This window comes from Coffea eugenioides, chromosome 1 (genome assembly GCF_003713205.1).
Source record: "Coffea eugenioides isolate CCC68of chromosome 1, Ceug_1.0, whole genome shotgun sequence".
Lineage (NCBI taxonomy): Eukaryota > Viridiplantae > Streptophyta > Magnoliopsida > Gentianales > Rubiaceae > Coffea > Coffea eugenioides.
Window position 1 is genome coordinate 26,398,098 of NC_040035.1, and position 66,957 is coordinate 26,465,054.

The 66,957-nt window shown below is 35.9% G+C and overlaps 2 protein-coding genes and 1 pseudogene across 2 annotated transcripts; all 3 read left to right on the forward strand.

The window, feature by feature from the left end:
- The first annotated feature begins 28,608 nt into the window (after positions 1 to 28,608).
- Positions 28,609 to 36,962, forward strand: LOC113769494 (cinnamoyl-CoA reductase 1-like). The gene is made up of 8 exons (XM_027313953.1): positions 28,609 to 28,746; positions 29,984 to 30,153; positions 32,227 to 32,409; positions 33,144 to 33,376; positions 33,510 to 33,523; positions 34,142 to 34,220; positions 34,711 to 34,896; positions 36,487 to 36,962. The coding sequence occupies exons 1-8, from the start codon at positions 28,638 to 28,640 to the stop codon at positions 36,641 to 36,643; spliced, it is 1,131 nt and encodes a 376-aa protein (XP_027169754.1). The 5' UTR covers positions 28,609 to 28,637; the 3' UTR covers positions 36,644 to 36,962.
- Positions 36,963 to 42,087: 5,125 nt separating this feature from the next.
- Positions 42,088 to 45,895, forward strand: LOC113769501 (WAT1-related protein At5g64700-like). Its single transcript, XM_027313964.1, has 7 exons — positions 42,088 to 42,278; positions 42,599 to 42,661; positions 44,455 to 44,571; positions 44,794 to 45,028; positions 45,148 to 45,306; positions 45,424 to 45,575; positions 45,658 to 45,895. Exons 1-7 carry the CDS (start codon positions 42,088 to 42,090, stop codon positions 45,893 to 45,895), a joined length of 1,155 nt encoding a protein of 384 aa, XP_027169765.1.
- A 7,568-nt stretch (positions 45,896 to 53,463) lies between these two features.
- LOC113783222 lies at positions 53,464 to 54,036 on the forward strand (annotated as a pseudogene).
- The last annotated feature ends 12,921 nt before the right edge of the window (positions 54,037 to 66,957 follow it).

The following is a 66,957-nucleotide window of genomic DNA, read 5'->3' on the forward strand; positions in this document are numbered from 1 at the left end:
AAAAAAAAAAAATTCTACGCGCTGTAGTTATTATCTTTTTTCTTACATGCCTCTACAATTTCAAGTTCCAATTGCACCATGAGCTCTCTAGCATCACTTGTGTTTTTCCCCCCTGCATGCACCCTTATTTCTTTCTCTTTGTAACCATACTTGGTTTTGATACATGTCGAATCACCAATACACGAGGTTTAGGATAATCTTATGTGTAGTGAATAACTATGTCTAAAAAGAAATCGTAACAGCAGTTCTTGCTTTTACATCAAATGCAGTCATTTCTTTTTCTTCGAATTCTCTTTAAATGCACTATGCCCCCTAAAGTTTGGAATGTTTTACAACATAGTCTATAACATTAATTTTGTGACATTTTAGTCATTCTGTAATCCAACTTTGTCTTTGAGTAGTTGGTGTTTTTAGAATTTCATAATCAGGTCTATTTTCAAATGTTCGAATCTTCAGACAAATATAACGTTACTTTCTATTTGAAAACTCATTTTTTCCTCTCATTTAGTCATTCTTCTCTTAGCTTGAGTAAACAATATATCTTTCAATTTTTTTTTTCATTTTTCCTTTTCTGTACGTTAGAGATGGCAAAATGGGCGGGATGGGCGGGATTTGCTTAGGTTTGAGATGGAACCGAGTCATATGGGTTTGGGCCCAACCTTACCCATATGTGTTTTGGGACTAACTTGGGCGGGATCACTTTGGGATGGGTTTAGATTGATTCCGCCCAATACCCAAATCTATTTTCTACATATTTTTTTTCATTTAATTCATTTTTTATTTTCTATATAATTTTAATATTTTTGATTTATTAAATTTCTTTTAGTTTTATTAAATAAACATGCAAGTGCTTTATACTCAGAATTTTCACCAAAAATTGGATTTAATAAATAAAGGAAAAGATAGATATACAACCATATTCCAACATATATCAAGATGGCCAAGGTACTTAGGGTGTTGAATATTTATTCTATCATTGTCCAAGTATGACAGGTTTAAACTAACTGAAATACTGAAAATTCTTGTGGATAATGACTAGGAAGACTACTAGATTATATTCGCTGGTATGACTATAAAAATTGTTAAAGATAATTTTTGAATCTAATACTCCGTTTGGATTGGCTATTTTTTCAAAAAATAAGTTTTTCAAATATAATATACAGTAATATACAATAACTCAAAAAAACATTCCATCCATATTAGTATATCAAATATTTCAAAAAAAATTTATCGTAAAAATTTTTCATATATACTACTACAATAAAATATTTCAAAAACACCCCCTAAAAATAGCTAATCCAAACGGAGCCCTTGCAATTTGAGCCCAATGGGTACCCAAGTATTTCCCAAAATTTCCCATCAATTAATGGGTACAATTGGGATTTGTCCCATTTTAAACCCAATAACAAATTTTAGTACCCATCCCGCCCAAAGTCTCCATAGGCATGGGTAACCCATTGGGACTTGGGATAAATTGCCACCTCTACTGTACGTAAATAAAACTCAATTTCCAAAGCCTTCATGATGAAGATTCTTGGTTGTTTATGTGATAGGGTATGTGCTGTTGGTGATATATAATATTTGTCAAATATCTTTTTACATAAATTACACCTTCTTTAAACAAAATCTGCTGGTATTGTTTTGTTTCTTTTGTAGTCATCAATGTGAGAGGGAGTGTCTATTTTCTTTCCAACATATATGGTGGGCTTTTCCGAAAAAAAATTCTTTTGCTATCAATCCGTTACTTATCTCTAAAATAAGGGCAGCAGTGTTTTTTGACCAACCAATAATTTAGGTTAAAAAAATTATAGTCCATACACTAACATGGAATAGAAATACGTGCAAGCCTATACAAAGAAAGAAAAAAAATCAAGAGTATTCAATCAAGTGAGGTCCATAATTCTAATCTCAATCTTGATTTCGACATTTGAACCAAACACCTCCTAAATGGTAAAAGAAGAGAAGACTGAAGACTTATTCAAGTTTTTTAATCCTCTAACTGTCTCATACCACAAAGGGCCATAATTTGTCTAAGCATACTATTATGTGGAAAGAAAAAAGTGGCACCAAAGAATTTCTGACTCAGTCTCAAGCCAAGAATTGGCGCATTATTTATTTATTTGTGCTATTTCCTTTCAAGAAAGACTGCAATCTGAGAAGAGAAGCCATTAAAAAAGTTTGTATTTTCAAATATTGACTCAAAAGGCGCTAGGCTAGAACAATCTTGTATGAATCCAGTTCATGTTTCACGTATTAATGCGGTCCAACGAAGAAGAATATAAATTCATCATGCTACTAGAATTTCCTCAACTGGACTTTAGTTATCTTCTCTACCTTACAAATGCATCAAAAATCTAACATTCGCTTTTCTGAGTTCATTTGAAACAGAATTAGTGCGAACGTCTTTTGAGAAGTATTGTACGTAAACCATGTTGTTTAAGCATTCAAGAGTATTGTACGTCTTTTGATTGCAGTTTATACCTCCAGAAAGTCTATCTTTTTCATTTGTAGCCTAAAATTATTTTTTCATATGTTTCAGTTTTGGCCAATAAGTTTACACAGTCGACAAGAATTTATTGTAAAACTATCAACACCTTTGCCAAAATTAGCAAAATAGAGGTATTACTAAACAACACCAAAATCCATTGAGAGAATCCTTTACAAAATACTAAAGCACAGAATGGGCTCACTTGAATCTATAACCGAAACGTTTCTAAGTAACAGGATCCATGGCCCATCCATCCACCAGGCATCAAATACAGAAATGCCTGGACTCTATAGATTTAAGTCACAAGTCCCAAAACTGAAAATTAAATCTTACCGAAATGCTATGAATAAAAACTTATCCTATTTTCCTATTACTATCTATTTTAAGGCGTGATATCTTTGATAAACTGAAGTTTGATCTTCTGTAGCGCTCTTAGAACTTCTTTCATGTTTGTTCTCTCCTCAGGAGCATCTGTCGTGCAACTTAAACTAAGTTGCAAGATAGACGATATGCATTCAATCTTCCTTTGTACCATTTTATCTTCAGGATGAAGCAAGTCTGCGTCTATAACCTGAATCACAGAATCTGGTGAGCATTCTTGTATCCAACGCCTGAGGTTTAATTCTTCTGTAAACATCTCATCCTTAGGCTTTCTTTTTGTAAATGTCTCCATCAATATAATCCCAAAGCTGTAAACATCACTACTTGTTGAAATCAATCCTTCCAGTCCATACTCTAGCATCAAAAAATTTGAAACTAGTTGTTAAAGTCAAGTACTAGTACCGGTTCACCAATTTTAAATTTTTTTCAAATTTTTTAAATTTCACATACTATACAAGCCATTAAAAGTTGAAACTTTAATTTGAATGACATAAAAAATTTGAAATTGGAATCAAGAAAAGTCACCTGGGGCAATATATCCAAATGTAGCAAGAGTCTTTGTTTGTATCACAGATTCTTCGTCTCCCAACAACTTCGCAATTCCAAAATCGCAAATATGTCCAACCATGTCTTCATCTAGGAGAATATTGCTAGGTTTCAAGTCACAGTGAGCTATAGGCGTTGAATAGCCATAGTGGAGATATTCCAAACCAGAAGCCACATCTATCATGATACCCAACCTTTGCCTGATACTTAGGACATGATGGTTTACATGAAGCCATTTCTCAAGGCTTCCATTGGGCATGTATTCGAGCGCCAAAGCCTTAAAGTCAAGACTAGAGCATGCAGTAATTACTCTAGTTAAATTTCGATGACGAAGGCAGCTTAAGACTTCACATTCTCGATCAAAGCTTTTAAATGCACCTTCTAGTTGCAAATCGAATACCTTTATGGCCCAAACCATCCCATTTTCACAAATTCCCTTGTAAACTGAACCAAAGCTCCCCGAACCAAGTAAGTTACTCTCGTTGAATCCATTTGTTATTTGTCTAAGTTCATGGAAGGACACCCTTTCAAATGTCGCCATGGGAAGCAAGTTCTGAGTTGGTGCTAGAATTTTCTTTCTCAACTTTGACCGTATCAAAAAAATTGAAATCACCAAGGCTAATATGACAGATCCTGATGTCAACAGAACAATCATGACTATCCTTTTTGTCCTTGATTCATGCTCAAATTTACTTGCACAAGGTTGGAGCCAAGGAGCGCCACACAATGCTTCATTTGAGAGAAAAGATAGGTTCGTGAAATTTGCGAACGGCCCTCCATGAGGAATTGGTCCTCTCAATCTGTTGTAAGACACATTAAAGTATTGGAGATCTGGCAGTACCTGTAATGAGTTGGGAATTTCACCTTCCAGATTGTTAAAAGATAGATCCAAATGCCGTAACTGCAGCATATTCTTCATGGAATCTGGTATCAATCCTTGTAGCTTGTTACGTTCCAAGGAGAGTTCTTGCAAATCCTGTAGTGCTCCAATAGTGCTGGGTATCCTACCCAAGTATTGATTATTTGAAAGGTTCAAATAGACTAATGCCTTGAAGTTTCCAATTTCAGCAGGCAAAGAACCTGTCAAATAATTTCCTGACATGTCTAGCTCCAAAATATATTTGAGGCTCCAAAAGCTTGTTGGTATCATAGAACTTAAATTGGTAGAATTGAGATAAACATATCTGAGTGTTGTAACGTTTCCTAAACAAGAAGGCACCATACCCGAGAACATATTTTGTCCAAGTCTTAATTCTCCTAAGTTCAGCAAATTACAAAACTCACTTGGAATAGCACCTAGTATTTGATTGTCGCTTAGATCTATCCTCTGAAGCTTCAAGAACCATTTGATTGTAGTTGGAATTAACCCTGTCAAACTATTGTTTTCAAAGAACAGTTCTACTAAGTTGCTCAAATTACCAATCGAACTTGGAATTTCATTTTTGATTCCACAACTACCTGCATGAAAGGATTCGAGTGAGCTAGAAAGATTTCCGATAGACTTTGGGAGGAAGCCATTCAGAGGATTCTCATCTATCCACAACCTTCTTAAATGTTTACAGTTTGTTAGGGATATGATGAAGCTCAACTCTTTGGATAGCGAGTCCTCAGAAAAATCATTTTTCCATATAGCAAACTGTTCCAGTAATCTCAAGTTTCCAAGAGAATGAGGAATTGCACCCGTAAAATGATTCATACCAAGGTGTAGCATTCTGAGCCGAGAAGCATTTGAGATAGACGTTAGTATAGTTCCAGTGAATTCATTTCCCCCAAGGTAGAGTCCCTCAAGATTGGGTAAGAAAGCACCTATAGTTGATGGAAGCTCGCCTGATAAATCATTCTCCGCGAAAGAAATAAGTCGTACAGTTGAACTATTGAAAAGTTTCAGCAGGATGGGACCTCTTAACTTATTCTCTCCCATGTGTAGTACTTCCAACTTGCTAAGATTACCAACCTCTTGAGGTATTATACCTGACAAATCAAATTGGTAAGAAAAAAATGAATCATTTGACTTGAAACAATTTGGTGAGAAAGGGAAGTAATGAGAAGACAGACACATAGTGGATGCAAGTATTGATCATTATGATTTACAAGCCAGCAAGTTTTTGATACAGAATGATAAAGACGAGTTCAAGTAAATCCATGTTTTTTTTTTTTTGTAAAGCTAATCCATGTTACTAGTATTCATGAACTTAGCATATGACAAAAAATATTGTCATGTAATTTGAATCATGTGTTGGCTTGTTGTATTTATGTACTTTCTTTTTTCCTGTTTTTTGAACTTCAAGAATTGGAATATTCGATGCTAATGAAATAATTGGTGGGACGTACAAATATTTCCACCGGCACAAGTACTTTGAATATGATGATGTCTTCCATCTAAGAACGTAAGGTAAGATGAAATAATAAAATAAATCTTAGAGAAAACTCTTCTGATAATGCAATAATAAAATAGATCTTCTTTCAAAACGTTTGAAGCTTTTTACCTGTCATATTGGCACTCCTTATGTCTAGTATCTCCAAATTATAGAGATTGTCAATGACTTTTGGAATTTCACCTGCCAATAAATCATGACATGACAAGAAAATTAATTAAAGGAAGTATTCCCCAATATTTCTAAAGTAATTAGCCTCTGCCAACAGCATTCTTTTTTATGTAAATGTTTCATATGAATTATAAATTTAGTCTCAAAATCCTTCAAAACCTAATGAAAATTTATTATTGGGTTATGAGGATTTTGAACCACTTTCATAGGGTTAAGATGGAATTTCAGTCTAAATTCATAATTCATGCAAATTATAGAGATTGTCAATGGCTTTTGGAATTTCACCTGCTCAAAAATCACGGCATCATGATAAATATAATTCACAGCATGGCATAATTATATGTATATAATATATATACATTTCAGAATTCTAAGGATCTCTCATAAATATTGGCAAAATGACGATTGCATACACCCCAAAAAAATTGGAGGTCTTTTTGGTGTCAATCTCTGTGCGCATGTCAATGAATATTTAAATGTGTGCATAAATTAGAAATATAATTGATATAAAATCTAAATATGTGTCGCGCCCCATTTTTTCGCGATGGAAAAGAAAGTGTTTATAAAAAGGATGTGATTTATTAATAATAAATGAAAAAGGACCTAGAATGGGACTTAAAAGAATGCGACAATTTGGGTCCAAAATTTAGTCTAAAAGGGTTTTTAAGAAAAAATAGGAGTCGCCACTTGGTATGGAGTTTTGGTGTACCAAGTCACCCAAAAAAATAAAGTAAAACAAAATGAAACCCTTTTTGACAACTCCAGGTCTTTGAAAACAAGAGAAAATGGATTCGGGAGTCACGGTTGAAGAAAGGGAAGGCAAAGGTTCGATTAACTCAAACCTAAGGCACCCTTTCAACCTAGTCTAAGCTAGTTGCGAGGTTTAGTCAAAATTTTCCTAATCTAACCTTTAATTTTATCACATTTTGGAGGTTTTCTACATGGATGCAAATCTTAAATTTATAAAAATACCGAAAGGAACAAAATGTTCATTCAAGGATTTAATTGAACCAATCGCATTAATTGCGAAGGCCAAAATGATTCCTTGAAAGTGTCACGAGTATGCAAATGATGAAATAAAAATAAAAAAAGAAATTAAATTATATACATATATATATGTGATCAAAGAAAAAGAGAATGCAACATAAAGGGTACGGGAGACAAAAACTCGTGACTTAGTTTTCTTATACAAGGATTAATGGGGTATTTGAACTAAAAAGTTATAATCACCCATTTCCCATGTTTGAAAAATAATTATCCTAACATGAACAAGCAAATGAACTAGCTTAAATGAGATGCAATTCTAAATGACATGATTAGTACCTATAGAGGGTAAGGGATAATATAATAGGAAATATCATGCAAATGAGAAAAGATCCTAAAAATGAAAATATGCATGAAAATGTAGTGAATAGCACACAAAGATGAATCTAGCGCAAGATAACCTAAAGGGTCTAGCGTTGGACTAACCCATTTCTAAAAATCCTTACTAGCGTTGGACTAGCAAGTAAGCGGAGGGAGAAACCACAACTAGCGCTGGACTAGTGTGGTGACGCCATGCATTGGCAATTCATAGTGAAGCAAATAAAGTATAAATTAAAACAAATAAACACATAAGAGCACGTAACACATAACACGTAAGCATAATATCTAGATGCCAAAATCCTAAGAAAAGCGGATAAAACACATAACACATAAGCCACATAAACACGCAACCTATCTATTACATCGGGGAGCGCCTAACTACAATCTAGGAGGGAAAAATATAATAAAACAAATCAAATTATCTTATCTATTACATTTTTGAGGTATTTAAATGCCTCTCGAATCATTAAAAAAAATTAACTAAAACATATATAAGAAAATTTGAATGAATATTTAAATCAAATAAATAAAGCATATAAAAATATATAAACACATAGGAACACATAGGAGCACATAAGAGCACGTAATTGACATTGAAATAATAAAATAGGAGTACCTCCCGTTTGAAGTGGTGACTAAGTGGAGTCAAATTATCCTATTTATACTCACAATGAACAAAAGAATCATGGCACCAATTTAATTGAAAAAATAATAATAATAAAAGTACTAAATTCACACTAATATGTCAAACGTAAATAAATTTAAGAATATTTAAAAATTACAAGTTAAACATACTCAAAAGTAACATAATTAGCTATTAAAAAAAAGAAGCAATCATAATAAAGAGAGTCAAAATTCACTAGGGACTGAATTGCAAAAAATTGAAAACTTTTGGGGGACAAAAATTATATTTTCCAAAGTTCAGGGGTCAAAATTAAATGAAAGATAAAATTCAGGGACCAAAATGCAATTAATATAAGGACCTACATGAAAGAAATTTAAAATGTTCTGGGCTGCAGTGAAACTACTCAAAAGATCAGGGGCCAAAGTGAAAAATCGTAATCAGATCTTCTTAAGAAAACAGGCCACTGGGCCATTATTTTATTTCTTTGGGCCGGACACTACCTAAGCCCAACCGAAAGTCCAAACTAAAACACACAGGCCAGCCCGTCTTTTATCACTCAAACCCGACCAAAAGATATGGGCTCCAGTCTCTTAGCCCAACAGAAACCCAAGAGAAAAATAAACCAAAACCCATTTCCAAAACCCAACCAAAACTAACTCTTGGCCCATCAGAAAAATAAACATCAGCCCAATTTCCTTTTTCTTTTCTTTCCTTCTTTTCTTTCTTTTCTTTTCTTTCTTCTTCCTCACCGTTTCTTTATCTCCTTCTTCGGCCAGCTGAAGCTTACTTCAGTTGGCGGCCATGGTGGCCGCAGGTGGCCGCAGGTGGCGCCACCGCCTCCGGCGGCGGTCGCCGGCGGCTTCTCCGGTCGCCAAAATTTCTCAAAATGCACCTCCCCACTCCATTTTTCGCGTAGGTTCCATTTCCGGAGTTAATTTTTACAAAAGATAATCCGAAGGTGGCCGAAAGCAAAAAGTCAGTCCAGTTTTTTTATTTTTTAAAACACTATATCTTTCACCAAAAATCACAAAAATTATACCATAACACTCCTTGCAACTTCTACAATACAACTATAATCTTAATTTGACAAGAAAACAACATAAAATGGCCAAAATAAAGCAAAACAGCCCCCTAAAATTCTTTTTGGCATTTTTTCAAACTATTAACATGCATTCACAATAAACCTTTCCTTTTCCTAAATCCGGTTCATGCCATTTCCAATTTTTGAACAATCCAACAACAACAATGCAAAGCAGCAAAAACAGGAGAAAATAGGCAATTAAATATGAATTTAATGTGAAAAACAAAACGGAAAAAAAAAAGAAAAAAAATACCTCTAGGATATTGCAGTCACTTGATTGAGCTTTGTGGTGGAATTCCTAAATTCCAATGGTCTGACCGCTAGTTCCCTTTCTTCTTTTATGGCTTTGTCTGTTGGGAGCAAAGAAAGGTCCGAGAGATGTATTGGCTTGGAGTGTTTTTGTTGAGAGCAAAAGAAAAGGCCGAGAGAGTGTCCCTTCTTTTTTTTTCTTCCTTCTGCCGTTTTTTTTCCAGAGAGAGCCGAGAGAGTCAGGAGATGTATCTTTTTTTGAGCCAAAAGTGGAGTTTGAGTGTTAAATCCACCAAAATGATTTTCTCCATCTCATGAAAAGAAAGGTGCCTGGAGATTTTGAGTGCAAAAATGGATCAATAGTGCATTTGGTGAAAGAGCAATAATTAGGAGAAGATTTTTGATTTTCTTGATTTTCTCTCTTCTTTTTTTTGATTTTATTTATTTTATTTATTATTATTTTTTTTAAAACAAACCTGCAAAAAATGAGAAAAATACACATTAAAATATAAGAAAGTAAATAACACATCAAATAGAAAAATCTTGAGAAAATATTAAAATTTGATAAAAATTTGGTGTCTACAGCTTGCCCCTCTTTGTCTAGAGTTTCAAAGAAACTCAAGACAAAGACGTAGACACCAAATTGCTTACCTGTCTCTTGTAGCTGCACCTGAACTAAAATAAACAAGCCAACACTTGGCTGAAATTATTGGACAAAATGATGCAATAACATTGCAGCAAATGTGACTGAACCCATGTAGAGTTGCCTACGTATCCCACCATGGGAATCAGGTCAAATGTAGTTCGAATGCAAGTGAACCACAATGAAACAAGTGCATTGACCAACTGTGGTCTTTGCAAAGTCGAAAAAGTCTGAGCTCTCAGAACTTCTAAACATGAAACACCAAATGAATGAGAAAGCACAACAATTATTGGTCAAAACAGTCAAGAAAAGTAACTTGTCATGAATGGGAGATAGAAGGGTGCGCGGTGGACGCTGAGACTCACCAACATGAATTTAAATTATCAAGAAGGAGAGGTAGAAGGGTGCGCGGTGGACGCTGAGACTCACCAACATGAATTTAAATTGTCAAGAAAGGGAGGTAGAAGGGTGCGCGGTGGACGCTGAGACTCACCAATAAGAAATTAAATTGATGCGCGGAGGGACGCGATTACGCTCCAACAGGAAATTAAATTGTCAAGAATGAGAGATAGAAGGGTGCGCGGTGGACGCTGAGACTCACCAACAGGAAATTAAATTGATCAAGAATGGGAGGTAGAAGGGTGCGCGGTGGACGCTGAGACTCACCAACAGGAAATTAAATTGATGCGCGGAGGGACGCGATTACGCTCCAACAGGAATTTAAATTTGTCAAGAATGGGAGGTAGAAGGGTGCGCGGTGGACGCTGAGACTCACCAACAGGAAATTAAATTGATCAAGAATGGGAGGTAGAAGGGTGCGTGGTGGACGCTGAGACTCACCAACAGGAAATTAAATTGATGCGCGGAGGGACGCGATTACGCTCCAACAGGAATTTAAATTTGTTTTTCTTGATTGATTGATTTTTTTTTTTTTTTTTTTTTTTTGGAAAGGTCCAAAGTGACGAATTTTAAAACTAGAAGGATACCAATGACAATTCTCCCTTCATGAGATTCGAGAGGTACATACATATGTCACTATCCTCTCGATTTTAAAAAACTCTTTTTCTTTTTGCACTTTTTTTTCTTTCACAAAACCGATTTAGAACGCATTACCAAAATTGGAGCTCACTCCTTTTGCTATTTGCTCCAGCGTAAATCATGTTTAACAAAAACCACATTTTTCATGCTTTCGAAAAGGTAGAAAAAGTGATCACATAATGCCACCACCCATGTGATCCCTTGTGATTCCTTTGGCCTTGAGAACCATGCAAGCATGATCTTTTGATATCAAAATTGCTCCCCAAGAATTGTGCTGCAACTTGTGTTGAATCTTCTCAATTTTTTAGCATCAGTCAGTTATACTTCCCTTTGTATCACAAATCAACTCTTTCTAATAACCAGATCTGAAGGACTGCCCGTTTCAAGTTTCAACACTCTGCTCTTCATTCATGATCTCTTGTGCTCCAAAACCTTACATTGATGACCTTAACATTTCGGATTTTCCCTAAGGTCACCCCCATTTTCTTTTCCTTTTTCTATTTCTTCTTTTTTTCTTTTTCTTCTTTTTTTTTCTCTTTTTTTTTTCATTTTTGAAAAGACACCCATTCGGGTTTTCACTCAATGAACAAATCTTGTTAACAACCTTTATCAACTCAGAAATATATTTAAAGAATGATGGCATTAGTGCGATAATCCTTCCCATGCAAAATTGGTGAAGGTGTATTGACATTATTTGTCATTTGATTAAGTGATTTTTATCAGAAATGCCACTAAAGCGGAGGTCGAGACTTTTCATAATTTTTGTGATGGGCTCAGATGGGGTGGAGAAATATTAAAGGTTGAAAGCAAAATCTTCAAAAAGGTTTCAAAACCCTAAGATCACGTTCTATCAATATTTGCTCCAGTATGAGGGTATTAATACTGAAAAAAAATTGCCCCAGTTTGGCTTTTGAATCCTTTTTTTCTTTTTTTCTTTTTTTTTTTTTTGGAATAACAGGAGATAAAAATTTACCCCAGTGTGAGGTTTGCAATCTTTATGAGGGCTATCAAATAAAGGGTTAAATTATTCTGGAGGTTCAATGGGGAAAACTAGGGATAAGATGTTTAAAGAGAAAAGAAAAAGGCTCGCCTTTGATCCGCCATAGATGGTATTTCAAAACGAAAAATCACATAATCAGATAAAAAAAATTTATTACACATGTCTGAATTGATTGGCAAAGGAAAGACCTGTCCATCAAGTTCTGTACGAATGGACGTTCTTCCGGATAGCACTCTTTGAACAATAAATGACTCTTGCCAAGTTGGAACAAACTTTTCTTTAACCTCCTCTTGAATCGGAAGAATTTACTTCAAAACCTTATCCCTCACTTCAAATAAGCGAGATTTGTCTTTCTTGCCATAACTAACGAACCATCCTTTGATGATAGCATTGTCCATGACAAACATTCAACTTCTTTTTCATCAATTAGAGACAGCAACTCATTGTGCTCCTTAATCCATTCGATTTCTTCTGCCTGAGCCTTTGTCAAAATGTGCAAGGACGGAATCTCGGTTTTGGCATGTATTACCACTTCCATTACAGTATAAGAGGGCAAGGTGTTACCCCAACTTAGAAATGTAATCTCCAATGAAATGCTCCCAGAATTCAATTGCAAAATTTGCAAAATCGAAGGGAAAACTCTCTTTTTCTTTTTCTTTTTTTTTCAATCCCCTTTTTTTTCTCTTTTTTTTCGTTTTTTTTCTTTTTTTTCATTTTTTTCCTCCTTTTTTTTTTACTATTCTCTCTTTTTTTTTTCTCTCATTCCCCCTTTCTTTTATTTTCTCTTTTCTTTTTCTTTTTTTCTTTTTTTTTATTCCCCCTTTTCTTTTCTCTTTTTTTTTTTTTTCAAGTTGGCTGCTGAAGTATGTACTCCTTTTGAGCAAATAGCCGATCCTCCACTTTACAATGTAGCATCATTGCTCCATTTTTATTCGTGATTAATCTCCAAATTTGCAAGTTTTGAATTGCACTTTTTCCTCGATCTCAACCATAAACACCTACATAAGGGGAATTTTTCAAAGCACTTGAATTTTTCAATTTTTTACCTTTTTTGTTTATTTTTTTTTTGAGCAATGAAGTAACAATTAAAATTCATGCAAAGTATTGACTTATCAAGATTTTAAAAAATATATACTTGATCTTGGACATACCCTACAAATGTATTATAAAACTTTTGCCTCAATTTGAACTTATTTGGTGAAGTCTCACAAATATATTACAAAAAATTTACCCCAATTTGGGCTTATTTTAGTTGCAAAATAATCACATACAATGTGAATAGAAACTACATTTTTCAAATGAAAAAATTAAATGTCATATCCAAACTCATGTAGAAGATTTCATGATAACTCCCTCAAAATAAGACCAAATTGTAAAAGATCTCTTCCTCATTTTGGGATCGGTGTTGAGGGAAAAGGATCACTTTTCTTATGAGCTCATCTTTTAGGACCAATCAAATGGATATTATTCAGGATTTTGAGATGGCCCAGGGGAATGGTATGTCAGGGTTTTTTTTTTTTTTTTTTTTTTTCAAATTGTATCTAGCACATTCAATATCACATCTTGGTGAAAGCAAATAGTTTATCACTCTTATTTCTTGAGAAAATTCAGTCAACATATAAGCTGTATAGGCTTGTATATATATGGATAGAAACGATAGTTAAACATATGAAAACAGGTTATGGCCTCATGATCATGAGTGGTTGGTAGATTCCTTAGAGACAAAATTTTCACTTCAAATTGTCATGAAAGATAAGTCAGCAATGGACTTTATGAGCTTGTAATGTAGTTTAACAACGATAGCTAAAAAAAAAAAAAAACTTGCAAGGACAATGCACTTAAGATCGCCTTCTTTCCCAAAAATTGCCCCAATTTTGTATTTAAAATCCGGGACCCCCTTTTGACTCCCTTTTTCTTATCAATCCTCTTTTTTCTTCAACAATCACTAAGGGGAATGCAGCATTAGATGTCTTCGCATTTTTCTTTTTTTCTTTCATCATTTTTCATTTTTTTCACAATTTTCTTTTCTCTCTCTCTCTTTTTTTTTTTTTTTTTTTTTACCAATACTGATATCCCAATGTCAATGATAAAATTGAAAACTCCCTAATTTGGAGTATATATGGCCCCTCTTTCTTTGCGATATTGAATACCAAAATATCAATGGTAGAGTCAAAATCTCCCAACTTGTAATTTTTTCTTCTTCTTCTTTTTTTTTTTTCACTCGTTTTCTTTATTTGATGTCCCTTTCAAAAATTTTGAGCATCTTTGCCATTTTTTCAATTCTCAAATCTCCTTCCCCAGTGTGGGGGTGCGATCATAAGTGCTTTTGAAACGAACCACCAATTTAGGCTCAAACGAGGATGCAAAGGATGGATAGTGTGTAGATAGTAGAAACGATAGCCAAAGTATCATTCTTATTTTTCATGACAACCAAAGTAAAGAATAGCCCGTTAAGAAAATCCATTTCCTTTTGACGTGTAAAATTATGATCACTAAGGCTCTTATTTGAAACAAAATTGTGCTTGCGATGGTTCAAAAAGGAGACTGAATGATAAAAACTGTATGGATAGAGAAATGAAAGCCTAGAGCATCATCCCAAATTCCCAAAATAAGAAGTAATGTGCATTTTTGCTTTCACTCAGATGTGTATTGAATCTGATTAGACACCCAGGACATTTTCACGGTAAAAAAATTGTCTCACTTTGAAGCTAGTCAACCAATGCGACTGATCTTGGAGGTTCAATAGAAGTGGACAAAAAAATGAAAATGAAAAGTGTTGGGGTTGATCTTTTACGACAAGCTATCAAATTTGAATGACCCCCTTTTATTTCCGACTATCCTCATTGAATAGTTTAGGCCACATATCTAGTGTATGCAAAGAATTTTGGGAATTGGACATACACTCATGAATTTCGAACAAGAGGTCGAAAAAATTCAATTTAGCCTTATTTCTTAAAATCTATCATGAAATTTCCCAATGAGCAAATAAAGAATGAATATATACAAAACAATAGCTGTCTAAATAAAAACTTTATTATTCAAATGTTTGAAAATTTTTTCTCAAATATAATACATGTGAGAAAATAAAAATCTCTAAAGAATACACTTTCAAATATATACACACTTTCTCTTTCTATCTTTTGAGACAAAATGTATTAGAAACAATGAATCAAGAGATTTTTGAGATGCTTTACACTAGCATTTTCAAATGGATTTTTCATTTATTTTTTTTTAATTTTTTTTCACATTGTAGGATCTGCCCAAGAATCAAGTAACACTTGTAATTTTTCAAAATTTATTAGACCCAAAAATATTATCAGATGTAGGAAAAAATATTTTTTTACCTTGTTAAAACAACTTTTATAAATGCAGGGGAGGGGAAAAAAATAAAAGCAAAATACCCAGAGTCAGTAAGCAAAATTGCAAAATCGATATGCATGTCCTATGGGTGAGCCCTTTTATGCCAAGGGTTGGTCTAGCATGGAAAATGCAATCCTTAGGGGTAGGCATCATACAATACCTGATGGATCCGATCGACTTATTGAGATTCGAATAAAAGACAATTTTGAAAAAATTGAATAATTGGAGTGACAAGAGACAATTTGTCCTAACAAAATGAGGACAAAGTCCGAATGGGTTGAATGCTTTGATTGACATATAAAGTGATATTAAAAATCAATTTAGTGTGAAAAGCTTATTTTTGAAAGAATTGAAATGTCTCGACTAGTTTATTCGGTAAACCATAGATCAAAACTTTTTTTTTTTTTTTAAAAAGGAATAAACGGGCCAAATGGATCGAATGAAATTGATTATTAGTTCAAAAATTGATTAGATTATCCTAAAAGCGAATAAAACTGATCAAATGAATTGGATGAAATTGAAAATTTATTTAAAAAAAAATTGACTTAATTATCCTAAAAAAAAAATAATGGATTGGATGGAATTGACGGTTTATTCAAAATTGACTGAATTATCCTAAAAGTAAATGAACGGATCAAATGGATTGAATGAAATTGAGGATTTATTCAAAAATTGGTTGGATTGTCCTAAAAAATGAATAAACTGGTAAAATTGATTGGATGAAACTGACGATTTATTCAAAATTGACTGAATTATCCTAAAATCGAATGAACAGATCAAATGCATTGAATGAAATTGAGGATTTATTCAAAAATTGGCTGGATCACCCTAAAAAGGGGTAAATTGATCAAATGAATTGAATGAAATTAATGATTTATTTCAAAATGAAATTGAATGAAAATGAAATTAAAAAAATGAGCAAAATTGTATGGATCGAATGATCTATAAAAAATCGATTCAATCATCTTAGATGTAAAAATGGAATGAATGAAATTGATGATTTATCAAAATCGATGGAATTGTCAGCTCATTGATAGTTTCAAAAAATTCATTGTGATTCATTAGTCTATGAGCCTTCGAAAATCAAGATTCGACCTTAACATACTTATCATCTCAACAATGAGGAATTTGTGAATTTCTTCAACTTAATGTCCGTTACACAAGGAATTTTTACCAATTTTGATAAAATGGCCAAAAAGTGATTATTAAAGGCTCATATTCTAATGCGTAAAAACTGTTCCATCATTCTCAATGCCGTCACACGGAAGGGATCGAATCCTACCTTACCTTGTGCACTACCCCTTTGGATGGTACAAAAAATATAAACGTGTAAGTCTCATTGGATTACATATCCGAGACACAAAGCGGCTTATTCCTAACGCGGGATCCCCTATGCGGCATTCCCTCTAAAGTTAATGTATGATGCCAGTTTATTAAAGCGATTAAATATGCAATGAAATAATTGACATATGATCTAAAAGTACCCCATTTAAATGCCGGGGTAAGCCTAAAATGAAATGTATTCATGCTGCAAATGCGAAACATTGAATTTAAACGTGTCACATCAAATAGGGTAGGCTCCTAGAGAGTACCATGCCAGGACTCTTATTTTCTAGGACTTATGAATGCAATGAAGACACAAAAACCAAGAAAAGTTAGTTTAGACAGATAAATACACATAACACATTGTAGCAACGAAATCAACACAAGGAAATAAAGCAATAAAAAGAGGAAAGGGATTGGACCCCTCCCCTCGTGAATAGTGTCCCTAATAGGGTAAGGTCGACTCTACCCTAGGCAAGCTAAAATGGATGCATGAGGTTAGGGTTCACTAATGCATCTAGACTCGATAGGTTTTAGGTCCCCGAGCCTTCAGACTTGGAAACCAAGGGTCATCACTCCCAAGGTTCCTTGTCGGTGGCTCGAGCGATTCCCCAGACGTTGCTACGCACACGTCGTGTTACGGCTACCCGTCTGGGCGAATCTAAAAAGAATTCTCAACCTTCGACTAAAAACTAATAGGTCATCAACCTAAAGTTTAAAGCGGAAGATCGAGTGACCCCTCGGATCATGCTACGCACACGTCGTGATACGATCACATGTCCAAGTGGGTCGCCTAAAATCCTAATAGGGTGGAGTGGCGTGACAAGCCACTAAAAGAAAAATAAATAAAGAATAAAAAATAAAACGTATGCACGTATGCCAGTGCTCATTTTGGAGGGGAGGGATCGAGAACCAATGCGAAGCTCTAGGGTAAAATTCCCCACCCCCAAATGCAAAGCGCGATACATATAAGTAAATAAATAAAAGTAAATAAATAAATCATTCATCACATATACGAGGAACGATAAACGAATACGAGGGTGAAATGCAAAATATCCTAAAAGAGAAAAATGCAACCTAAAACATCCAAATATGATAAATATAAGGGTTAAAAAGAGAAAAGACGACTAAACCAAGTGCTTGGACTCTCTTACGTCCCCAGTGGAGTCGCCAAGTTGTCGCGCCCCATTTTTTCGCGATGGAAAAGAAAGTGTTTATAAAAAGGATGTGATTTATTAATAATAAATGAAAAAGGACCTAGAATGGGACTTAAAAGAATGCGACAATTTGGGTCCAAAATTTAGTCTAAAAGGGTTTTTAAGAAAAAATAGGAGTCGCCACTTGGTATGGAGTTTTGGTGTACCAAGTCACCCAAAAAAATAAAGTAAAACAAAATGAAACCCTTTTTGACAACTCCAGGTCTTTGAAAACAAGAGAAAATGGATTCGGGAGTCACGGTTGAAGAAAGGGAAGGCAAAGGTTCGATTAACTTAAACCTAAGGCACCCTTTCAACCTAGTCTAAGCTAGTTGCGAGGTTTAGTCAAAATTTTCCTAATCTAACCTTTAATTTTATCACATTTTGGAGGTTTTCTACATGGATGCAAATCTTAAATTTATAAAAATACCGAAAGGAACAAAATGTTCATTCAAGGATTTAATTGAACCAATCGCATTAATTGCGAAGGCCAAAATGATTCCTTGAAAGTGTCACGAGTATGCAAATGATGAAATAAAAATAAAAAAAGAAATTAAATTATATACATATATATATGTGATCAAAGAAAAAGAGAATGCAACATAAAGGGTACGGGAGACAAAAACTCGTGACTTAGTTTTCTTATACAAGGATTAATGGGGTATTTGAACTAAAAAGTTATAATCACCCATTTCCCATGTTTGAAAAATAATTATCCTAACATGAACAAGCAAATGAACTAGCTTAAATGAGATGCAATTCTAAATGACATGATTAGTACCTATAGAGGGTAAGGGATAATATAATAGGAAATATCATGCAAATGAGAAAAGATCCTAAAAATGAAAATATGCATGAAAATGTAGTGAATAGCACACAAAGATGAATCTAGCGCAAGATAACCTAAAGGGTCTAGCGTTGGACTAACCCATTTCTAAAAATCCTTACTAGCGTTGGACTAGCAAGTAAGCGGAGGGAGAAACCACAACTAGCGTTGGACTAGTGTGGTGACGCCATGCATTGGCAATTCATAGTGAAGCAAATAAAGTATAAATTAAAACAAATAAACACATAAGAGCACGTAACACATAACACGTAAGCATAATATCTAGATGCCAAAATCCTAAGAAAAGCGGATAAAACACATAACACATAAGCCACATAAACACGCAACCTATCTATTACATCGGGGAGCGCCTAACTACAATTTAGGAGGGAAAAATATAATAAAACAAATCAAATTATCTTATCTATTACATTTTTGAGGTATTTAAATGCCTCTCGAATCATTAAAAAAAATTAACTAAAACATATATAAGAAAATTTGAATGAATATTTAAATCAAATAAATAAAGCATATAAAAATATATAAACACATAGGAACACATAGGAGCACATAAGAGCACGTAATTGACATTGAAATAATAAAATAGGAGTACCTCCCGTTTGAAGTGGTGACTAAGTGGAGTCAAATTATCCTATTTATACTCACAATGAACAAAAGAATCATGGCACCAATTTAATTGAAAAAATAATAATAATAAAAGTACTAAATTCACACTAATATGTCAAACGTAAATAAATTTAAGAATATTTAAAAATTACAAGTTAAACATACTCAAAAGTAACATAATTAGCTATTAAAAAAAAGAAGCAATCATAATAAAGAGAGTCAAAATTCACTAGGGACTGAATTGCAAAAAATTGAAAACTTTTGGGGGACAAAAATTATATTTTCCAAAGTTCAGGGGTCAAAATTAAATGAAAGATAAAATTCAGGGACCAAAATGCAATTAATATAAGGACCTACATGAAAGAAATTTAAAATGTTCTGGGCTGCAGTGAAACTACTCAAAAGATCAGGGGCCAAAGTGAAAAATCGTAATCAGATCTTCTTAAGAAAACAGGCCACTGGGCCATTATTTTATTTCTTTGGGCCGGACACTACCTAAGCCCAACCGAAAGTCCAAACTAAAACACACAGGCCAGCCCGTCTTTTATCACTCAAACCCGACCAAAAGATATGGGCTCCAGTCTCTTAGCCCAACAGAAACCCAAGAGAAAAATAAACCAAAACCCATTTCCAAAACCCAACCAAAACTAACTCTTGGCCCATCAGAAAAATAAACATCAGCCCAATTTCCTTTTTCTTTTCTTTCCTTCTTTTCTTTCTTTTCTTTTCTTTCTTCTTCCTCACCGTTTCTTTATCTCCTTCTTCGGCCAGCTGAAGCTTACTTCAGTTGGCGGCCATGGTGGCCGCAGGTGGCCGCAGGTGGCGCCACCGCCTCCGGCGGCGGTCGCCGGCGGCTTCTCCGGTCGCCAAAATTTCTCAAAATGCACCTCCCCACTCCATTTTTCGCGTAGGTTCCATTTCCGGAGTTAATTTTTACAAAAGATAATCCGAAGGTGGCCGAAAGCAAAAAGTCAGTCCAGTTTTTTTATTTTTTAAAACACTATATCTTTCACCAAAAATCACAAAAATTATACCATAACACTCCTTGCAACTTCTACAATACAACTATAATCTTAATTTGACAAGAAAACAACATAAAATGGCCAAAATAAAGCAAAACAGCCCCCTAAAATTCTTTTTGGCATTTTTTCAAACTATTAACATGCATTCACAATAAACCTTTCCTTTTCCTAAATCCGGTTCATGCCATTTCCAATTTTTGAACAATCCAACAACAACAATGCAAAGCAGCAAAAACAGGAGAAAATAGGCAATTAAATATGAATTTAATGTGAAAAACAAAACGGAAAAAAAAAAGAAAAAAATACCTCTAGGATATTGCAGTCACTTGATTGAGCTTTGTGGTGGAATTCCTAAATTCCAATGGTCTGACCGCTAGTTCCCTTTCTTCTTTTATGGCTTTGTCTGTTGGGAGCAAAGAAAGGTCCGAGAGATGTATTGGCTTGGAGTGTTTTTGTTGAGAGCAAAAGAAAAGGCCGAGAGAGTGTCCCTTCTTTTTTTTTCTTCCTTCTGCCGTTTTTTTTCCAGAGAGAGCCGAGAGAGTCAGGAGATGTCTCTTTTTTTTTGAGCCAAAAGTGGAGTTTGAGTGTTAAATCCACCAAAATGATTTTCTCCATCTCATGAAAAGAAAGGTGCCTGGAGATTTTGAGTGCAAAAATGGATCAATAGTGCATTTGGTGAAAGAGCAATAATTAGGAGAAGATTTTTGATTTTCTTGATTTTCTCTCTTCTTTTTTTTATTTTTTTTATTTTTTTTATTATTATTTTTTTTAAAACAAACCTGCAAAAAATGAGAAAAATACACATTAAAATATAAGAAAGTAAATAACACATCAAATAGAAAAATCTTGAGAAAATATTAAAATTTGATAAAAATTTGGTGTCTACAGTTTTCATCTCTATATTTTGCTTCTTCTGTTTCTTCGCCAAGCAAGACCATATAAACTGATATATAAGAGTTTAGGCAGCGGAGTATACAAGTATTGATATATTTGCACTTGACCCTCAAGTTCATATTGTAATTCTTAATTGTGCCCTCATTTAAAAGTGGTTTCTCACTTAGGCCCATAACTTTAGACATTTAGGGTTGTGTGTACTACAAAGATATTGGACAACTAACCTATATCTGATCAAATTCAGCCCACTAGAATCTCGTTCTTAGTATGACACAAGATGGTAAGGGCTTCCTAGTTGTTGCATTTATTGATAAGCTTCCTCTCTCTTAGAAGGCTTTTTGCAATTCCTTGGAACATGTCAAAGCTGATCTATCACTTGGTGAAGTGATTTCTCACATTCAAATTGAGAAAAACAATCGCATGAAAGATCAAACCTCTATGGCTTTATCGCAAGAACTTGCTACTAAGACAAACTTAGTAGATACATAACTTGCAAGTGGCTTCCAAAAGTTCAAGAACAACAAGAAAAACAAAAACTAGAGTGAAAGTAACCAAAAAGGTAATTTCAAAAATTTAAATAAAATTCAAAAGAGGTCTAAGAGTCTTTGTTTTGTATGTGGTAAACCAAGTCATAAGGCGGTCTAGTGTAAGTTTTGCAAAGGACAAGAACAACGCGTGCCAAAACCTCAAGCAAACTTAGCTAAATCTGACGAGGTGATAGCTACTATTGCTTTTGAAGTGAACTTGGCACATAATGTGACCAAATGGATTGTTAACACTGGAGCAACAAAGCACATTGCTACAAGTAAAAACCACTTCATCGAGTATGAATGAGTGGATGATGGGGATCATGTGTTCCTTGGAGATGCTTGTGCAGCTCCAATTATTGGTAAAAGGAATGTTCTATTGAAACTTGCATTGGGAAAGTCTATTGCTTTGACTAATATGCTGCATGTTCCTTCTATGAAGAGAAATTTAATTTCTAGTGGATTGCTTAATAAGGCTAGCATCAAACTTGTGTTTGATAATGATAAGTTAATTTTGACCAAAAATGGGAATTTTGTTGGAAAGGGCTTTTCTTGTAGGGGTTTATTTGTGTTAGATGCTACTTGCAATGTCATGAATAAAGCTTCTTCTTCTACTTACTTTGTTGATTCTTTGGATATTTGGCATGCTAAATTAGACATGTGAGTGTTGATTCAATTAAACGAATGAGACACTTGGATCTAGTTCCTAATCTACCTAACAATGAGACCTCCTAATGTGAAATTTGTATAGAAGCAAAGCATCTCAAAAAACCCTTCAAATCTGTTGAGAGAACAACTGGCCTTTTAGAATTAATCCACATCAACCTTGTTGACTTTAAGAATAACATGACTAGATGTGCTAAAAGATAGTATGTGACATTCATTGTACTCAAAATTCATGAAGCTGTATCTCTTAAGTGAAAAAGATGAAATTAAAGAAATGTTTTTCAAATATAAAAATGAGGTCGAAACTCAACTTGACAAAAAGATTTAAAGACTTAGATTGGAGAGAGTTGGGGAATATGACTCTAATTTGCTGAAAAGAGCGTATGAACAAAGTGGAATAATATGGGAAACAACTCCACCATATTCACCTCAGTCTAATGGAGTTGTTGAAAGGAAAGATAGAACATTGGAAGTCCTAATTTGCCTAGTAATATGTGGGGAGAAGCTACACTATCTGTATGTCATATTCTCAATAAATTCCACATGAAAAGATATCAAAAACTCCTTATGAATTGTGGAAAATAATATGTCCCAAACTTAAGTGACCTAAAAGTGCAAGGGTGTTTGGCTAAGGTGGGTATTCTTGACTTTGAAAGAAGTAAAATTGGACAAAAAACGGTTGATAGTATCTTTATTGCCTAAGGTTTGAATAGTGCAGTGTATAGATTCTTGGTTTTGGAGTCAAATCATATAATTGAAACCAAGAATTCAGAGTTCTTTGAGAATGTTTTTTCTATGAACGAATCTCTTCTATTCAATAATCAAATAATCAAAAAGAACAACATCATCAGAAGTTAAGAAGAAGCAGTAGAGCTCGAATTGAGACCAAATTTGACCATATTTTATAACATCTTTTATAACTAAAGATGATTCTAAAACGTAAGTAGAGGCAACAAAATCAATAGATGCAAATTTTTGGAAAGATGTAATCAACTCTAAATTGGAATCCACAAGGTCTAATGATATTTGGGAGTTAGTTGACTTGCGTAGAGGTTGTAAACTTATTGGGTGTAAATGGGTTTTTAGAAAAAAAAATTAAAAATTGACGGCTCAATTGATAAATTCAAAGCAAGGTTGATGGCCAAGGGTTATACACAAAAGGAAGGGTCAGATTATTTTGATACTTATTTTCTTGTTGCTCGAATTCCACCATAAGAATTTTGATTGTTATTGCTACTATTTTTAAATAAAATGTGCACAAAATGGATGTTAAAACTGTATTTTTGAATGGTGATTTGGATGAAGAAATATATATATATATATATATTCAACAACCTGAAGGGTTTGTAGTTAGTGGACAAGAGCATGAGGTGTACAGGTTAATTAAATCATTGTATGGGCTAAAACAAGCATCTAAGTAGTGGCATGAAAATTTTGATAAGAACCTAGTGTCAAATGGTTTCAGAGTGAATGAATTAATAGATGTGTTTATAGCAAATTTGATGGAACTATTGGATTCTTAATCTATTTATATGTTAATGACATGCTTATATCTAGAATTGATGAAACTATTGTCAAGCAAAACTTAAATCCTTCTTGACTTCACATTTTGATGTGAAAGATATGGGTGAAACTAATGTGATATTGGGTGTTAGTGTGGCTCTTATCCCACATCGATGGAAGCCAAAGGAAATTCTTTCATTTGTTACCTATAAATAAAGGGTTCGTATGATAGGATTAAGTGCACCACTCAAGAGAGCATTATATGGATTATTAGTTTCTTGGATCATCTAGCTCATTTGTAGTCAAATATTTTAGACTCTCTTATTTTGAGTGCAGGAATATTTCCTAAACCTTTTGTAAGTGCCCTTTTGGCCTAGGAACCACTTTCCTACGGCTTTTGTATTTCCTTCTTCATAGTAGAAATTTTGCTCCTCCATCGCCTGTGGACGTAGGTTAAATTGACCGAACCACGTTAATCTTTTGTTGTCTCTATTTCTTTATTATATCTTTGTTATTTGTCTATTTTCTGACCACATATGATTCTAGCGTGATTTTGAAAAAGAATAAAGGGAAATGTATATCACAATCTAATTTTGCTCAAATAGTTGGAAGTGTGATGTACTTAATGAATTGCACTCATCCTAACATTGCTAATGCTGTGAGTAGATTGAGTAGATGCACACACAATTTTGATAGGAGTCATTGAAATGCATTGTCTAGATTGCTTAGATATCTGAAAGGCAGCATGTGTTTAGAGGACTTCATTTTATTCGTTATCCTTCTGTGTTAGAAACTTATTGTGATGCTAATTGGGTATCTAAAGTCACCTCTACCAGTGGCCATCTGTTTACTCTTGATGGTAGAGCTGTATCTTGGAAGTCATCTAAGCAATCTTGCAATGCTAAATCAACTATGGAATCTGAGTTCCTTGCTTTAGCACTGGCTCGTTTAGAAGCTCAGTGGCTTCGCAATCTATTATTTGACATCCTACTTTGTGAAAAGTATATGCCTTCTATTTGTTTGCATTGTTATTCAAAAGCAGTGATCGCGAAAACCCAAAGCGAAATTTACAACTTCAAAAGCTAGTATATCAAATTGAGACACAATATTGTGAGATAGCTCCATGGTTCAAAGTCACGGTCGCGGTCGCGGTCGCGGTCGCGGCCCGGAACGTTCCACATCGGTCTCGGCATATCGGTCACGGTCTCGGTGAGACGCAAATTTTAAAGTATTTAATATTCTAAAAATTGTTAATAATATAAAAAAGTATGCTAAATAAAAATAATTAAAAAATAGCAAAAGAAACGGCCAAGTCAATCCGTCGCGGTGTGACTCGGCTGATTTCTCGTCATGATTCAGGATAACTCAGAGTGACTCGGAGTGACTCGGTGTGACTCGGCTGAGTCAATCCGTCGCGGTGACGACTCGGCCGATTTCTCGGCGAGTCAAGTATTTCGGTATCGTTTCGTCACGGTATCGTATCGGTAGGGGCCGAAACGGTGACGACTCGGCCGAGTCGTCTCGGTCTCGGCTGAGACTTCGAACCATGGATAGCTCATGAGCAATGGGGTGATAGCTATGAACTTTGTGCTGTCCAATAAAAACTTGGTAGATCCTGTAATGAAAGGATTGTACAGAAAAGCAGTTCAAGAAACATTGAGAGGGATGGGACTTAAACCCATTTGATAGGAATCGAATGTGATGACAATCCAACCCCATGAAGTAGGTTCAATGGGTAATAACAAGTCACAATGAGATTCCACAAGCGCTATAATATTGTTGTCTATTCCTATGGTGTTATTGTGAAAATAGTGCTTACTATCCTATGAGTGCTAAAGTTGAGTTTATGACTCTTAATGATCTTATATCCTTTGTAGGTAGTGTGAGGCAGTATACACTTGATAAATCCACCTATATGAGCATCAAGTGAAAGCCGCTTCTATTGAGAGTTTGGATAGGTATCTAGAGCATTCATGAAATCCAGGTAGGTAACGATTGGAATAGTACCAAATTGCTAGCTTTTGTGGATCTGAAGTATAATATGTGTCTAGCGGAGATGTATACATATGGGAGAATAGATTTAAGATCATTGGTCATCTCTTTTCGTTATTCTTCTAAGCTTAGTGCACAAAGTGATGATTCAAGTCGAAAGACCTCGATCATTGTGTATTAGATTTTTATACTCAGTACCATGTTCTAAATTTGAGTCATGTGGGGGATTGTTTGAAATTGAGCCTCAAATTTAAGTCTAATTCATTCATTTTCCTAAAGGTTTATTGAAACATTCATCCCCTTCTTAGATTCATTTCTAGATACATGCACTTGTTGGAATTTATTAGTTCTTTCACGGAACTTATAAATTCATGAACTTGTAATAATCATAGCACATGTATCTATATCCCTACGCTCTTATAAAGACAAATCTTGAAAGTTCAGTTGAGAAGCGAATTCTGTTTTTCTTTCTTTCTTCCTGCTTTGCGGTATTGAGTAATTCATTTCAAACTCAAACCCTTAACTTGCAAGTGCATGCGAACGAGGCTAGCCATTATATTGTGGAGAGTGACTACCTTGTGAACCATATGGCACCATGGATACATTCTTATGAGGGTGAGATCACTTTCAAGAGCAGTCGGGTATCCTACGTCTCGACTTTCTTTCTCGTTGTCAGTTATTACGTTTTTTAAAAGTCAGAGCACACATTTTCTAACAAGTTATATGAGATTATTAGGCTCTTTTTTGTTTTGTCAATACTAAAATTTTAGCTACTTACATTTATGTGTGATTGAATTAAGGTTGGGATATGGATCTAAATTTAGGTATAAGATTATACAAAATTAGATCCTATCTTTACTCATATTTGTATTATAGCAAGGTCTACGCCTAGATCTCATAATCTCATGAATTAAAAATTAATGAAAAAACATGATTAGCTTAGCTTAGATTTGGTCAAAATATGATCCATTGGGCTGCCTACCTTCATGCTCATAAAAAAGCAACCAACTTAAAGTTACCCAATCAAGGACGATTTGATAGATTTGAAACTACTGTAGAAGTAGATGTGCAAACAATCGACAATGATCGGTTGATTTGTGCACAAACATAAAGGCCTGTGCACAACTGATGAAGAACCAGCACTAACCCTGTAGTGTTTTACACGAAAGAGACCATATTCTAAAGGTTAAACGTGTCAAACAATACAAAAAATATATATTTATTTAGTGTCAATGAGGAGTTCCCACTAATTCTCATCTCTAATGTATCATTTGATTCTAGAGCATGCTCGAGGACCTCGTGCAGTATTATTTAGTTGAGAATCAGACAAAAAAATATATTTATTTAGTGTCAATGAGGAGTTCCCACTAATTCTCATCTCTAGTGTATCCTTTGCTTCTAGAGCATGCTTGAGGACCTCATGCATTATTATTTAGTTGAGAATCAGACAAGATATGATATACTAGGGAGGATTCTCTTAGATTGAAAAGAGAATTTAGGAAGCAATGTAGATAGAAAAGAGAATTTGTTAACTTTTAGCGAGGACAAATAAGAATAGCATTATAAATTTCGAAATTTTCTAAGCTTAACAATTAATTTTTTTCAAAATTAAGTGGAGTCAGTTGTCCCCATTTTTTTTTAGTGAAAGTGGAAGAGTTTGAACCTGAAATTAGAAGTATCACTTATAATTTAATTATATTGATCCATCCAAATCCACCCAACAATAACCCATCCAAAACCGCCTATTAATTTTGAATGAATCTAAATGAATACTCAATTAAATTTATTTAATTGGTAGGTGGTAAGTTGACTCGATTTACCCACTTATATCCATTTAAAATTGATTATACTTAACCATCCAAGTATTGAAATTCACCCATTTAAAAATGACTCAAATGCAATATATAAACATAACCATCCAAGTATTGAAATGCACATGTTTAACAAATAATTTAAAAATTATATACAGATAATTACTACGTAGTTTTTTTCTTTTTTTTCCGGCAAAGGGGAAAAGAAGAAAAAGAAATTTTGTGAGTTTCATTCTACAGCTAAAAAGTTAACAAAACTTTTCGGATGGGTTTGTGCATTGAAAGCATATCGAGAAAGAAGTCAAAAAAAAAAATAAAAAAGTAAAGTTGAGTTTTTGTTGGTGGTTTTGATCATAAGTGAGAGGTGAAATATCCAGTTATTTATAAGTTTGTTGGGTTATACAGGGGGCATATGGTTGTTAATTTACACATATATTAAGGATTTTGATAAGATTTACAACATAGTGGTAGATAGACAGTATTAGCCTGCATATTAGATAAAATTCTTACATTGCACGCGCGCGCACTAAATATTAGATAATATTATCTAAATATTGGTATATATGTACACAATGATTTTGGCGGGAGCCGGACATCACAACTCCTCGTACCTTTTCGGGAAGCAAAATTCCACAGTTATGGCCCTCACAGAGTCAGGACAATATGGAATTGGGGCCCCCACAGTGTCAGGAGAATATCCTCTTCCCCTCCTTTGCTGAATATGACTGATATGAGTGCAGCACAATCTTTAAGACTTTAACACCTACTCCACCTTTTTGAGAAGCTATATCCCACAGTCGTACTCCAATTTCGAGTACATTTACATTTTGGACCTCAACCACAGTACAAAAATCCCATGTACAATCTTTGGTCTATTTAGACACTGCCACGGTCTTGCACTCATTTTCACGCACAAAGGTTGAAAGCAATGCAGAAGACAGTGTGTGTAACAGGGGCTTCCGGCTTCATAGCATCATGGCTTGTCAAGTTCTTGCTCCACCGTGGTTACATTGTCAAGGCATCTGTCCGTGACCTCAGTAAGTATCCCTCCAAGCCCTTCGTCTTTCTCTTTTAGATTTAGCTTTTCTGAAACTTCTTCCCCTCTCTGAAGTTGAAACTTTTGGATATTGGTTGTGCTTTAAGTTACATGGTATGAAGATTTTTTTTAAAATTTTTAATTTTTGGGTTTTGTTTGTGAGCTATTGGATTCTTGTTGGTATTTTGCTTGAGTTTCTTGTGCAATTTCGTTTTCCAGATTAACGTACAATTCATGGGTGGCTCTGGGAATTGAAAATTCTGATTAGGTAGGTGTTCATATTGAAGATTGGAGAGATAAGGGCTTTTGTGATTATAAGAATGGAGAAAAAGGAAGGTTAATTTGGGTTTAGAATGTCAGAATTGAGGAATATCATGTAATGCAATATTTCTGTAGTAAAAATCTTGAGCTCCACCAAACTGCAATTTTATCGTTGGTTAATCCTATGTTCTCTTGAATAATAACACGTGCACCTGTGACATATTGGAAATTTGAAAGAATTTGCTGAGGCTTTGACTGATGGTATTGTCTTAGTAGTTGGCAAGCTTATGGTTTGGAACATATGATAAACCAGAAAGTTTCGCTACCAATTTCCAGCTTATATATGTTAAAAGATGTAGCAGAACTCCTGTGGGCTTGTTTTGTTTTCCTGAGCAGAACTCCTATGGTTGTGCTGCATTTTCAATTATTATTATTGTTGTTGTTATTTGTGGTTTTCTCTTTAGTATGAGAACAGTAAAGTAATCCACGTTCTTTCTATATTCTGTCTTCTATGCAGCATTTTTTTTTTATCTTGCGGTGGGGAAGGAAGGTTGGGTTTTTTTGGTTTGGGGGGGGGGGGGGGGGAACTTGGGGAGACGAGATTTTGCTTCCTTAAAGAGATTACTCTTTACTCTTTGTAAGCTGATGGATGATGAGAAAGTACTAATGTACCTGTCATTTTGTGTCCTTTTCCTTCTCCTTTCTTCTCTAGTATACAGGTTCAACTACTGGAATTGTCTCCCATGTGATGTTAATCACCATTGACGTCATTGATATTCCCAAACTACCATCCTTTTCTAATTCTTGAAGCCATCATGTTGTCCAATCTTCCAGATGCTTGCGGTGTCTTACTAGTTAGAGGTCATCATCTGGTTTTGTTATTTCATGAAACTACTGTATCGAAGATAAAAGTTTTTTGCTTCTGAGCTTAGTGTTCTTGACTATGAGCTTTGGTCTAATTCATGTAAATCATGCAGATGATGCAAAGAAAGTGGCACACCTGCTTGCACTTGATGGAGCGTCAGAGAGACTTCAGTTGTTCAAAGCAAACCTACTGGAAGAAGGTTCCTTTGATGCTGCAATTGATGGGTGTGATGGTGTTTTCCATATAGCATCTCCTTTCCATGACCCACGCAACGATCCTCAGGTCCATTGATCATTTCCTTATTCCTTAATTGAGTATGGATTTTCTTCATGTGTCGAAGTAAGACAAGAAGCCATAGGTTCTGCTATTTAGGTTGCAGATACATCTATGTTTTCTCATGGTTTACTCTCAAGTCACTGTGTATGTCTCTCGATGGATGAATGTTTCTCTTAAATAATGATAATAAACAAGGAAGCCCAATAGCCAATTGCAAACTGATACTGAATTCTAAGATCGAGCCTTTTTAGTCCATTAGTTCTGATGAACTTCTGTTCTTGGCTATGGGAATGTGAAAGAAAATGTAGTTGGTTTCAACAATTGCTTTAGCTAAATTAATCATTTTTAGATTAACACAAATATGTATGAGACACTATAGCTGGCTTTCAATAACTTCTTTAGCAAAGGCAAATGATGTTAGATAAGCTCAGGTCACTTCTTTAGCTGGTTCTCAATAACTTCTTTAGCAAAGGCAAATTGTTTTCTATAATCTCTGGTTGCTTCTAGTATGTAATCCTAACAAATTTGTGGCTCTATTGCATTTGGACATCCTTTATATCCAATTTGTAAGAATCTTATTAATAGTAGCATATGTGAAAAAAGATTGCAGAAATGTGCCAGAGTATAACCTAAAAATATTGTTGAATCTAGTAATGCTTTGTTGCTTGCCCACCCCAACCCACCCCCCTCCCCCCCCTCCTTCATTAAAAAAGAAAAAAGGAAAAAAAGAGGAAAAGAAATTTTAGTATGTGTTGGGAGCAGAGCATCTAAATGCTTTCCACTTCGTTATTACTTATTTCTGTTTTATTTTTCTTTTGTGTAAATGATTGGGCAGTTGTTCCAAAAATCCTATTAGAGAGGTATATATACATTTCAACTTCAAAAATCCAGGATGGTACTCAGTATGGTTCAACAATGTTGGCTCTAAAACCTTATAAATCCTGTGTCCTAAGTAAAAGTGGTCAAATTCCTTACTGTGGGAGTGCATTTGCTTGTCTTTTTGTACATTATGTGGAGTTTTTGTGAATTTGATCTCATTTTGTGTGGATATTCACATTCAGAATTAGTCGTATGCTGCACTCATTTTGGTGTAGCATTGAGTATTCTACTCTGTGCTTTCTGGTGTTGAAACTTTTTTGAAAGCCAATTCATTTGTTCTCAGGGATTAGATAGTATTAACTGCTTTTGTCATTAATATTATTTTTCCACATCTAGGAAAATAGTAAATACAGTCCTACTTGTCTCATGATGGAAGATACTAGATATCATCCTAGCTGTCTCATGAAAGAAGATACTAGATGTCATCCCTTGCATTTGCAAACTAATGGTAAACAGCTTGTTTTGAAGAAATAAGTAGGAGTTGGTGAGTTGTGAAGAAATGTAGAAGTATAGATGGTTAAGGTTCTCAGGCAATTTAGGTGAACCTAAAAAAGATAATATGGTTGTTTCACAACCAAAGATATTAACTTGGGCCAAAATCCAACTAAATGCAATTGCAACCCTAAAGGGACATGGATAAGGATGTTTTAATAGCTTCTCTGTGGCAAAAGCAAGCTTTTTAGTTTCTTGAATGAAAACTCATTTGCTCAGATTTGGGGTGTGTTAATTCTTCTAGGTGGAAATATTTTGCACTGAAGTAAACCAATGTCTGATTTCTGTCTAATGGCTATGACCAATTAACCACTGTCTGCTTAAAAAGAATACTTTGTTATCTGCATAGCTTTGTCAAAACCATTGTTCAACCTAAAATTAAAAGACTATTTAATTTAACTGGTTTTAGTCATCCTGGACCTCAATCTCTCTAAAAGCACAGTAATTACTCTAAAAGAGTCGGACTTATTGTCGAGTTATTTGTACATGTTGATTTATGGCAGAGCTAATGAATATAAGAGGAACCCTGAAAAGCTGGAAAATATATTTGCGTCATGGAAAAAGCACTGTTCAATGAAAGTAAAGATACATGGTACTTTTTCCAAATACATCTGTAGTAAATATGTTTCATATGAACTTTGTTCCAGTTAGCAGGAATGATTTCTGATATCTGTCAGTCATCACTTATTTGCAATTCTTTTTTGACAGGCTGAATTGATTGATAAAGGGACTCTGAATGTACTTAAATCATGTGCAAAATCACCATCTGTTAAAAGAGTGATTTTGACCTCCTCTTTTGCTTCAGTTGGCTTCAATGGAAAGCCTCTTACTCCTGACGTGGTGGTTGATGAGACTTGGTGGACTCTTCCAGATTTCTGCAAAGAAACCAAGGTCTGTGAATGTCACTTTCTGTTCTGTGTAAGACATTATACATGAATTTGGATAATGACCTGTAAACTATTTTCTGCTCTGACTAACATTGAAAACCATTTGATGTTGTTCCCTAAGCTTTTGCTTTACTTTCCTATTGCACTAATATATATCTTTCATTGAAAATCAGTCATTAGCTTAGGAATAGTTAATGGAAAAGCCAAAAGGTGACAACTTTTGGGATCAGCTGAAAACTGAATTGAAATTTCATAAGTTAAGAAATGTTGTGAGTTGCTAAAGTTTTAAATCTTCAAACCGAACTCTGAAACAATTAACTCTAGATAATAATTAGAATCAACCATGATTCAAGATCCTTTTCTATATCTGGTTAAGTTCTCCATCATCTTGGGCATAGTATACATGATTATGTCATTGCAGTACACTTTAATGTGCTGGTCATGAATTCAAGATACATGATTAATTATTTTATTCATCTCCGGAAATTACTTATCCTGCTTCCTGCTAAGTGCTTCTATCATGCTTCAAGTTGCTTTCCACCATAATTATCAGCATGATGCTGCTAGAAACTTGAGACTCTCTCTCTCCCCATGATAGACACCTTGCTCACTCAGACAAACTGTTTTCCACGACTGGGTATTATTGCCTTTTAAGCTACAGCCAATTAAAAATGGTTAGTATTTAAAAAGGAGATATATATGATGTTGTTCTTTTTCTTTTACCTTCTCCTTTTCTAGTCATGGTACATTCTTGCGAAGACATTGGCTGAGGATGAAGCCTGGAAGTTTGTAAAAGAGAATGACATAGACATGGTTGCAATAAACCCAGCCATGGTGATCGGACCTCTGTTACAGCCAACACTTAACACCAGTGGTGCTGTAATATTGAACCTAATAAATGGTATGGATTTTTACATAAAGAGAAAGCAAACCAAATCTCTGGAACTTGCTCTTTTGGTTGGATCTGCTTAGTTATTATTTGAGGGCACAGACCCGTATGATATGCTGTTGGTAAACCTTTTTTTTCCCTTGATTCTGCCTTTGAGGGAACCGAGAAAAATTTTGAAGCTGTCCTTGGTGCTGCTACTGAAACCATAATTCAAGTTTATCGGCTTTAGGTTGTTGGCTTATTTTTGTTTATTTATTCATTTTTAACTTGCTCTAATTTTCTTAGTCTATACTTGCACATCTACTATATAGATACTTACATAATATACTTTCTTCTATTAATTTCAGTTGAATGAGAAAGTTTTATTTGCTCAAAGAATAGAAATGGGATTGAAAGTTGCATGTTGAATAACAATGACTCAAGTTTGTTGTTGTTGGTGGTGTTGCCCCCCCCCCCCCTCCTGAATACTTGGTTGAGTCTTTGGTCTAGTGGACTATATACAATTACATCCAGTACTGTGAAGATTTACCCCAAACCACTTGCTAATCTAGCTATTGAAACCATATGAAAATATAGCGGAAAATGTGGGCGCAATTTAAATCAGGGTAGAACTTGTGATTAGCTGATTCAACTGAAAATCAACTTGAGACCAAATGAAAATGGCCAAACTACCACTAGAGTGGCCAATTTATGTACTTGGGAGCAATGCACCGTGGAAGCCATAAGCTGAGCCTGTTTAGTCAATTTAGTTATCGCAAGAATCTCATGGTAATTGGAGCAATGTGTCATGTAATTTGCCATGTTGGAAAGTTTGTTGTGAGTTCTCTGCCTGTTTAGTGGATTTGAGTTTTCAGAAGGTGGATGACATGGTCATTTCACATTTGGAGTTTGGCCAGAGTCTCGTCTGTTTGCAAGTGCGGCAGCAGGTGTGCCCACAATAATTTTTGTTTTCTTATAGCCTTTTTGTGTTGAGATGTGCATATATATGTTGTTTATCTGGAACTCAAGTACCAAAATCTTTTGGGTCGTCTATCATGTAAAAAACTTATTTTGTTTGATCTAGTGTGCTTCAGGGATGTTTTACTGCACTTTTTATTGTACTTATATCTAAGTTATAAATTTCCTGATGCTTTCTTAATTAAAGGAAAAAGGAAATGTGAAACAAACAAGTATTCAGCATAAGCGCAAGTATGCTTGTTGTAAACATTTTCTCATTCTATATTACTCTCTCTGTTAGAAATGTTTGTACATAAAAGAAGATGATATGAACCTTGTCTTGCCCTTGACTGGATATATTGTATGTTCTAATTTTTTCTTAGCTGTTGTTGAATTCTTCATATAGCTTTCTTCACATTCTTCCCAGATATGCTAATGGTTTCACTCAGTTTTCTGTTTTCTGGGTTTTTGTCTCAATAGGTGCAAAACATTTCCAAATTCAACATTTCCCTGGGTTGATGTGAAAGATGTTGCTAATGCACATATACTAGCTTTTGAAAATCCATTGGCTAGTGGAAGATACTGCCTGGTTGAACAAGTGGCACACTACTCCAAAGTTATGAAGATCTTGCATGAACTTTATCCTTCCTTAAAGCTTCCAGTAAAGTAAGTCCAAGCTCTGTAATTTGGATTTGACGATGCATTCAGATGTACTTATCTAAATGTGCAATATAGGATCATGTTAGACTTATTATGAAGTTCATCATTTGATCACATATATAATCCATATTTCCACGCTTCTACCTAGGGTAGACCATGCATCCAAAACTCAAGACGTGATAAAAGTTAGGAAACTCTCATGAAGAGTATCTTTGGAAACAGCACAATTCCTTCATCTGAGTTAAATTCGTATTTGATTAAAACTTGGATGCATCTGATTATTACTGGTTACGATACACCTTCTGGTCGAGGGTGTTGAAGTTTTTACAAGATTTTGAATTTTTTTGTTATTTGAAATGGAAATAAGATACAGAACGTTCAGGAGGGTTAACATTTGCTAGCTAGTCAATTAAATTAGTACTTTATGGTTAAAGCTCTAGTCCTTGTTATGATGGTTTGGTTCTTGGGAATTTTTACTGCACATATATATGTCATTTTAGGTTTCAGAATGTTATGAATCGAGCATATCAGATGGCACAAAGATGTTGGAGGTTTCTTTTGCCTTGAGATTGACTAGTAGATAACATATGTTGGAGGTTTCTTTTACCTTGAGATTGACTAGTAGATAACATTGTCTTGCTGTTAACTAGGTTGCATTTCTGAATTATACTATTTCTATAGGGCTTGTTCTTAACTTTCATGTTACTCTCAGCCCAAATATGCTATTCTTCTGGTCTTAAATAAACATTTTCTTGTGCACATCAATCTCAAATGAGAAGGCAATATAAGCAGCAGTAATGTCAAGAACAATGAGTTCATTGTGTGCATTCTAGAAAGGTGACTTGTATCAGCTGACTTTGTTTGTGTCTGGATAAGCTGCCTTACTTCAAGAATACTTGTATATGATCATTTCACTTAATGGAGATTGATTCTTTCTGAAGTACTTTAAAGTAGTAATAATAAAATTATGACTATGACATGATCATAATATTTTCAGGATTATGATAAAAGCATGAATTTGTTATTTGCAAATATTCAGAACACTTTAGTACATGAATAGGGTTCTCTGCTAACTAAACCTGTAATTAGGAAATCTTGGAGGTAATATGCTTACATGTTTTGAAGTGTTCACCTGGAAGTTTTGACCTTTCGTCATAGCAATCAGATTTTTCACCTTTCAAATTTTGCATCTACTATTCTTTTTTTTCCATGTCCAAAAAAATGTGAGGTAGATGAACCCAACCAGAAAGAAATTAGAAACTGCCAGGAAATTATATTGTGTTTAAGTTAAGCAAGCTTTTATCGTTCTTTTGTCTTTCTGCTGTACTTGATGGTTTGACGAGGATAAACAGTTTTTATGTGATGTTATACCTGAGATTGTCATGTCTTAAAGTAAGACATCCCTATATATGTTTGCCTATTGTGATTCATATCATGTCATCTGGACGCGATGAATTTTCATTTTAGTTACCTACTTTCAGACATAATTGGACTCCTGAAAGATTGATAAAGATTGAAGAAAGCAAAAAAATCATGTATATAAGATTGCTTTTACTGGACGATGACCAAATCTGTCACTTGGTCTGATCCTTGTAGGTGTGCCGATGACAAGCCATTTGTGCCAGAGTATCAGGCCTCCAAGGAAAAGGCAAAGAGCTTAGGAATTGAATTCACTCCCTTTGAACAAAGCATCAAGGAAACAGTTGAAAGCTTGAAGGAGAAGATATTTTTGGACGCTTCAGTTGCACTGTGAATGTACCAAAGTTGTTGAGGAACACTGCAAATTGATGTCATTGCCTCCTGAAAATATGTTGCAGATTCTTTTATGTGCCATTGCTATCTGATTGGACTTGTATGCATATGCAAGGATTTAGAAGAATCTGTGCATGCAATAATGGAGAGTACTCTACTTTTTGGTATCTTAAAAATTTTAACTGAAGTTAACAATTGGTACTATATTTGCTGCTGCCAATTAAAGCTGAAGCATGTTTATAAGTTTGCTTGCGTGCTACAGCTGCAGTTTGACAGGATTTATCAAATAAAGGAGCAGCATTAATTGTACTATTTGGAGTAATAAATAATATGTCATTGCACTGAAGTTGTATTTCTTATTGCGTCAATGTGAGACAAGATTAAAGTTCATGAACTAAATTATTACAAACATAAAGTTTTATGTGAACTTTGCATATTTTTACCAAAAAATTGCTTAAATTTACACTGTCTTTTTGATCGTGAATACACTAAATTTTAGAGTAGGCATTCTTAGTTGCAAACTGAAAATAGTAGAGCACTTGATCATGACAATATAATATGGTTTTTTGGTCTCCTCGAGAGAGGGGGGCAAAAGGGTCGAAAATGAGTTTTTTTTTGTTTTTGATATTGGAAGAAATTGAATTCTTTCCTGCCAACTTGGTAAAGCTTCAAAAGATGGCAAATACTTGTGTAAGTTTGGTCTCTGAGTCCACTTGTAGACTAAGTCGTATATGCAATATAACTATAACAATTCTCTTGTATCATTGTATATTATTATTCATATTACTTCTACTACATTGTTATACATCATCAGAGGTGTCAATTACAACCTAATTATGTTGATTTGTCCAAACTCGTCCATTAATTTTGAATGGGTCTAAATGGGTACTCAATTAATCCATTTAATTTGGAGGTTAATGCATTGATTCGGCTGACCCATTTGTACATATTTAAAAATAATTATTTATTTAAACTCAATTTTTAGTGAGTGTTAAGCAAATAAATTTAAATTTTTTACCAATTTAATAACAATAAAATACCATTATTTTTTGTTAAACAACATGCAAAAAAATAGAAAAAAATAAGTAAAATTTTAAATAACTCATGAATGAGTAACTGGATATACCCATACCCATTTAATAAATGCGTATGAATAGATACCCGTTTATTTAAATTAGTATATATGGTTGATCTAATTATACCAATTTACCTAATTATGATCCGCTCAAACTCACTTGAATTACCCATTTTGACGCCTCTATATATCACCATACCAATGTGGCTATAAAAATACACCACATAATCTATAAGTTAGTCTATAAATCAAGTCAACAGAATTTTTTTTTTTCAGAAGATGGTGGTAAGGGCGTAAATTACAGAAATAGCATAAACAATGCTCAATCTCTTGGATAGTAATTATGACTAATTGGGTAGGTACTCCTTAGCTTATAGTCAAGGTTTAGTTAAAAAATGATTTAATAGAGTATGAGCCTGAAAATTTGGCACATTCGAAAAATTCTACGAGTTCAGCCCATTCTTAGCCGGATCTCAACAGAATCATTCTTTATTTATCGTTGTCTATGATCACTTGTATTTTTTTCTTCTTTACTTATGTTTCGCTGTCTATGATTTCATTTTAGATTTTGCATATAGTTGTTCTTATTTGAATCTATGTAGTCGATCATGTTTATGTCCTTTCTTTGTTCTTAAGTATATGTTTGTGTGTACGTCGAAGCTTTCTTTTTTATCGTAAGGTAATCTTGCAATTGCCCTCAAATGGTAACTTGGTGCATAGTGTCTTATTAATTTTGGACAGCCAGAAATAGGAATTAATTATGCAGTTTGCTTTTAGATTGCAATTAATCATGTATCATTGTGCTTTACCATGCCAATAATCCTAGAAGAAATCATAATTTTCAAAGTGATAAATTCAATGTTTGTGGCATCAATTTTTGAGCAAGGGGACAATTGGGTCTCACCTGAAATTAAGTAATGGTATTGCTTATAGAGACTCAATGACTCACGCAGTTGTACAGTAAAAGATTTCCTTACCATGGGAATTAAATGGACTTCTAGCTTTAGAAGTACAATATTAATAATCAAAGTTCAAACTACTCCATTTACAATGTAGAGATAGTAATGAAAATACGATACACTTTTTAAAGTCATCTCATACTGCCATGCTTGAATACAAATGAAGATAGCACTAGACAATAATTGTAATATCATCCATGCTGGATAGCAAAGTAAAAAAAAAAAAAATTATTTTATAAATGCCAGTTAGTTGATCCAAAGTAAAAAAAAATTATTTTATAAATACCAGTTAGTTGATCACTGGATTGTAAGTAATTATAACACGTTATTTATTTGTTGCCTCTTCCAAAATTTAGTTTGAAAACAGATAATTCTCATACTTTTTTTTTTCCTTCAATGGGATATCCGACTGCATTGACACCCGACTAGTCCTCCACTGGGCCTTGACCCCCGCCCCACCAAGGAACCAGAGATTATTGACAAGGCGAGATTCGACCACACGACCTGAGGCCTAATGAGGATAATTCTCATACTTGATGGGGCGGGGGAACCGCTCGAGCTACCCCACGAGGGCACAAGACCAGCCACATAGTGTGGCCAATTTATGGGAGGCAGGGATTGAACCCCTGACCTCTAGCACCACTGTAGAAGTGATGATCACTGGACCAAATGGCCAGTGGCTGAAGGCTTCTGGTACAAGGAGAGCTAGTTCGATGATCGAAGAAGGGGCTAGGGGTGGCGTTGTGGCATGACAATGGGTCCTGTTCACACAACATATCAAGTGTACTAAAAGATGCTGAAAATCAGGAACAGGAAAGGTACACAACTCTGAATTCTTTCATCGATTGAGTTAAATTACTCTCTCAATTCTTACTCTTTTTTCTTTTTTGCTGTAAATCTAGGGAGAAATGAATAAAACTACTCCCTCAATTCTTGCCTTTTTTTTTTCTTTTTAGCATAGATTGTAGGGACAAAAAATAGGAGCAGATCCACAAATAATAATTTTGTAATTGATGGAAGATTGCCATTGAAAAAAATGCAGATCCCTTAAAGATTTAATTGCTTTATAACTTGAACAGAGGGTCTAAAGGGTCTTCATTAAGTGAACAACTTGAGATCTTTCGTGCAAGGCTAGCGATATTGTCAGAGTAAGAATTTTCTTGCAATAGCGATGTTGCATTAATTGTCAAAATTACCTTCAGAAGTAAACTCAAGTGTTTGGCATCAATTTTTGTGGGCCCGCTGCTTGCCCTCTTCGTTTTCTCTTTTCTTTCCTAGTTTGTCTTGCTCATTTTCACCTAAACATTCTCAACTTATTTCTCTGTTTTCGCTTTATTTGGTTGCAATTTCTTTTTGTGTGAACTAAAATTAAAAAGTACTAAAACCACAGGAACCCCATTATTATTGAATCCTATCCTAGGAAATCAGAAAACCAAATGCGGTAGAAAAAAAAAAAAAATAGGAAGGATTAATTGATTCAAGTACTATTTTAATTATCTCCAAAGACAGATTGAGAGAAGGAAAGGTCATACAAACCCATTTGTCGGAGGAAACACAAGATGACATCAATTACGTGAACGAAACTAAAGATTCCGTCAATTCGAAATTGGGTATAGATGCAACTACAGAAAACTATCTCTAATCAAACCATCAAGCCAAGAAATCAACCACAGCCAAAGACAACAGTCGCGCTTGTTTTGTCGCTCTCACATCTTTTATTTCCTCTGCTTTCTTCGCAAAAAAAAAGGCAAATTATACTTTACCCCCTTGTGGTTTAGTATTTTATTACATAACCCCATTATGATTTCAAAAATTACACAACCCTTTCATGGTTTGGATTAAAATATCAAAGTGACGGAATTTACAATCCGTAACGGAGTCAACTAATATATCAAAAATACCCTTATGTAAAGTTAAAAATTATTTATTAACCACAGGGGATTATGTATATATATTGAAAATCATAAAGGGGTTATATGATAAAATACTAAACCATAAGGGGGTTATATACTAAAATATAAAACAATACGGGGTTAGAGTGTTATGCATATTATATTTACATATTTTGGTCACTTAAACCACTTTAGTTTTTAAACAAGGGTAATTTCGACATTTTCATAGCTTCCATTACGAATGATCATTTCTGTCACTTTGATACTTTAATCCAAATTATGAAGGGGGTTATATATAGTTTTTAAAACTAGAGGGGAGTTATGTAAAAATTAGCTATACCATAGGGGTTGAAGTGTAATTTGCCCAAAAAAAAAAGGAAATCATGGATTGTTAGTCCCGGCACTCTTAATGCAAATTTCTCCTAGGTGTTACAATCGCATAAAGTTCGATTCCTGTCCTGAACTGCTCAATGTAGGGTATTCGGCCAAGACAGTTTGTTACAATTTCTAGTTACCAGTTTCTCAGGATGTCTATGATGTAAGCATGCAAAATGCAACTTCCCTTCTTTAAGTCTAAAACACATGACCTATGTGTCTTGCAGTTTGTACTTGCTTTCCTTGAATTCCTATAGTATAGATGCCCCATTCCATGGCAAGAAGGCTTGATCACCATGTCCCAACTCGAGTTTGTAGGTCTATTTGTTGTAGAGTTAAATAATCAGATAGTATTTGTATGTTCCAACTGTAAATAGATAATTTCGTTATGTTTTGAATCATTTTGGGGAAAATTCATTTTATTCATCTTATATATATATTTTTTGTGTTTGATTAAACTTTGTGTGGATTGTTTAAATTAGTGTAATTTGTATGTGCATTTATGAGGAACTTGGTACAGCTAGCTAAAAGTTCTCTGAACTTTGTTTTCTTGGAAGTCTAAGCTGAGGAAACAATTTATATTTAGGCTTGCAAAGAGGAGTAACTACTAAATGGACAAAAGAATGTTAGATTGGACACGTAAATACTGACACTAGTCCTAGACTCCTAGCAAACTCAGAAGCCAAAATGTTCACACACACACACATATATATGTTTTGCCTTCCTCCTATTCAACAAGCCAAGAAAAGACTCGAAAGAGTAGGCATAAAAATGATCACCCATTCCCAATTGGCTTTAAAGAGTTTGTTCCCTTAGCTATTTCCCAATAATCTCTTACTAGTATTTACCTACTACTAGTACTTCTTCAGCGTGTAGCTTCCCAACATCCTAAACATATGAATCGCCAGTTTTGCAGCATGGTCGAGGAGGAGCAATAGAACTGATCAAGAAAGCCAAGAAACCATGCATAATTAATTGCTGCTCTCTTTTTCAGATCAGATTTCCGGGGTGTGATGATGGCGTTGTACGTGTAACAGAAACAGCTAGCGTTCCTGTATTAACTGATCGATCTCTGAATTTAGAGAGAACGAGAGTTGCAGAAACTGCATTGAAAGAAAGAAACAAAGACATTTAGTGGGGAAGGATGGCGGTGAAGAAATGGATTCAGGGAGGAAGACTTGCTGCCGGCATGCTCACGATACAAGCAATCGCCACAGGGTTGCAGCTTCTGTCAAGACTGATACTGAACCAAGGCTCTTTCATTTTCGCTTACATGTTCTATCGGCATGTCGTGGGTGCTATTTGTGTTGCTCCTTTTGCTCTTTTCTGGGAAAGGTCGTAAACTAGTACTACCTCCGTCCCATTTTATCAATCTTGACAACAATTTTAGCTTGTTTTTGAAAATTGAAGAGTTGAAGTCGGGAGTGGGAGGAGAGCTAGCAGGGGAGTTAACAGTATATAACCAACGTTATATGATTCTTGATTGATTCTTGTTAATTCCCTTGCTAGCTCTTCTCCCACTCCCGACTTCACCTCTTCAGTTTTCTTTCTAGCTCCTTAATAACGTTGGTTTTATTGTTGTTCAAAATCCCTGATTTTGTTAATCATGCTGTTCTGTGACATGAAATGATGCTCGTAATTGGACCACAATGCAGAGGCAATGGAAAGAAGCTGAGCTGGTTGATTTTCTTCTGGCTATTTGTGGTTGCACTAACCGGGTATGCATCCCTACTCTTGTAGTACATTTCGTAATTAATCATGTGTTTCCTTTCAATAGCAACTAACAAGAGCAATAGTCTATACAAATGGACAAATTACTTGAGGAAACTGTGAGCTTCAGCTGCCCTTATTGTAAACTAACTTATTCAAGAATATGACCATATAAATTAGTAGAAGCCTGAAAAGGAGAACCTACAAATAGTATTGATGACTAACCTTTTGAAAAGCAGGGTAATTTGTCCAAGTTATAAATAACATTGTTAAGTTAGGTTGGCCTGTCAGAGTATGTGTCAGCATTCGATTATAGAAGATTAAACCTAGTGAGATTATAACTTGCATTTTTAACGCTAAAATTAACAAACAAAATTTACCCTATTTCCTTCTTTTTTTCTGCTGAGGATTAAAAGTATTTCCTGGATTCACTAGCTATATTCTTTCTTACTAGTTATTTTGTTACGTCCCGAAAATGTTAAAATCTAGTTCTCTAGATTGAGTGATAATTTTACACTCACAAGATAAGACCACTGCCAAAATGGCAAATTCCTAATCAATGAGACACTTTTGATGGCAAGATTAATATCAGTTACCCATAATTAATTCACAATGGCTTTGAGGATTAAATTATTATTTAAAAGCACCACAAAATCCAAGAAAAAAAAAGAAGCAATTCTCATACCAGTCGAGATAGCTAATCTATCAGTATTTGATTGGTATACAAAAGTAAATTCGTATACAATCTACTCCACTAGTCCAACGGAACTTGTATAGGGGCCAAAGGTGAGCCTACCATTATATCAGGTGAAATTTGAATTTTCAACATGGTGCATAGGAGAGCTTTAAGAATCTCTTCATGACCATTGGACCAAAGTTCAATAGTTACAAAAGTTAATTGGTAAAACGGTCAATGGAATTATAATTTGCCTTTCGTGCTTCCGTGGAGATTAAAAATCCCGGCCTGCTAGTTGTACTACAATGTACTAGTGCAGGAGTTAATTAGTTGCAACAATTCTTATTAGAAATTATTATAGCGACAGTGCAATCCTGGTCTCTTTTTCATGGGAAATGAAATGTAGTTCTAATAGTAAAACCACTACAAAAAAAAATGCTAAATAAGTGGTACCACTTTTTGGTTCACACTTCACAATATCAGGATGGGATAAGGATAAATGTGAAACGGAACCAAAATTAGAATTTTATGGGAATCCAAGGAAAAGATTTTTGTTCTTTACATTTCTTTCTTTAATCTGCCTCTTCTTCTTCTTCTTCATTTTTTAAATAGATCCTAACTCCAATTTTAGAAACCTTCTTACTCTGACTATTTTCAAGTTTGCAAAGCCTTGAGCAGGAAATAGATGCACGCAGTCTATTATTTCTAGATTTTGGTCATTTGCTAATTTTGTTGACATTCGACTGGTGGCTTAATTACCCTACAAATGTTAAGGCGAGATCATGGTACCATAATTGGTGGCAAAGATATTAAGATTCAGCACATACCCATTATTAGGATTTTTTTCCTTTGCCCTTTCTCACCAATACGCAGTACCTATCTTAGGACTTAATCTTACGTTTACATTTGCACTAAATCAACTGGTGCATTGCACACGATCTTTTGGAGGTAAATTGTATCTTTGTTAGATTACTTTGTGAGAAATGTATGAATGCGTGTCACATAATTAAACTCAGGAATAAATGTCCCAAACATGCATGCTTTTTCGTATCATCATCTCCAAGGGCTATTTTTGTCCTTCGTTAATTGCTTCCTAAGAATGTACAACATGTCTACTTTGTTCAGGATAACCATGGCGATGGGACTCTTCTATTATGGCCTAGGGGATACCACAGCCACGTACGCAACAAACTTCCTCAACCTCATTCCCATAGTCACTTTTCTCCTCTCAACAATTCTGAGGTAGTCTAGGCAACCATCTTGTTTTCCATCTTTCTAGAGCATAAAGAACCATCTATTTTGATTTATGTCCCCCTCATTGTCATTTTTTATTTATATTAATAAAATTTGGATTGGCATCCAACCATGTTGAATGGGATTTGCCATCAAAAAAGAAAATGAAGAAAAAATGACCATCCATTTTGATTTTCCCCCATTTGCATGCTTTATATTGAATGGTTGTAGAATAGAAGAACTGCGGCTGCATACCAGAGCTGGTAAAATAAAGACTATGGCTGCAATATTATGCCTTGGTGGTGCACTGGTTATTGCTTTTTACAAGGGCAAGGCCTTCCACATCCCTCACCTTAACGTGGAGAAACATTCCATACTGAAAACCACTAAGCCTCGCAAGTGGACTCGGGGAACAATATTTCTAGTTTGCAGCTGCTTATCCTATAGTTTGTGGTTCATATCACAGGTAATCCACCTAACTACATGGTTTTAGAAAATGTTATGTTATAAACTATTATAAGGATTAGTAGATTAGTAATAAGATTTATAATCTGTGATGACATGATTTTGTTGGATTTCTGTTAGGTTAAGTTATTCCAACTATTCCCCTACAAGTTCTGGTCAACATTCTATACTTGCATCATAGCATCAGTGCAACAAGTAGTTATTGGATTGTGCATAGATAGATCCAAAGCAGCTTGGCATTTAGGATGGAATTTAGAGTTAGTTACCATCTTTTACTCGGTAAGAGTCTAATCAAATCTTTTATTCCAACATTTTCTAGGCTATGGACTTGAAAATTATAAATATACTTACTAGTATAAGATATTAACTAATTAAGTGTCGTAATTGTCATAACAGGGATCGTTGGCCACATCTGCATCATTTTGCTTGATTTCTTGGGCTATATCAAAACGAGGCCCAACTTATCCCTCTATGTTCAACCCCTTATCTCTTGTATTTGTGGCCATCGCGGAAGCGTTCTTCCTTGGGGAAGCAATCACCATTGGAAGGTAAACATCAGTTTATAAGTTAATTGGAGTATACATATGTTTCTTTTTCACAATTAATTGGAGATTATAATTATTGTTGTAGCTTGCTTGGTATGTTCCTTATCATTGTGGGCTTGTACTCTTTCCTTTGGGCAAAGAATAAGGAGACCAAAGCAATATTCAAGACTATACGTGCTAACGGTGAAGTAGAAAAAAGGTCAGTTGAATCTGCAGCTACTGTAGTGCCAGCACTATCTCCTCAGAACGACATAAATCATGGAGACAAAGAGCAACAGACGGACGCAGTTGTTCTAACCAGGGTTGAGGGCCTTGCTGGATAAATAAATATTATACCTCATTGACATTAAAAAGTACCTTACTTTTGCAAGGGAATTGTTTTTCCTTCATCTTGTTTCTTTTGAGAAAATCTTTTGAGTTGCAAGCGCTTAATTTCCTGATTGAAACTTGCAAATTGCTGTTTGACCATTTCCGTTTCATACTTTCTACTAATATAGTTTCTATACACATAACATATTTGCATGTGGTTATGTATTGATGATATATGAAATTGGTTTTCTAATAGGTACCCAATGGATATTTTTTAACATACTTTTATCAGACCCAACCTACTATGTGAACACATGCACTAACAATTATTACTGTCTATTGCATTTATACTCTCTCCTTAATTAAGTTTATTTTTTCAAAAATTTAACATCTAGTACACATCCTAACGAGTGCATAACAGATAGACCCTATGAAATTTTATGTTTTCATTTTTCAATTGGGTAATGTCTCAATTAACTTAACTTAATGGGTATGTCACTACATATCTAATTGAAATTAATGCGTGAATAAACAGTAGAATGGAGATACTCGTTCTGGTGCTAATGATTTTTATTTAAGCTTTTTCATCTCTATCTACGGTTAATTAAGTTGTTTATACTTATGAGAGCAAGAACTTTGTCGAAATTGGTCAAAAAGCCCACAACCTAGCCACCTTTTTTATATTCTCTTTTGTTTGATCAGTAGTAAAAGACGAGTTTGACCATATGTTTATTGTTAGGGATAATTTCAAAAACCTCCCTTGAGGTTTTAATTAATTTCACTGAACTTCCTTAAAGTTTTATAAATTACACTTACTCTCTTGATTTGACACTTTTAGTAACCAAATCTTAAAATAGGGTAAAAAAAAAAGCTTAATGAAAATCCTAAAATGCCCTCATCTAATAAAGTTCAATTTATTCTTCTAAACAATTGTATAGTAATTTAGCACAATTACAAAGCAATAAATGTCAAGATTTTTATGCCTATATTTGTTGTTTGATAATTAGCTACAATAATAAATCTTATTAGGATAGGCTACTTTTAATAGTATGCTTTATTAGAGATAGAGATTCTTTTTAAGATAGAGAAGAAAGTGTCACAATATATATATATATATATATATATAAAGTTTGTGGATTAATTAAGTGGTGGAACTACCATAGTTTAGTAGTGATTTTGGATAATTTATTTTTTTTAGTTATTGCTGATTTTTATGCCAAATGAATAAATAAACAAGAGCTGAAAAAGAATTAGTTGATATTCAAAGTTATTAAAAAATATTATTCCTTCCGTCCCACTTTGATAGTCCTATTTTCCTTTTTCGTCTGTCCCAAATTGTAATCCACTTTTCAATTAAAGAATGTAGTTGTCTTTTAATTTCTCTAAAATACCCTTAGTTAATGTAAGTTGTTATTACTATAAACTACATTATTTAATATAGATTGTTAGTATTGAATATAACCTATCCCATTTAATGCATTTAGATTTTCCAAACATATTGATATATGAAAAGCCAACTTTATTTAATATAAGGGTATTTTAGAAAAATGGCAATCTAAATTTGTTTTTCTAACAAAGTTAACTACTTTTTTTTTAAACTGTGTGAAAAAAAATTGGGACTATCAGAATGAGACAAAGGGAGTACTAGTTTGACATTTGATCATGATGGAAACTAGAAACTGAAAGTACTGTGATTTTACTGACAAAAAATAAAAGTAATGAATAAGAAGACGGCCACCTCAAAGAACATCAAGACCTATGCAAAAATTAAAAATACAGAAGTCCAACACTCTGAGAAAGAAAACAAATGTGTAGAGATGCTATCCAAAAGATAGAGACATGGTGGAGGAAGGCGTTTCAAACATTGCTGTCCATGCTACGAGAAACGGCAAAGCCTTGGTGAGCCTTACCTTTCTCTTTAATAAGTTGTTCCACTCTAAGCTTTTACTACTCGAGTTGTCATAGGCTTTATCCTTTTTAAAATTATGTATACACGTAGTGTTGCACCCCATTTTTATGAAAAAAATAACATTACAGGTTTATAAAAATGATTTTTGATTGATTAAATGAATTTTTGATTTGTTGAGAATAAACAAAGAAAAAGGGCCTAAAATGGGACTTAAAGTGTGACGATTTTGGCCCAAAAATAATAGTTTAAAAAGGGTTTTTAATAAAAAATAGGAGTCGCCACTTGGTATTGAGTTAAGGTGTACCAAGGCACCTAAAACCCTTTTTAAACGACTCCAACTCTTCGAAAATCAGAGAAAAAAGTTCAGGGGTCACGGTTGAAGAAAGGGAAGGCAAGAATAAATTCAAGGCACCCTTTCAACCTAGTCAAGGCTAGTTGCGTGATTTAGTCAAAAATTTTCTTATTTTAACCTAAAACTTATCACATTTGGATGTTACTATATGAATGCAAACCTATACCTAATGGCTATCGAAATGGTCAATATGTCTTTTCGAAACTTGATTGGTGCAAAACGCATTAATTACGACGCCCAAAAGTGATTCTTTGAAGAGATCATGAATATGCAACAATGAGACTTGAAAAAATAGAAAAATTATAATATATAGGTATACGTAACTTAAGGGAATGCATCATAAGGGATGCAGGGAACTAACACTCGTGACTTCAATTTTTCCTTTAATAGAGGGAATACGAGTGTGCTAAGGTTAGAGGCCATACTCGTCCATATCCCAAATTTAAAGGGTTAGTTCTCCTAATTTTTGGTCAAACAAATGATCTAACTTATTTCTAATTTTCCTAAATGAGATGCAAATCAAAATGTTATATTTCATACATAGGGATAAGGGATATTTATAGAGGAAATATCATGCAAAATGGTAAGGATCCTAAAAAGCAGAAAATATGCATGAAGTGTAGTGATTTGTCACACAAACATGATCTAACATATGGACGGCCCCTAAGGGTCTAGCGTTTGACTTACCCATGTTTATAAGTTCTCACTAGTGTTGGACTAGTGAGAAATCGGAAAAAAGGACCACAACTAGCGTTGGACTAGAGTGGTGACATCATGCATTTATTATAATCAAATAAATCATATAAAACATAATAAAAGTAAATAAACACATAAATCACATATAGCACATAACACATAAGTATGATATTTAGATGCAAAGATTCTAAGAAAGTGAGTAAACACATAAGCACACAAGCATGCAAACATATAAATAAAAGCGAATAAAGAGTTAACTATTACATTTGGGGGCCTTGACTACAATCTAAAAGGGGAAAGAATGAAATGAAATAAAATAATAGCCTAACTATTACAATTTGCCATTTAATCGCCTTTCAAATAATCAAAAATTAAATTAAAATAAATATACAAAATTAAAACAAATAAAACAAATAAATAAATAAATGAAACAAAATTAAAACATGCAATTACACACATCAAATCACATAGGAGCACACAGGATCAAGTAAAAGTAAAATAAAGAGTAGAGTATACCTCTCTTAAATTGGTGACCTAATGAAATGAAGTTTCTCTCTTTCTACCTTCCAACACAAAAAAAAAATGATTAAGGTACCACTTTAATTAATAAATAATCATAAGATGGAAATAAACATGAAATTGAACAATTAAAGCGTTCAAATGAAAGTAAACAACCTATATTCAAGAATCTAAAAAAAAAAAAAGCAAGGGCCAAATTGAAACAATTATAAAAGTTTTAGGGGTCAAATTATTATTATTACAAATATTAGGGGTCCAAATTAAAATAAAATTAAGGATTCAAAACAAGGCCTACCACACCCAAATTCACAAAAGTAAATCAAATACCCATGAAAATATCACCCAAATCCTTAAATCTTTGATAAAACCCAAATAAAAAATTATCAATCTATACAAAAATATTAAACCTTGAATTTCATCCTAAAACTCATAAATAATCTATCCAAAAATCACATTAAATCATACCAAAGAAAATTAACATTTTAAAGGGACAATATTGATTGATTTTTCCAATTTTTTGGGCCAAATCAGAATTATTTAAAAATATAGGGGTCAAAATGCAATTTTGGAAAGTATTTCATGCAAAGCTTCGAACAAGCTTGCTGCAACTAAAACTTTCTGCAACCTCTGATGGTTTTAGGACTTCAGCAATCTCACGCGACAAAGTTTAACAACAATTTCAAACCAGAAACTAATCTCAAGTTCCATAAGCTTATTCTACATTCAAGGGAACGGAAAACTAGAATGGAAAAAGTTTACAAACTCCAGGTTCATCCAAAAAGATTTCCACCAGGTTTCTGGGTTTGCTTTATCCAAGTACAGACCAAACGAAATGAATTCCAAGCCATATTATGCAACTGATGCTCTTTATTTCTAAAACTTAACGCCCAAGATACACAAAACTGGAAAAAGGGAAACAACGACAAGAGAATTATCAAAAAACAAACATGATAAAGCCATGGAATAAGCTCACCAAACCAGCGGCAAAAAAAGGAAATTTGACAGTTCACGCATGATAGGCTCTGATTTTTGCAAAAAATGTGTTAAATCAACACAAATAAGGGGGTAACATTACCTGATAATGATTTTGTGGTCAGTTGAACGTGAGATATGCCCAGAAACGCACGCTGATTCCAGAAACGAAGTTGAGAAATTCGTCGCAGAAAACTTCAGCAATGATGAACCCGATATTTTGGGTCCCGAATTGGCTTACTTAGAGTTGTTTTCTCACAGTAATTTGTGAACAAAATTTCTTCTATTGTCTCCCAGGAGTGCGTAGAAACCAAATGATCCCACAAAAAACTAAAATCGAAGGCAAAATCTGGCCCTGAAACAGGCTAGTTCGTCAGCCTGATGAAGAAAATTTTTCGGCAAGTTTTCTTCTTTTTTTGTACTCGATCTTCCCCCCTCCTTTTCCTCTCTTTTTCTTGTCCTAAGCCCTCTGTTCTTCCCCAGATTCTTCTTTTCCTGGTTTCTTTCTTTTCTCTTTCTTTTTCTCCTCCTCTCCCTTGTTTGTTCTTCCCCGAAACCCTCTTTTCTCCCTTTTTTTTGTTTCTTGCTCTCCACAGTCTCCTCCTTCCTCTCTCACTCTCCTCAGATGCTCTCTTCCTATCCCTTCCAACCGTCTTGCATGTTTCTCCTTTTTTCTTGCTTTTTCCCCGCAACTAGATTGCAAAAAGAAGGTGGTAGAGTTTCACATTCCTGGGGAGGCGACCCTGAGGTTAGATATAAGGGGAAGGTTAGCCTCATCCGCCCTAATTTCGGGCATTCGGGCTAGATAACTGCTAAATAGAGGGACACAAGGATTCTTAGCCTTCCTAATCAACAATCCCACGGATAAGTTGAAGGTGGATGACGTGCTTATAGTAAGGGAATATCCGGACGTGTTTCCTGATGAGTTGGTATCCTTGCCTCCAGAGAGGGAGATAGAATTCAAGATCGATTTGCTATCGGGAACCTCGCCTATCTCAAAAATCCCGTATCGAATGGCCTCTGCGGAGCTTAAGGGGCTAAAACTGCAATTACACGATCTTTTGGAGCGGGGGTTCATTCATGAGAGTGGGTCTCCGTGGGGAGCCCCTGTACTGTTTGTGAAGAAAAAGGATGGCAGTTTGAGGATGTGTATCGATTATTGGGGCCTGAATAATATTACGGTTAAAACTAAGTATCCACTGCCCCACATAGATGAATTGTTTGACCAATTGCAAGGAGCAGTGGTCTTCTCGAAACTAGACCTCTGCCAAGGGTATTATCAGTTGCTAATCAGGAAGGAGGATATTCCGAAAACCGCTTTCAATTCGAGATATGGACATTACAAGTTCGCAGTTATGCCCTTTGGATTAACCAATGCTCCTGCCGCGTTTATGAACTTAATGCATAGGGTTTTTAAACCCTACTTGGATCGATTTGTCGTGGTCTTCATCGACGACATTTTGGTTTATTCCAAGACGCAGGAGGAGCACAAACAACACTTGAGGATCGTTTTACAAACCCTAAGAGACCATCAACTGTACGCCAAGTTCAGCAAGTGCGAATTTTGGCTGGAGAAAATTTCTTTTCTAGGGCACGTAATTTCTCAAGAGGGTATCTCAGTTGACCCGGCGAAAGTAGAGGCCGTGACTAATTGGAAGAGGCCAGAAAACCCCACCGAGGTTAGTAGCTTTCTAGGTTTAGCGGGATATTACCGCGTTTCATTAAAGATTTTTCTAAGTTGGCCGGTCCTTTAACCGACTTGACGAAGAAGCATGGTCGGTTTGTGTGGGATGCCAAATGTGACGCAAGCTTTCAGGAGTTAAAGAAAAGGTTGACTATGGCGCCAGTGTTAGTCTTGCCTAACGGAGTTGATGGGTTTGCCGTTTATACTGATGCGTCACGAGAAGGCTTAGGGTGTGTACTGATGCAGAATCGAAATGTGATATCTTTTGCCTCTAGGAAGTTAAAACCCCACAAGCAAAACTACCCAACCCATGATCTGGAATTAGCCGCGGTTGTTTTCGCTCTGAAGAAATGGAGGCACTACCTATATGGGGTAACGTTCGAGGTGTATTCCGACCATAAAAGCCTTAGGTATCTTTTCTCGCGAAAGGAATTGAATATGAGGTAGCGGCGATGGATGGAGTTTCTGGAAGATTCCGACTGTACCATCAGCTACCACCCGGGGAAGGCGAACGTAGTGGCCGATGCCTTAAGTTGCAAGGCTCAGGTAGCAGGGCTAATGATCAAAGAGTGGGATTTGTTAGAGGCCATTTGCGAGTGGAAACCCTGCTTTGGGAGTCATAAGGTGGTTTTCGGTAACATTAAGGTAACTTCCACTCGATTGGAGCGGATTAAAGAAGCTCAAAAGGATGATACAATGGTGCGGAAATAGGGAGAGAAGGTGGAAAAAAAGGAAATAACTGATTTCAACTTTAGTCCTGAGGGTATTTTAAAATACTGGGACCGAATAGTGGTGCCGAAGAATGAAGCGTTGAAAACGGAGATTTTAGAGGAGGCCCATCGGTCCAAGTATACGATCCATCCAGGTAGTAGCAAGATGTACCAAGACCTCAAAGGAGCCTATTGGTGGGACAATATGAAGAAGGAAATCGCTTTTAGAGCTGTTAATCGAACCGGGTAGCTCGCGAGCCGAGCGACCCGGCTCGATAAGAGCTCGACTCGGCTCGTTTACAGAGAGAAACGAGCCGAGCTCGAGCTCTACTCAATACTCGTTTATTAAACGAGCCGAGCACAGCTCGGCTCGTTGAAGCTCGTGAGGCTCGAAGGGTAGGGGTATTGTCGTCATTTCATCGTATATGTGGTACTAAACCTAAGTCATCTCCCGTCTGTACTCTGTAGCCCTAATTTTTCTTTCCTCTTTTACTCTAACCTTTTCCCGCATAGCAGCCATGAGCCGTCACCCTCCATTCTCAGTCACACACCGCACGCCGCACACACCCTCCATTCTCACCGCCAGGCGCCATCCCTAACCTCCCCTGATTCCTCTTTCTGTCAACTCTTTTCCAGTTCCACACCCGCAGCCGCACCCTCCATTCTCACCACCGTCACCGACTCACCATACGGAGCAGCCGCACCCTCCTTCTCGTGACTCCATGAGCAGCACCATACGGAGCCACCTCGGTAGAGCCAGGGGCTATGCACGGAGCACTGGGATGCATCACCCCAGAAGTCCTTGAGAAATATCTTAAAGTGGACTTTAAGGAGCCAGTGTGGTTCAAAGCCGGAGCACAGATCTTCTCAGAAGGTGGGCTTGACTACTTGGGAAACCCCAACCTTGTCCATGCTTAGAGCATTCTGGCAGTGCTCGGCTTCCAAGTTGTTCTCATGGGTCTTGTTGAAGGATATAGAATCAATGGTCTTGAAGGCGTCGAAGAGGGCAATGATCTCTACGGTGGCCACTACTTTGATTCTCTTGGTCTAGCCGATGACCCTGTTACCTTTGCTGAGCTTAAGGTGAAGGAAATCAAGAATGCAAGGCTTGCAATGTTCTCCATGTTCGGCTTCTTTGTCCAAGCTATTGTCACTGGCAAAGGCCCTCTTGAAAATCTCTTGGACCATCTTGACAACCCAGTTGCTAACAATGCCTGGTCTATGCCACCAAGTTTGTCCCCGGATCGTAAAGTTTTCTTGCTTTGTCTGGACTAAAATTTGTGAATGGAAACTTTTTTATTAATTTATATTTATTTTGCCCAAGTATATAAAGCAATTGAGCTCATGTACCGTCACGGATCCGCGATAGATAATCTGTTTTGGACATTTTGGTCACTGATGTGTTGTGGAAATGTTGAATTGGAGATGATAAATCAGGGAAAGTTTATCTTCTTTTGTTAGGCTAAATACGAGTGTGGCAGGACCTGATGTGGTGTCTCCCGTAAACGAGCTCGAGCTCGAGCTTCGAGCTCGATGAGCTCGCTCGATCTCAAACTCGAGTTCGAGCCCGAGCTCGAATTTTCTACCAATATATCGAGTCGATCTCGAGCGCCTTGTGAAGCTCGAATTACTAATCGAGCGAGCTCGAGCTAGCTCGATTAGAGGTTCGAGTCGAGCTCGATTGTCCTATGCTCGAGCTCGACTCGGCTCGTTTAACAGCTCTAATCGCTTTATACGTGCAAAAATGTCTCGTTCGCCAACAGGTTAAGGCAGAGCATCAAAAACCATCGGGCTTGTTACAACCCCTTGAGATACCCGAGTGGAAGTGGGAAAACATCACAATGGACGTCGTTTCGAGTTTGCCGCGAACGCAACGAGGACACGATGCCGTTTGGGTGATCGTCGATCGATTAACCAAGTCAGCCCATTTCTTGACGGTAAACATGAACTATTCCATGGACAAGTTGGCTCAGATGTACATGGACGAGATCGTAAGGCTACACGGCGTTCCTATCAGCATCGTCTCCGATAGAGATCCCCGTTTCATATCTAGGTTCTGGCAAAAATTCCAAGAAACCCTGGGAACTAAACTCAACTTGAGCACGACCTATTACCCTCAGACGGATGGACAATCGAAGCGAACAATCCAAACTCTCGAGGACATGTTACGGACCTGCATTTTGGATTTTGAAGGTAACTGGGGTCAACACATAACCTTAGTAGAGTTTGCGTACAATAATAACTACCATTCGTCGATTCAAATGGCTCCATATGAGGCACTATATGGACGAAAATGCCGGTCACCGATCTACTAGGACGAAGTTAGCGAGAGGAAGGCACTGGATCCAGCAACTATTCCATGGATGGAAGAAACTCGAGAAAAGGTTAAATTGATACGGCAACGACTCCAAACCACTCAAAGCCGACAAAAGAGCTACGCGGATAATCGAAAAAAAGATTTGGAGTTCGAAGTTGGAGACCATGTGTTTCTTAGAGTCACACCGTTGCGGAGTGTCACGGCAGGTAGAGGAAAGAAATTGGAACCGAGGTTCGTCGGACCTTACAAGATCCTGCAGAGAATAGGTGCGGTAGCATATAGGCTAGAACTGCCGCCAAGTCTCTCTAGAATTCACGATGTCTTCCACGTCTCAATGCTTAAGAAGTACTATCCCGATCCATCCCATATCTTACAGCCAGAGGAAATCGAAATAGATGAATCACTCGCTTACGAAGAGAAACTTGTACAATTTCTTGACCGGAAAGTTAAAGAACTGAGAAACAAACAGATTCCGTTGGTTAAGATTCTGTGGAGAAACCATGGGGTAGAGAAAGCTACCTGGGAGGTGGAAGAAGAGATGCAAAAGAAATACCCTAAACTTTTCGTTAGTCAAGGTGAGAAATTTCGAGGGCGAAATTCTTTTAAGGGGGAGAGAGTGTGAGACCCCGTATATCTTCTCATTTTCTAGGTTTTATTCTATTTAATTGCATGCTATTCTGCATTTTCTTTATTAGGAAAATTTTTCAGATACTTTTTATGAGTAAATATAGTTTTTAGATGATTTTTCTAGTATCGGTTAGTTTTTGAGAAATTAAGAGCGTATACCGGACGTGGGACCCGCTAGTGCGGAAAGTTCGGAAAAATTCGGCCAGTTAGGTCAAGTTTTGGATACAGGGTTTATTTTAGCAGGTGTTAAGAGATAACTAGAGGTTACTAAATGGATTAGGGTGAGAGGGACAAAAGGATAGCCATGCATTAATGGTGGTGACAAGTGTCACTTGGAGAGTAATTCTTACATTTTGACCACTATTCACCATTTTACCAAATAAACCCAAAAATTGACCAAAAAAATCTCTTCATTTCAAGCTTCTCTTGGCCGAACCTTGCTAAGGAGGAAAGGGAAAAACTCTTCAACTTTCTTCATCTCAAACCTTGCTCAATCCAACAAACTAACCAATTAAACTTGAAAGTTCTCCATAAAAATCCTTCTCTTAGTAGTTGTGAGGTGATTAGTGAAGTGGGTTGGAAGATTAAGGTGCTAAATTGCTCCCTTTCTTTGGTTGTTAAGGTGAGTAGCTAAGGGACCTCTCTTTCTTCTCAATAATGCTTAATTAGTGACTTATTTGAGATGAAATGATGATATTAGGTGTTGTTTCATGATTTTTGGTAGAAATTGGTGAAGTTTTATATTCATTCATGATTTTCTGTTTTCATATGATTAATATTGTGTGGCCATGGATGATGGTTGGAAATGGTTTAGAATGAAGCCTTAGGGTGTAAATTGTGGCTATTTGCGGAAAATTTTCGCTTTGAAAGGAAATTTCGGAAATTAGGGTTGCAATTGAACCCATTCTTCCCGGTACTGTTTCCCCTAGTTAGAGGCTGAATTAGCCTTGGATTAAAACATGAAAGTTTTAGGGAATGATATTTTATAGATGCCTGAAAAATTTCAGGCTAATCGGAGTAACGTAGCCTATGAAAAGACTGAAATACCCCTGCTGCCCTGTTTCTGTCCGAACCTGGTAATCAGCTTTGGTAATTGGTTAGTTTGACCAGGAATACTACTGATTTGGTTGTTGATGTCTTCTTAAGAAATATAGCCTGGTATCTTAGCTTTCGGATGGCTTTAGAATCACTTGAATTGGACTTTGGTAGCCTGAATTATGGTTATTTAACCAGAATGCAGTTCGTTAACCTGTTTATACGGTTCTGGTTTGGTACATTGAACTTTTGACCTAGTTTCACTACAAACTGGACTGAGTGGCCTTCTTCAACATTGTAGCCCTTTCTGTTAGCTTCGAAATGGTGTATATTGTACATCTATCCGATGATCGTAGTGCCGGTTGTGTCCAATACGCTTAATGACATCAAAACTGTTTTTAGGTCTTAGAGCTTAACTTTCATTTCCGGACTTTCCCTAACTTACTTTAGTACTCATACGTTCTAATAGAGCCTTATTTTTTGTAGTATGTGGAATTGGTTTATGACTTGTAATCAAGTCATATTGTGCTTGTTTGAACCTTTTAGGGCGTGACGGTGATTTAAGACGCTCTTTGGGCGGAAGTGCATGAAATTTCACTTGCTTGCTTGGTGAGTGTACTACTCACTTGCTTGTTACTATGTGGCTTTGTTACATTTGAACTTGATATCTTGAATGTTTATTTGCACCATTGAAACTGGTTAAAGTGAGGGTGTACTTGATCGCCCTCACCCCTTTTGTATTATATATGACTGTCTACTGTGGTACTTGAATGGTACATGAAATACTGGATTTGGTGTCGTTTGGACGAGTATCCAACGGCCATTACTGTCACTACTGAGCTCAACCCCATTGGTAGTCGATTGAATCGAACCAGCGAGGGCTTGGTCGTGAAAATTAACGAGCCATGGGGACTGTTATATGGAATCGTGTAGTATGAGACTTCTGATTCCGGTATACTCGAGTATTACCAAATTTATACTGTATGGAGTTCGGGCCCGGTAGGGGTATGTTGGGTGGAAGGAATGGAAATAAAGTGGAGCCTACGGTTGGTTACTTGTAAACATTGACGGAGGGTCAATGAAATCCGATCAAGAATACAAGCGAGGAAAGGGGCTCTTGAGAGCCGTCCGTATCCTTTTTTCAATTTTATTGATGTGTGCTCTTGTCTTACTTCCTCGTAGATAAATTGGAGTGAAAAGCTTTATGCTTATATGAACTTTGTTGCTTGAGTGATAGTATCTCACTGGGCGTAAGCTCACTCTATTCCTTTTGTTTTCCTCACAGGAATGTGAATACTTTTGGAATGGCTTTGATAGTTGGTTGACGAGTTGAACTAGTTGTAAATACATTTTGTATAGCTCCTCAACAAATGAAACCTTAAATGTATTTTGGATCCGTTCCCTCTTTTGGAATTTGAAAGAACTGAACATGTGTAAATTTGTTGGATGATTTTATGTGTTATTTTGGATTGTAAATGTTGAATTTCAAGTTGTCTATGCTTGGTTGTGAGTCGACTGGATTTTTTGACAGATTCGGATTCTGACGTGTCAGGCACTATTCCTGCCGGCTTCGATTTCCGTTTTTTTTATTTTGAGATTTTGATTTGTTTAAGCGCGCTTATATATTCCGAACCGTTTTAGACCGCATTAAACTGTCTCGTTAGTCCTGGCGAGAGCTGGACAGGCAGTCCGCTAGCCCCTTTGATTCGCCTTAGGGGAAGGTGGAGCTGTCACACATGGCCTCCACTTACTTTCTTTTTATTAATTTTTTGTTTTTCAAAACCAATTTAGGGTAAACACAAATGTTAATTCCTAATTGAGATTGCCTTACAAAAAATTCATTTTATTTGGAAGAAATTGAGTTTGAAAAGATTAAAAACAAATTTTTGTTGAGAGTTTTCTTTTTTTTTTTTTCAGAAATTTAATGCAAAAATGTTCTAAAAAAGAGAAATGATGAATCTAATTTAATACAATAAATAAAATAAATACTAACTATCATTTTGCAAACTTAGTCAACTAAAATAAAATAAAAACAAGCATAAATAATAATAAAGCTAAAATTGAATTCAATAAAATTAAAATTTTGGTGTCTACAAGTAGTTCAAGTTTTCGCGTGATTCACAAGGAATGCTTTGGTTGCTTTTGGCGGATTGCTTACTACTAGGTTGGATCGGACGTCAACTTGTGGAGGCACCATTTGTTACTATTGGACAATTTTTCCTTTTGTTTTCTTTGGCTCATAGGTATGCTATACTATGTTTTAGTAATCCTTCCTTGGTTGTTTAGTTAGGGAAGTGGATTCAATCTATATCAATTGGCCCTATTCCTAGGGCTAGTTCTTTCCAAAGTCCAAGGTAATTTCAAAGAGTGTAAGGCCAAAGGAAACATGGTAGAGAAATTCCTAATTCAAGTCTGAGAGGAATGGCAGCTACTAGAAGAGAGGGGATGCTACATCATTATCCTTGTCAGTTTTTCTACTTTGTAGTAGAGGACTGGGGACCGATGAAGAGGTAAGTGGGTTCTCCAAGGAACGGAACCTATCTCGTCGAAGCTATTACTGATCCATTGAGACTAAACATAGACCAAACTCACAAAGAGGGATATGGAAGAATGCGGCTTAGATTAAGGGGAGGTTTGAAAACGCTCGACCAACGAAAGAGGAAGGAAGCCCTCACAGATTGCATATACCTTTATGTCAGGATCAAGCGCTTACCATTGCACCAAAAGCTATAGCTGTTAGCGAAGGCGCAACTTTATTTCCTTAACCACAATGGCAGCGCAAAGCACCGTACCACGCTCGGCCAGCATGAGGGGCTGCACCCCTGGGTGCCACGGGCTGGGCGGTTAGTCCCTTCGAGCCGGGATCTGAGGGATGTTGCTGATTAGGCCAACAATCCCTCCCCCAGCAACAGCCAGGGAGACTCGAACCCGCGACCTCGCTCTGATACCACTTGTCAGGATCAAGCGCTTACCATTGCACCAAAAGCTATAGCTGTTAGCGAAGGCGCAACTTTATTTCCTTAACCACAATGGCAGCGCAAAGCACCGTACCACGCTCGGCCAGCATGAGGGGCTGCACCCCTGGGTGCCACGGGCTGGGCGGTTAGTCCCTTCGAGCCGGGATCTGAGGGATGTTGCTGATTAGGCCAACACTTTAGCAATCCCGTCACAATAGAAACAATGTTCATTGAGACCAGCCCACGATTGGGCCATGGATATACTTCGGTTAACCCCTATGGATAGGAGCTGTAGTTTGCTTCGCCTTATCTATTCAACTCTTTTTTTGAATGGATATTTGAAAGCCCAGATAGATGAGCAAGAAGTTTCAAACTTGAAGGCTTGTTTCATATGCACAACAACCTAGGCTATCTAGTTGTATTATAGCCCATGTAGTAACGTTCAAGGAGTAGTAATTGGTTAGTATAAATATGTGATATTTCATTCACAAGTGTGTTGACACGAGAAGGACAGTGAGCAGATGGATAATAGGTTCCAACACAAAAGCAGTAAAGTCTTTATATCTAATAATGGAAAAGATTAACTAAATGTAGCTATTTGTGCAAGTATTTTACAATTGAGAAGCAATTGTCTCTAGTGCAGATCTTATATTAATCTACTATGGTGCTTGTTTTGCTCATGCTTTTCACAAAAACCTAGGCTAACGAAATTATTCACCCTCAAGGAACCAACTCCAACTTGAGACTTGAAGTTTTTTTCATAATCCTTAGGATACTCAGCTATGCATGTTGGCTTAGACTAGGGACTTCCTTTCTCACTACCTAACACCACACCACAAACGGGTTTTTTCAAAACTCCTTAGTAGTGCTATCGCTACTTGAAGTGAACAATAGACATTGAGGTTGGGGGGAGGAAAGGAAGGCAAAAAGAAGATTGGCCAACATTATTGAAAGAGCGTCTGACAATGTCGAAATAAAAGCTCTTCCCCAAGCTCAAAAAGTTGATTTTACTTCATTGAAAAACTAGGCTAAAAAAACATCATTCTAGAAGAGTTTTTCAAAAAGTGAGTAGAAAAAAACAATTCCCTTCTGGGGGTTTTCCAAAGGAGTAACCTAGGCAACAAAAAAGACTAGAGGAGCGACCAGTTGGTTCACCAAACCTTGGTAACGGATTGCCGCAAAATGTAGACAACATAGATTGATTGAAATGATGTAATTTAAGCTTCAATGCCAACATTAACGCCCTCTTTCTCGACGAATAAACAAAGGGTTCAAGCATGACTCTAATGCTTGACAAATGAAAGCAATGTTCCCTACTCAGGACTGGACGACTTGAGCACTGAATCCTATTTATATAATAGATTTTCCTTCTTGGGGAGAGGAAAGGGTAAATGAGAAGACGAAAGAAAGGATTCGGGAGGCATGGCTTTTCCCAAAAGATGAAAAGAGCTTAGCTATCTAGAAGCAATTCCAATACCTTTAAACCGTCAAGCAATAACACAAGGAGTGACTCCTCAACTTGGTCAGTGAGTGTACTGCCTCAGATCAATGACATAGAATAGAAAAAAATGCATATATTTATAATAGATCCCTGGTTCTCACTCTCACCGTCTAGATTCTGTCTTTTGATAGGCGATCCCTTTTCGGGATTTTGGTATAGAGGAGAGCAGCAAAGAAGATTCTTAGCCCCAAGACAAAGGGTGGGATCCACTTTTTGGGGAATATAAGTCGAAGTAATAACAAAAACATTTCTAGTGGAATATCTTTCACAATCCCTAGAGAGATAATTCACTAATTGACCAAGAGATAAGTAATTTGACTCATTCACATTCAGATCATGAATGTTTGGAATCCATCGGCCACAATGATCTGGAAGTCCAATGTGGAAGGACTCTTGCTCAATGGATCTAAGGTAGACTGGGAATAATAGATTGATAACTCCCAAGAGTTGGGGTGGGCACAGGTCAGGTACCCGTCCCGAACGACAAATGGTTGATCCGATCCTAATATATCGGATCACTATTTTTTGACCCTAATCCGCTCCACTTGTCCTCTTGTACCCGAAAAAAAGGGATGGGTCATAAGGTACCCTCCCTAACCTTGATAGCAGGATATGTTGAATCATCAAGAACTTGAATTACGATTCGATTAGTCGGCCATGATAAGCCGCAAGCAGTATCAATTGACAGCTGATACACCTAAACGTAAAACAAATGATGCACCACTCAAGGATATGAGCATTAAAAACATGTCTGATAAATAACGCATCAAAATTGCTAATATAGCATTCACGAAGTCGTATAATAAGAAAAAGAGAAAAAGAGCAGTACCTCTTGCACTAAAACCATGTGGTAACCTAAATTTCCCATCTACAAATCTTTCTTCATTGGCTCCCATTTGTACTTCTTCTCAGGTTTCCACCTGAATATCTTTATCAAAACTATGACAATTCCCATATAAACTCTTTCCAGGAATAACAGATAGCAATGAAAAAAATGATAGCTTACTAAGAAACATAGCATTAAATCTAAACATAACATTATTTTTCAAGCACAACAAAATTTCAAGAAAAGCTACAATCCCAAAACTGTTTCAACAACCTCAAAAGGATTTCAAGAACAAAATTTTCAACTGAAAACACAAATTAAAACATTTTATATCAATAGCAAAGGTTCATCCTTCCACAACACATTAAGGATCACAAGTAACTCTTCAAATTTTCAATCTTCAATATTAATAATAAAATGCCCATCTATCAAACCTAAAAAAAATTTCCAAAAACAAAAGCAACCAAGAAAGATATTAACACAAGTTGAAGCTCAAATGAATAAGAAAATTATCAATGCAATGATAACAGGATATGAAAAGTATTACCCATTTCCATTTCTTCAAGTTTAGCTATACTTTCTTCTAAATCAATTGGTTGATTACCCTTGCGAAGCCAATCTTGTCCAAAAATTATAGCCTCCACCATTCTTGGAGTTAAAGAGTTTTGAAAAGAATCTAACACACGGCCTCCAATACTAAAAGTAGACTCTGAGGCAACAATAGACACTGGAATAGCTAATACATCTCTAGCAATTGCAGCAAGAACTTGGAACCTATGAGCATTATCTCTCTACCAATCCAATATGTGAAAGTTTGGACTGTGAAGATCTTCCTTCATTTCCATCAAATAGATGTCCAATTCCATTTTATTATGAGTGCTATCCAATGTATCAGCTTTTTGAGAATATTTGGCATGCGTGTAATCTGATGCCCCTTTAACTGTAATTGTATCAATACCCATTTTATCCATTTCCCTATATTGAGTTTGACTTATTACATCCCTATGAGGTGATTTTCCAGCAGAATAAAAGTCAAATAGGGAATGTAACACCTTTTCCACCTTAACTTTTAACATTTCAGCATTCTTAGGATCATATGCCTCATCAATTGCCCATTGAACATAACTTAGTTTAGGCTGGGGATCTAGAACAACAGTAATTAGAATCAATATGTTAATCCTTTCAACATTACCCCAATATTTGTCACATTTTTTCTTCATATTCCCAGCCATAGTTGATAAACCAAAGTCATCACTTTCTTGAAATGAATTAAGAAGACCACCAATGCCAAAAATTTCATTCATATATACATTTGCGGTCACATAACGTGAGCCTGACATTTTCACAGTAGAATCATAAAAAATTTTAAGAAAAGGCAACAAATCTTTTGCATGCTTCCAATCCATTTCAATTGGCACATCCCTCACTTAGAACTCTTACGAGTATCATTCTCACTTTGTGGAGTTAACCCTTCCACATACTTGCTATCCCCAGTTTCTAACAACTCAAATGCCTTTTGAGTAGCCTCTACCATTAAAAAGGTGGAATTTCACTGACGAGCGCGGGGTATACATATGACATTTAGCTCATTCACAATCAAGTTTTACATTTAGAAATTCCAAACAAGCGATTTATCGCAAGTATACGAATCGTGAGCGAGTATAGGGTATTAAGGGTTGATCCCACAGGGAAGAGTGACAATTACTAGTGTTTTTCAAACTCCTTTATTATCTAGACTACCATAAAAAAAAAATTAATGAAAATAACATTAGAAAACTCATAGAGATATGGAATTCCTTACTACTCTTGCAAATGAAATTACCGGTTAAGTGAATGCTATTATCTTGACTAGTTATGGCATAATTTTCTAATGTATGTGAAACCTACTCTCGTAGTAAATCAACTATACTTGTAGCTAAACCATACTTACTCTCGTGGTTATGAAATTAACTACAAGTTCATTTCTTCTATGAAATTACATGAAACAAGTCACTTAAGTCACAAAGGTGCACCTCTACTCTCGTGAGTATACTCCCTAGGTTTATCACTTCCTTGAACAAGTATTAAATTCCAATTCTCATTGCAAACTTAGCACCTTTAGAAAATCACAACTAATGGCCGGTTAATCATGATTAGAAAAGCAAAAGTGATAAATAACTTGCTCGAAATAATATCATCAAATAACCAAATAAATATCACTAACAAGATATAGCAAGTTCAACCATAACTCTAGGCATAAACTTTAGAAACACATATTGAAACACAAATGTAAAACTTGCATATTAACCATACTTAAGAATCCAATACAAAAGATAAAGAGTTGGAGAAGAGATAACCCTTATCAGATGAGCTTCAACCTCTCCTTCTTCATCTCCATCTTCATCCTAATCTAGCTAATATACAAGAGTGGATAAACTATACTACTCTATACTAAACTACTAAACTAATGAACTAAGAAAAACTAGTGAAGACTACATTTTTGGTGAGTTTCCCTAGCCTTCCAAAAATTTTAAAATATCCTCCAAAGGCTTCTATATATAGAGAAACTTCTTGCAAGAGACAAAGTGTTAAATCATGTCTTAAACCCATAAACAAGTGGAGGCGGGATTGGGGCAATACTGATGCAGGAAGGCCACCCTATAGTCTTTTTGAGCAAGGCATTGTCTCCTAAAAATCTGGGACTATCAGCCTATGAGAAGGAACTGCTGGCATTGGTTATGGCAGTAACTAAGTGGAGGCATTACCTGGTGGGATACCATTTTGTTATCAAGACTAATCACTAGTCATTGAAGTATTTGTTGTACCAGAAACTTACAACTGCATTACAACACAAATGGTTAACCAAGCTGTTGGGTCTCGACTATGAAATTCAGTACAAGAGAGGGGTGGAAAACAAGGTGGCAGATGCCTTGTCCAGATTGCATGAAGGGGGGGCAAGATGATTCTACTGTTACAGGATCATGTCTGGCACTGTTGATAGTCAAACCAAATTGGATGCAGGAACTTCAGGAGAGCTATTCATCAGATGACCAATGCAAGGTCATCATTGCACAGTTAGTACTGGACCCCACTTCTCAGCCAAGGTATGAGTGGAATAATGACCTACTCAAATATAATGGTAAAATCTATGTAGGATCAACTACTGGTCTAAGGGAAAAGGTCATCCAGGCCTTACACTCTTTTGCCGTGGGAGGACACTCAGGACAAAGCGGTTGTTGGCAAAGGATTAAATCCCTTTTCTATTGGCCTACCATGAGACAGGATGTTATCTAGTTCATACAGGCCTGTGACACCTGTCAAAGGTACAAAGCTGAGCATATACATGCTCCTGGTCTATTGCAACCATTGCCTGTCCCTCGTTTGGCATGGACACATCTGACCATGGATTTTATCGAGAGTTTGCCAAACTCACAAGGTTATAATACCATAATGGTGATCATTGACAGGCTCACCAAGGTTGGACACTTCATAGCCTTAGCTCACCCATTTACTGCCAGACAGGTGGCTCAACTTTTCTTAAACAATATTTTCAGACTGCATGGTCTACCAGAGTCCATTGTCACTGATAGAGACAGGATCTTCACCAGCACATTTTGGAAGGAATTGTTCAAATTAATGGGGACTGACTTGCATTATAGTTCAGCTTATCACCCTCAGTCTGACGAACAAAGTGAAAGATTGAATCAGTGTGTTGAATCCTACCTCAGATGTATGACTGGAGAATTCCCAAAGCTTTGAAGTAGGTGGCTGGCAATGCCTGAATGGTAGTACAATTCATCTTACCACTCGGGTCTGCAGTTAACCCCATTTGAGGCTTTATATGGCTACAAACCTATTCCCCTATGTCACGGCCCCACCTCCCCCTGAGGCGAACCAGAGGGTTCGGCGGGCCGCCTGCCCAACTCTCGCCGGGACTCAGTCGTTCACTACAATCCTCAAATGAATTACAATATAAATCTCAAATATACATCACATGGTCCACAAATATACATCCAAGTCTCCAATAATTACATGTCACAAAAGCAGCGGAAACAATTCTCAACTATACATAAAATGATTCCAAATCAAAACTGTACAAAACATAGGCCATCCAATCACGTGGATAAGCACTCCAAGTTTTCTTCGCCTGAGCCCTGGGGGGGAAATAAAACATTTTTTTGGGGTGAGCTAGAAGCTCAGCGAGTAACCAGCAAAATCATTAAACAAATATATTTCACAATAATGCATTTCGATGATGTCATGATTCCAAGATCAAATATACGTATTGTTGCTCTCGTGAGCCGGTGAAATCATAGCACTTGAACACCCAACGCTCAAATAGAGCATAACACACAAACAGAGAGAGGAAGCCCCTTTTTGAGCTCCAGATAACATGAACATGAACCACAAACAGAGTGGAGATGTTGGTGTCCAGCACAAGACTTTCCCAGAACTCATTGAAGCCAAAATCATATCATGAATTCACATGCAAGCACGCATGAGATGCAATCGAGTAAATAATGCAAGAAACATTTCATAAGAAGCTTTAACAATAGTTTGGGGTCACTCACCTCCACGGCTCAGAAACCATCCATCATGTATCATTGCCTTGCTCAACTCCAAGCCTTAGATCACAAACCCAATGCAAACAAGTCCCTTCAAAGTTCGGACAGCACTTCCCCTACATTTCTTACTTTTCCAGCCATTAAGGCTTCATTATTACTCCAGCCAGTCCCAAAGTCACACAAATAAGTTCATCTAATATCCATTCAGCAAGCTCCAAGTAGTACAAAGACAAGTCAAGCTAGGAAAAAGTCTGGAAATGAAAGTTAAGTTCAAAACCAGAAAAACAGGTTTTGACGTCATTTTGCGGTAATGGCACCAAAGGCGCTACGATTGTCGGATGAAGGTGTAAGATACACCGTTTCGAAGCTAAGAACCAGAGCTACAACAATGTAGAAGGTCACTCAGTCCAGTTCCTAGCACAACTAG

Bases quoted from the DNA above. Each gene is read 5' to 3' on its own strand.
- LOC113769501 (XM_027313964.1), top strand. From the start codon at position 42,088: ATGGCGGTGAAGAAATGGATTCAGGGAGGAAGACTTGCTGCCGGCATG. The intron at 44,572-44,793 runs GTAGTCTAGGCA...GAATGGTTGTAG, and splicing joins CTCCTCTCAACAATTCTGAG to AATAGAAGAACTGCGGCTGC. The intron at 45,576-45,657 runs GTAAACATCAGT...TTATTGTTGTAG, and splicing joins GAAGCAATCACCATTGGAAG to CTTGCTTGGTATGTTCCTTA.
- LOC113769494 (XM_027313953.1), top strand. From the start codon at position 28,638: ATGCAGAAGACAGTGTGTGTAACAGGGGCTTCCGGCTTCATAGCATCA. The intron at 28,747-29,983 runs GTAAGTATCCCT...TAAATCATGCAG, and splicing joins GGCATCTGTCCGTGACCTCA to ATGATGCAAAGAAAGTGGCA. The intron at 34,897-36,486 runs GTAAGTCCAAGC...TGATCCTTGTAG, and splicing joins TCCTTAAAGCTTCCAGTAAA to GTGTGCCGATGACAAGCCAT.